This window comes from Macadamia integrifolia, unplaced genomic scaffold (genome assembly GCF_013358625.1).
Source record: "Macadamia integrifolia cultivar HAES 741 unplaced genomic scaffold, SCU_Mint_v3 scaffold2175, whole genome shotgun sequence".
Lineage (NCBI taxonomy): Eukaryota > Viridiplantae > Streptophyta > Magnoliopsida > Proteales > Proteaceae > Macadamia > Macadamia integrifolia.
In genome coordinates this window covers 5,817-76,092 of record NW_024868556.1, presented here as the reverse complement: position 1 = coordinate 76,092, position 70,276 = coordinate 5,817, and the positions used below count along the sequence as shown (strand labels likewise).

The 70,276-nt window shown below is 38.4% G+C and overlaps 6 protein-coding genes, 2 long non-coding RNA genes and 1 pseudogene across 12 annotated transcripts; 3 read left to right on the top strand and 6 right to left on the bottom strand.

Annotated features, from left to right (window-relative positions):
• Window positions 1-3,568: 3,568 nt before the first annotated feature.
• On the bottom strand, window positions 3,569-8,632 carry LOC122065990. Its single transcript, XR_006136176.1, has 3 exons — window positions 8,499-8,632; window positions 4,426-4,498; window positions 3,569-3,694 (listed from the first exon to the last, which is right to left on the bottom strand). It is a non-coding gene; the product is annotated as an uncharacterized LOC122065990 (long non-coding RNA).
• A 12,646-nt stretch (window positions 8,633-21,278) lies between these two features.
• Window positions 21,279-26,488, bottom strand: LOC122065983 (pentatricopeptide repeat-containing protein At1g20230-like). The gene is made up of 2 exons (XM_042629814.1): window positions 26,377-26,488; window positions 21,279-24,062 (listed from the first exon to the last, which is right to left on the bottom strand). Exon 2 carries the CDS (start codon window positions 23,723-23,725, stop codon window positions 21,455-21,457), a length of 2,271 nt encoding a protein of 756 aa, XP_042485748.1. The 5' UTR covers window positions 23,726-24,062; window positions 26,377-26,488; the 3' UTR covers window positions 21,279-21,454.
• A 1,921-nt stretch (window positions 26,489-28,409) lies between these two features.
• LOC122065995 (inositol transporter 4-like) lies at window positions 28,410-31,171 on the bottom strand. Its single transcript, XM_042629822.1, has 6 exons — window positions 30,944-31,171; window positions 30,579-30,649; window positions 30,152-30,487; window positions 29,940-30,047; window positions 29,212-29,826; window positions 28,410-29,099 (listed from the first exon to the last, which is right to left on the bottom strand). Exons 1-6 carry the CDS (start codon window positions 31,077-31,079, stop codon window positions 28,608-28,610), a joined length of 1,758 nt encoding a protein of 585 aa, XP_042485756.1. The 5' UTR covers window positions 31,080-31,171; the 3' UTR covers window positions 28,410-28,607.
• Window positions 31,172-31,654: 483 nt separating this feature from the next.
• LOC122065985 lies at window positions 31,655-36,882 on the top strand. Of its 2 annotated transcripts, XR_006136175.1 has the most exons (4): window positions 31,655-32,017; window positions 32,100-32,676; window positions 32,936-33,003; window positions 36,293-36,882. It is a non-coding gene; the product is annotated as an uncharacterized LOC122065985 (long non-coding RNA). The 2 variants fall into 2 exon arrangements; XR_006136174.1 differs by having other exon boundaries at window positions 31,702-32,676.
• LOC122065984 (inositol transporter 4-like) lies at window positions 33,949-36,750 on the bottom strand. Its single transcript, XM_042629815.1, has 6 exons — window positions 36,615-36,750; window positions 36,267-36,337; window positions 35,839-36,174; window positions 35,632-35,739; window positions 34,904-35,518; window positions 33,949-34,791 (listed from the first exon to the last, which is right to left on the bottom strand). The coding sequence occupies exons 1-6, from the start codon at window positions 36,748-36,750 to the stop codon at window positions 34,297-34,299; spliced, it is 1,761 nt and encodes a 586-aa protein (XP_042485749.1). The 3' UTR covers window positions 33,949-34,296.
• An 8,984-nt stretch (window positions 36,883-45,866) lies between the features above and the next one.
• Window positions 45,867-48,066, top strand: LOC122065994. The gene has a single exon (XM_042629821.1). It carries the CDS (start codon window positions 46,481-46,483, stop codon window positions 47,819-47,821), a length of 1,341 nt encoding a protein of 446 aa, XP_042485755.1. The 5' UTR covers window positions 45,867-46,480; the 3' UTR covers window positions 47,822-48,066.
• Window positions 48,067-48,235: 169 nt separating this feature from the next.
• On the bottom strand, window positions 48,236-50,070 carry LOC122065991 (annotated as a pseudogene).
• Window positions 50,071-53,941: 3,871 nt separating this feature from the next.
• LOC122065992 (heterogeneous nuclear ribonucleoprotein 1-like) lies at window positions 53,942-58,718 on the bottom strand. 4 transcript variants are annotated; one of them, XR_006136179.1, is made up of 6 exons: window positions 58,453-58,718; window positions 58,195-58,316; window positions 57,651-57,908; window positions 56,027-57,242; window positions 55,789-55,872; window positions 53,942-54,514 (listed from the first exon to the last, which is right to left on the bottom strand). XR_006136179.1 is itself a non-coding variant. In XM_042629820.1 (5 exons), exons 3-5 carry the CDS (start codon window positions 57,870-57,872, stop codon window positions 54,501-54,503), a joined length of 1,452 nt encoding a protein of 483 aa, XP_042485754.1. In that variant the 5' UTR covers window positions 57,873-57,875; window positions 58,195-58,316; window positions 58,453-58,715; the 3' UTR covers window positions 53,942-54,500. The 4 variants fall into 4 exon arrangements, 1 of the variants encoding a protein (XP_042485754.1); XR_006136178.1 differs by having other exon boundaries at window positions 57,651-57,898; XR_006136177.1 differs by having other exon boundaries at window positions 57,651-57,875; window positions 58,453-58,717.
• Window positions 58,719-67,360: 8,642 nt separating this feature from the next.
• LOC122065986 (pentatricopeptide repeat-containing protein At4g16470) lies at window positions 67,361-69,326 on the top strand. Its single transcript, XM_042629817.1, has one exon. The coding sequence runs from the start codon at window positions 67,625-67,627 to the stop codon at window positions 68,945-68,947; it is 1,323 nt and encodes a 440-aa protein (XP_042485751.1). The 5' UTR covers window positions 67,361-67,624; the 3' UTR covers window positions 68,948-69,326.
• The last annotated feature ends 950 nt before the right edge of the window (window positions 69,327-70,276 follow it).

The window sequence follows — 70,276 nt, the reverse complement described above, 5'->3', positions numbered from 1 at the left end:
ATAGTGTTACGCATGTGCAAAAAGGGCTACAGATAGATGCCATTTAATTTGATCTCATGAGATCTAGATTAAACTAGATCTAAAGATCTTGATCCAACGGCTGTAATCTATTTCAGCCATCATGAGAGATAGCCGACAACCACCGTATTTTGTGCTGACGTACCCAATGGCGCGTCGACAACGTATCTGACGATGTCAGCGCTTGCATCACGCTGACATCATCAGTTGACTTGGTTATTCTAATCTTACGGTCAAGATTTATTAGCCAATAATTTAATGGATGAGATTAAAAGTGGATTTGGATTAATCCAATGGCCCAGATTTCGCCCCTGTTGCGTGCGCCGCTGGCGTAGCCTACGCCAACCTCCGAAGATTCTATTTTGATTGTTCTGGTTGGTCCAACTTGAAAGGGCTATATCTCCCTCATCTTAACTCCGATTTGAGTGATTCAAGTTGGAGATTCTTCATCTCTCCGAGCTCTACACATCATAGGGAAGAAATCAGGCAGAGGGGTTGCTGAGGTGGTCAAAAAAATGAGTTGAAGCTCATGAAAGGCTAAGGGTTTGAATGAAAGACTTTCATCCTCTTGCACTTCATCCATAGCCCCCATTAGAGGCTTAGGAAGCTGCTGGAAACCAATGTAGCAAGTTCTATTGGTTGTTGCCAAGAGAAAAGAAAAGAAAATAGAAGAGAAGAGAAGAGAAGAGAAGAAGAGGGAAATAGAGAAGAAGTTTTTTCCTCTCTTTGTGTGTGTGTGAATGTGAATGTGAATGCCATTGTTACTCCATGAAAGTAAAGACAAGGAGAAAAGAAAGAAAGAAGAAGAAGAAGAAGAAGAACCTAGAATTTGGTTCTTGTGAGTTGCTTCAAGAAACCCAAGTGCCAATCGGGGTTGAAGCATTGGCGGCACCGAGACAACGTGGTTGTGGTCCGCATCAAGTGGAGATCGACATTATTGCATCTCCGACGGTTATTCCTTGCCAAGGTAACATCACTTTTGCCAAATTTCCATTATTAAAAATCATTGTAGGCTAGATGTTTGATAAAATGCCTAAGTGATTGTTGTAGTCTATTTGGGAGAAATTTGCATGTATGAGTGCTTCACTATAGGGCATTGTTATAAGCCCAACTTTATTTTATTGGTGTTTAGTGGGTGCTGGACATTGGGACTATGTGTTCCTTGGTAGGTACAACTACCTAAACCTATTTACCGTGGGTGCGGCCTCTCAGATCATTCTGAGAAAACTAGGGTGAAGACCTAGCCATTGTATGTCATTGGTGGAAATTGAGAATGTGTTCCCTTGGCTGTGGGTGCAGTCATAATTAGTATTGAGTAAATGCTGAGCCCGACAGTGGGCATTACTCTGTGCATTTAGGCAACTGGCCGAAGCACGTATTTCTTGTGTTGTGGATGTATATGCTCGTATTTGTATTGTGGATTGGAGTGCTTAGCTGCAGAATGGGTGTGTACATCTGGTAGACCTGACCACTTGGTGGTGCAGTGTGGATGTGCATACGACTGTATATGTAGGTGACAGTGATTACCGTTTGAGGTTTATGAGACAGCTTTGGGCAGCAATACAGGTTATGTGAGTAAGTTTCATGCAACGGTAAGAATGGTCAGTAGTATACATAGCAGCTCTAGGCAGTATCAATAGACTGTGCTATTGAAGTGCAAATAGTGATTGCCACATCAGGGGTACAGTTGAAAAATGAAAAAATATTTGGCACACTGATTCACCCCCCTCTCAGTGTCAATCGGGACCCAATAGTGGTGTCAAAGTGGTCGGGCTAGGTCAGGCTTGAAGGAGTCGGTCCAAGTCTGGCTTATAAATGTGTCGAGTTGGTCGGGAGCCCATCGGGCTAGGTTGCCGCATTGTGTACTACCTGTTTATAAACGTGTCGGGCTCAGCCGGACCTACCGGTGCTGGCCTAGAATTGACACCTCTAGGTGGGGAAGAATCATCTTTACAAAATCTTCTAAGGATAAGAGGATCCGCACAATCTCTTTACAGGATGGGAGGGTCCTTTAAAATCTCTTTTAAGGATGAGAGGGTCCTTGCAATATCTTTCAAGGATGAGAGGGTCCCTGTTATATCTTTACAGGATGAGAGGGTCACATTGAATCTGTTAAGAATGAGAGGATCCTACACAAGCCTTAGTGTTGTCTAGCACTTGTGTGAACAACAAGCCCACTCCTAGAGTTAGACCAACTTTTGAGCAAAATAAACTTTCAATGAATAAAAAGGTTAGATGTTACCTCGTGTGGTTCCTGTATGATATGCAATGAATAGAATGAGTGCACCTTATTATCTTCTCAATGCTCGCAATAGAATACCAGATAATGGAGAAGACTTCTATGGAGAGAATTTAGTTCTTCTTTAAAGATATACTCAAATATCAAGACTAGATCTCAAACATATAACTTTCTTCTCTTCACTCTAACATGCAATTAATGCACTTGAATGAGTAGTATTGAGTTTGTTATGTTGTACATAAGTGTGGGTTATTATAAGTGAGTAGGTTAAGAGAGGAGTCAAAATTTGTGTCTATTAGACACTTTTTGTCTTTAGCAATAACTATTAGTAGTTACTGGATCATATATCCGTTGGAGAAATATAGCCATTGGATTTTAAAAACTAGCCGTTGAGAGAAGTTTATGGACCATGCGATAGGCCTCTGGCTAGCCAAAGACCTTACCAAGAGGCATCTGGTAGGGTCCGATTGTTACGGGTTGCCTTCTGTTAGCTAAAGACTGATAAGTTATACAGAAATTGAACTCTACTGGCAGTTCCGGGTAGGCCTCTAGTTTTTTGCCTGTTCAGATAGACTGTACAAAATAGTCATATATTCCTCATATGAACTCGAATTGAGATTATTCAATTTGAGTTGGATTCAAAACTTGATTCCCTACAAATTTGTAGAAGAAATTATATTCTAATACTATCATTTAAAATGTTCAAAATATCATTGAAAATAAACATTGTTCTTATCTCAGCAAATGTCAAGGCTTGACATAGTTGACATACTTTGGGTCTTAAGGCTTGGTCATTGGGCATCACCTAGGGTCATTGTAAGGTAGTGTATATGCTTTTATGTAAATACATATGTATGATCATATAATGTAGTGCTTGTGTATGGTGTGTGCACTATTACATTGATCTATATTTAAAGTCTTCTATTCTTCTTGCGAATGGTCTCTAAGAACCTTCATGTTGACCTTGCATTGCTTGATGTTTGAAATGACTTGAAGGCTTCAATTCTTAAAGCCTTCATTATTCAAGTCCTGATACCTTGAGGTATTTCTTCAAGCTTTGGTGATTTCATACTCTCGCTCTTTCTCGACCTTTACACTTCATCACTTCTTTATTTCTTAACTTCATTCTTTGTCATTTTATGGCTTCAAACTTCCTTTATTCAGAACATTCATAAAATTTGATCTTTGAAATGAAGTCTCTACAAAACAATACTTGAAGGCAAATTGTGAAGTACTTTCATATGTTTATTATCATCAAAACCAATTATAGGAGTGTGGGCATGTCCCCAACACCAACACCATTGTTCAATATCTCATCATAATATAAATTAATGCTTCTTCTTATAAGTAAAATAAAATAAAACTATCATGTATCATCGTCGGCAGCCTCCTGCTCCTGGCCTTTTGTGCAATCCACCCACTCACATGCTCTATCGTCTGTGTTTGGAGTGATAATAAAAGGGTGAGCTCGACAACTCAAAGAGTTAAATCATAGACCATACATGTATTAATAAGCACATCTTACACATGAAAACATTATATGTAATATGGTTTTAAGTAACTAAAATGATGCAAGTTTCTCTTAATATACTGCATTTGCATGCCTGATAAGAGTGAGGAATATAATCGTTGATATAATGACTGTCATTTCTTGCATTATCTGGCTAAACACCACTGGGATTCATTTCCTTTTAACCTCGACTAACCGGATTGGGTCTGAGATGGAATAAGCTCCCCTTGTAGGAGTTCTTTTATTTGGTTTTGGAAGAATAAAGGAATTCCCATTCTTATTGTAAAAGAGTGTGCTCCTCTTGTAGGAGGTCTTCTCCTCAATTCTATTATAGTGTCTTGATCCAGCACCTAACCCCCTGCTGGAAAAGGGTGCAATCTAAGAGTCTGAGTATGAGAACATATGCCCAATTCTTTTCTTTATGTCCCTAATGAGATTCTATTTACATATTGATATAGCACAACATCATATTTGTATAAATTTGGACATATGATTCATATATGGAATTTCAACCATAGTAAAACATGTAACAATATATAATAATCTTCAAGACATCATAACAGTCACATATCATGTTAGCATGAGAGAATTTATAATCACTTCACAAAACACAGTATAAGAGGCATATCAACTATGGAAAGCCCATGAATTAACTCACCTTGGTTTCTTGTATAGAATTACCAAATCTTTAGTCCCTCTTCGTAGAGTGTACAATCCCTAAGTATGCTCACCTAACACATCACATTCACATTTTTCAGATTATGTCTAACATAGACCTTTGATATAAAATAAACTTACATATCTTTAAAATAGACTTAAAATCTCATAAATTATCAGTACTTATTCCTAGATTAGGTTTTTAAGGCCTTTCAAAATAAGTCTCAACATAAGGTACTGCATAGTGATCAATCTGTTAAATCGAAATGACTATAGTGCACTAATTGTACCAAATATCCATCAAACAAAAATCAAATAATTCTCTTTAATTGGGTGAAACTAGACTCATCAACCAAAATAACATCAAAAGGAATCAACCTATTTTGGGTCTCTAAGTCCTTTCTAAAACAAACCTAAATTCGGGTTTAGAATATCAATAACCTTGTATACAGAATGCACCATAGCCCAGTAAAACTACCTTTTCACCCTCTTCTAGAAACCACATGGTTGAGCATATTTATGGGTAATACTAGACTCAGAGGGCTACAAATCATTATAAGAGGTTAGACTCTAAATCAGTCTTTAGGTCACTTGAAATACAGACATAAAGATAGGTACATGCACTAGACAGGTATATGCACTCGACAGAATTGACCACAATCCAGTAAAAATACCTTTTCTCCCTCTTCCAAAAACAAAATGGATCTGATATTTTTATGGGTAAAACTAGACTTACAATGCTACAAATCATTAGAAGAAGTCATCTTCTACATCCGTTTTAAGGCACTTGAAATAAAGATACTAGGACAAGTATATGCACTAAATGGTAAGATAATTGTACAAAGTATCATAAAGAAGGGATCATACTAAATCAAAAGACAACATCCTACTAAGCATAAAGAAGACATTTTAAATTTTAAGAGAAACATACCCTACACTAAGCATTCAATCAAGTTCTAAATTAAGCACCAAGCCCTAGTTCTAAAGAAATGGATGTACCAACCTTAAGAAGTCAACAACTCCATCTAGTAGATTGATTGCGCCACACTTCAAGGACCTCTCCAGAACTGATCCAATTCATTTCTTCCTTGGACGCAGGCCTGCCGCCTTGATCTAAGATCTCCTCTTCCTCTCTTTCCTCTCTTTCTTTCTTTCGCACTTTCTCCTTGCTCCTTCTTACTTCCACGATTTTGGGGGTTGGGGAGTCATAATTCTACACTTCATGTCCGAGAATTTGAGTTTTTGAAAATTGGTTTCTTACATCGGCATTCTTCTTCTTCCTTCCAAGCTAATTAGGAAGCACAAACTTGATCCAATAAAAAAATGAAAAAGGAAGTAGAATAATAATGTGAAGGATTGATAGAAGCTGAAAAATCAAGACCTCTTAAATCTCTAAAGCATCGTCTTCTTCTTCATTGCCATTGATCAGGGTCTTCAGACATGTCGATGAGTATAGGAATCTGAAATTTTGTATGATAAAATGGAAGCTCTGTGCCTTAAATTAGATCTCAGTTTCCCTCTTATCTCCTCCACTCCTTGCAAATGTACAACGACTAAGCTTGAATTTCTTGTTTAATCTTCAAGAGTCGGAGGAGATGAGTTGTTCCCAATCCGGTGTGAATCGCTATTATTGAACTCAATTTTGTCTTTCGTAGCTAATTTAGAGAGAAGAGAGGAGGATAGAAAGAAAGAGAGGTGGGAGAGTCGAGGTACTTGAGTTGCAGATGTGAAGTATTGAAGAGATGATGATGTGAACATTCGCCTCAGGAAGCATGTTGTTCTGAGTTCGACTCATCTTATCTCCTTTGGGTCACTCACACGGGGTGTTTAGTGCTCTTCATTGCTTTCAGCAAAAGTTAAATGGTTCTCATTTAACCTTGGTATGAACCAGTCCATACGGTTGTGAGTCAGTATGGGCCCGCGAGACTAGTCAGGCCAAAGGCTTGGATACCCGTCGTTTGCCCAAAAAAGAAAAGAAAAGAAAAGAAAATGATGCAAGGTCTTCTGTCTCTCTTTCTCACCCATCACTCTCCTCCACCTCTCATTTTCCTCTTTAAAACTAAGTCAACTAAACGGTATTGGGTAGGAAGTTTTAAATTTCCTTCATTTCTACTTCTCTTGTCCTTCACCCCCACCAACACATATAGGGGTGTCAATTTTGAGCCCGCACCGGTAGGCCCAACCTAGCCCGACATGTTTACAGCTCGACCTAGACCGGCTTGATTAATAAATGTGTCGGGCTGGTGTTCACGGTGCAAGTAACTAGCCCATCGGGCACCCGACCAAACTGACATGTTTATATTACTGTCTTGAACTGACTCGTTATAGCCTGACCCAACCCAATCCCCTTTAATCCTACAAAAAATTCCTATTTTGCCACTATTAGTAAGAAACAAATTAAGCTTTCTAACCCTTTGCTTTGTAATAGGATTTGATTTAATTAAGCTTTATTTTGTAAGTTGTAAATGTCATAATTTCTTCTTTTGATTTGTAAGAACAACCATAATCTCATATCATTTCTCTTTTTTATTTAAGATTTGCCTCAACTAGGCATTCAACCAACTTAATAAAAGAATTTTAGGGTAGACACGTTTAAAGCCCATTAGAGCCCGTTTAGTCTTAAATATGTCCGTAGCCCGGTTAAGGCCCGATTAAGACTCGTTCAACGAAGCCCTATTAAAGCCCGACATCGACCGGCCCGATTATAAACCGTACCATACCCCTCAAAGTTATGCCTGTTTACTTAAACGGACATTCACGGTGCAAGGCTTCTAAATGGTCAAGCTCGATTAAGCCCGATCGAGACTGGCCCGGCCCGACCAGTTGACACCCCTAGACACATAGGTCCCAATTGACAATTTTCCCACCCCATACTTCCCTCTTAGGCTACGTTTGGTAACGTTTTATTGGAACGTTTCTGGAGTTTTTTCTTTCTATAAGAACGAAAAAACGGAATAAAGTGTTTGGTGCATCATAGACGAGTTTCCGTTTTTTTGGAATAAAAAGTGAAAAAAGAATAGTAGAAACTGGAATTGACGGAACGACAAATAGATGTTCTGTCTTCCCATTTTCGTTAAAAAAAAAAAAAAAAAAGGAACTATTTTGGGGATTTTAGGAAAATCATTCCTGATAAACTTATCTTCCACCCTGACTCTTCATTTTTCACAATTTTGCTCACAGAGAATAGAGAAGAACTGCGTTTTGAAACCATTCCAGAAACAGATTCACCAAACACCCTTTTTTCATTTAAAAACGGCGTTTTGACACAGAAATTGAAATTTTCGTTTTTGACACGAAACATCGTTTCTGGAACAGAAACGTTACCAAACGCTGCCTTAGCAAATGGGCCCTTAGTTAGCTAAGATATAATTTAAGTCATCTAATTAAAATAGTAATAAGTAACTTTCCTTAGCTTAATAGGGTACTTACTTTTACTTTCTTAATAGGATCAAAATACCATTAGACATTAAAGCACCTTACAAACTTGCACCACCATAGAATCCGGTGAGGAGGAGGAAGAAGATGATGGGGCAAGGTGGAACAACTACCACAAGAGGTGGCCATCGACCACCACCAAGCCACCCCACATAGTGCTACATTTCTAATTTCTATGCAACCCCTTGAAGCTCTCAGTTACCCTTGGCAGCATGGTTACTGCCCGAATTCCCCCCAAACCCCCTTTTTTTCCTACACGGTACAAAGGGGACTCGTAGCCCCTTGGCCACCGGTCCCCTATCCCACTTCTCCTTTTATAAAACCGCAGCCAATATTGTGACTTCCCTTGCATCTTCCAAAAACCACAACCCCCATGATGAGCTGCTCTCTTATGCTCAGTAGAAAATTTAAGAAAAAAAAGAAGAAAGCATGGAGATCAAATCTCTCACCCCAAAATCAGAATTTTATGAAAAACAAGTAAACAAAACAATGTATTCATCGAAGAACCCTGCACTAATACCACTTGAAGGTGGCGGAGGAAATGATTCAATACAATAGACATCACCCAAAAAAGAAAAAATCTAGCAAAGGATCTTGATGAACACATTAAATTAAATTCAACGAAGGATTCGTGGTTACCTAGAACACACTAATGAAGTGTTCCTCCAAAGGAATGCAACACTCGAAGTTGATCTTCGCTGGTTGAACCCTACAATGGTTGAATCCGTAGCTTAAATAAGAGGAAGGCTCTTTTTCTCTCTTCAACCTTGTGACAATAAGAGTGTAGTGCAATTAAGGTTTCAGCCCTAGCTTCTCTTATGTAATAAAGCTAGCCATGGAGATTACAATCTAACAGACACGATCTCAAGTGATGTGATTCTAAAGGGTGGCCTTTAAGCTATCCTTAACCGCACTAAAGGGTGACATTACAAAAGATGTAACTTGAAACCCCCAGTGGTTACACCTTAAAAACCCCAGTGGTAAAAACTTTCGTTATACTTTCTCCCCCACACTACTAATTGTTGAGCACAAGTTACATTGTATTGTGGTTGTCATTATTATTGTGTTGTGGTTGTCATTATTGTCAACACATACAATCAGGCAATTAGTGAGCACTAAACTTGTGTTAGGATCTTGTTGGACAACACACTCACTCAAATGGGCTCAGATGCAGGCATATGTGTGGTCAGCTGAAGGCAAGAGTAACTATGGAGATGCTATAGTCATCATGGGCATTATGATCACTGACAATGTTGGTGATATGGTTGAGATGGCATAGCTTGAGGATGGTTAGCCGTTAGATTGGTACAACTGGCATCATGATGTGCTGGCAGTAGAAAGATATTTTTTTCATCATGATGTTGCAGTGCATGTCCTTGTGTGCATGAGCGGTTTCTTGTTAGATCTGAAAAGGTGGAAGCCTTGGATGAAATGAGAAATATGCAGATTTCAGGATTCCTGTGTATTCATGGCACTTTAAAGAAGTAAGAAGATGAACTTGTTACTGTTGAATCTGTGGTTTTGACAAGTCTCTATTCTAATGGAATTATAATAAGTGGAGTAAGAAGCAAGCAAGAAAAAGAAGAGCAGAGAATAGTTGGTTGCTGATCACTACTTAAGTTTCTTCCTTTGTGCTTTAATGGTGATGTGAAAAGGGAAGGAGAGTATGCTAATTAGCTAGCTACAATTGTACTTGTGATCATAGAGTTTGCTTTTGAATGAAGTGAAGAAAGTTGAATTAAATGGGAGCTTCGAGGGTTGTCTTAACAAGGTTGAAAATTCAATTTGAGATTAAGTTTATCACTCTCTGCAAATTCGATTTCAACGAAACAGATTTCTGAAAACTGGGTTAGCTATTTGTTTAATGGTTGTTAGATGATGAAGTAGTAACATAAAGGGAAGTCTGAAGTATTGTATTGAACACAGTCCACATGAAGGGGAGTACAAAAAATTTGGATTGTAATGTGTTGCCTTAATTTTTATCAAGTCATGCAACTCGGCAACAGCTTGGTTGATTAGTTGCATATATGGGGACTGATATCAGTGGCTAAAACTGACAAAAAGGGTGTTGTGTTGAGAAGAAGAAGATGAAGAACATGAGAGAGACTCTTTGGGTGTGCTTACTCCAATCGACCCCATATCTGGAAGTTACCTACTTAAGTAGGTAAATCTTTTGAAAAATCCTATTACATTGCACTCACCTTAGGCCAAGTGTTTGATTAAAAGCCTAATTGAATTATGGTTTGCTCTAGGGTGAGATTTGAATTTTTACTTGTAACTGGGGTAATATATATTTTTTTCTTTGCAATGATTATGCTACGTGCCTAACTTCCCAATTATTATTATTATTATTATTATTATTATTATTATTATTATTATTATTATTATTATAGGTGGAGTTGTTAGTTATTACAGTAAGTAGTGGGTTAAGGGAGAAACTGTAAGAGGAGTTATAGAGTGGAGTAGTGGAGAGAGGTTATAAGGAAAACGTGGAGAGGATGGATTATAAGTTGTAACTATTATCCTATCTCATATAATAGGAGTTGGTATGTAATAGAAAGTAGACAAGTAAATTAAATTTCATATTTTCTCTCTAGATGAATATTTTCTGTCTTAAGGACGAGGTTAGGCGACCTCCTAATACACCTAGCTCTCAAAATGCGATTGCCAATGTCAAAATGCAATGATATTAAGAGATGAACTTGGAAAGAAATAAAAGAATATGTAATGAGGAAGTGTATGGGTGTGAGAACCTACTTAAGGCCAAATGTAGTTGAATGGGATACAATAAGCAAAATCATAGCTAGAGGTCAAAACAAATTGGAAAATGGGGATGGAAACCCCAATACAGTAACTTGAAGAAAATGGAAGTTATACATTGGGCAGATATGAGCCAATCATAGCGGAAAATGAGTATATGCCTACAAGAGAATTCATCAAATTATTTTACAGGTAATTGATAGAGGATGGACATAGTGGCATTGTCATTCATAAGAAAAAAAATGAAGAAATGAAGAAAAACCCCCCAAAATTTCCAAAGATTTGGCTATAAAGAGGTATTTACATCAAAAGGAAGAAAAAAAAAAAACCTAAGCACACAGGAATGGAAATGACTTCTCTACTAATGTGTGTGTGCATTGAGAGTGAAAAATAGAGTGTGAACCATCAATTTGCAATAAAGAAAAAAAATGAGGAAAAAACCATAAGACAGAGAAATTAGGGCAAAGAATTTGAGATTTCTATCTATAAATGGTCAATCAAGGCCAACAAACCATGGGAAGCATAAATGAGTCATCACATTGTCAAGAAAACTAATATTTCCATAGAGGAATGAAGTATATAAAGAGATTATAAGATTTCTATAATGAAAGAATATCGAAAAAAAATTCATTCTCAAAGAGAAAATGGAGAAAAGAGAACTTACTTGTGGATTTGCAAGGATGAAGAAGGGTTGGAACACCAAAGGGTTGAGTGGGATCGTAAATCGAAGCATTGGAACGGACCCTCAAATCGCCCTAGCTTGGAGTTTGGAAGAAAAAAAGAAGAAAGTGGGAAAAAGGGTTTTAAAAACCCCTTTTTAAGTCTCGGACGCAATCAGTAGGCCATCGATTGGCGAGCCCCAACCCGACCTTACCCACCGGTTTTGCCCGCCGATTTGGGTATCATGGCCCAAAAAGGCCTAAGTCTGAAATTTTTCCTATTCTGTGCCTAGTGGGCTCCAATTAGACACTAATGAGGGTGCTTTGCCGTGTAGTTAAGCATCGTTGTGAGACCAAACTATATATTGGTAATTAAGTGTGGGTGTGTTGGTCATGTAGTGTGGTGTATCAATGTAACCTATGATATAAAATGCAATTGATTGTGAATGTATATATAAATGTTGTGGCACTCTATCAATGCTTACATTTTGGAATAATCTAGGTACAGAACACTATGGTAAGCACTAGATCCGGTAGTCGTGTCCGTGGTACCTCTCATGGTCGACCACCCATTTCTCATAGACCTCGACCCGTGGGGCAATCCTCACATCCGCCACCACAAGTGGATCATGATCTAAAGGAAGTTCAGGATAACCCACCCATGAACGAAATCTCGAGTCCCCCACATGTCATCACTTCTGGTGATGTGGCGACCTTTATACAATAGATGCAAGGGGATTTTCAGCAGTAGTTGCTTCAGTAGCAAGAAAATTTCATGATTGCTATACAACAATACTTGAACCCTACTCTACAGGGTCAGCCTCCTAGAGGGGTTATTCCACAAGACCCTCCCATAGGGTCAGGTGTTAGAATGCAATCAAGAGGAACACCGCCTGGGGTTGTACCTCAAGATCAATTGGGAGGTACCCCTCCGGTTCCACCATATGGTACTCCACAATTTATGATGCCTCCACCCTATTCGTATTATCCACCTTATCATCCACCATCTACCACTAAGGCAAAGGTGAGGGAATATTTTAAGAAGTACATGCCTCCCATCTTCACTAAGGTGGGTAATGACCCATTGGAACCGGATCGATGGTTCCAAAAGTTGGAGAAAGTATTTGATATTGCAGAGTGTACAGAGGCACGAAAGCTTATATATGCAGGGTTGCAACTTAGAAATGAAGCTAATTCTTGGTGGAAAGCTTCCAAACCTATACTGATGGCAACTCACCCGGAGCCTACTTGGGAACAATTCAAGGAATTGTTCCTATCAAATTACTGTCCAAAGAGCTTTAGAGACTGCAAGGAAGTGGAGTTTATATTACTAACTCAAGGAAGCAAACTGTTCTAGATTATCAGCAACAGTTTAAGAGCTTATTTTATTTTTCTCCTTGCCATATGAAGTCGACTGAGGAAAAAGCCCATAAATTTTTAAAGGGACTAAAGACATCCATTGGTACAGTGCTGGAAGTGTTGGACTTAACTGAATATACACAGATAATGCAAAAAACCAAGACAATGGAAGAGAAGCAGAAGGGAGAGCTACCCCTTACACTGAGACTGTGGAAGAGGGAAAATCCATATGCTGATCTGGGTGGCCCGAGCAAGAGCTTTCTTGGGTCATACTCTTATGGTCCCTTCTATCAGTAGCCTTATAAGCCATCGGTTATCCTTCCCAACCAACTAGTGGACCGGGTGCTACATCTTTTCACCCCAACATTAGTGTGGTGCCTACGGCCTTGAGACCCCCTCACCCCCAGTTGTAGTAGGATCTGTACAGAGAGCTCCCACTCCAGTTCAGGCACCACTGAACCGATGCTATAATTGTCATTCGTACGAGCACTTCACCAAGGATTGCTGATACCCAGCAACGGCACCACCCAATCGGCCCCCTGTCCATAGACCTGCATTGACTCAGAGAAACTAGCCTCAGGAAAAGATGTATGCCTTAATAGCTGAGGAGGCTGAAGGCAGTACTGAAGTAGTAGCAGGTACACTTTAATTAAAAGACTTTGTGATTAAAATTTGAGTAACCTGTTATACTTATGTGCAATGCAATGCTAGGTGTCTTATTTGTAGCAGGTATACCTGCATATGTCTTATTCGGTTCCAGGGCTTCACATTCATTTTTGTCTAAGAGATTTGCTAGGAAGCTTGATGTGCCATCTAAGATCTTAGAATGCAAGTTAGTGGTTAGCACTCCTATAGGCATGGTTGAAGTTAGTAGTTAGCACACCTTAGTGTGAGAGTTATGTTCAATTGAAATTAGTGGAAAGAAGCTAGATGCCCAACTTATCAAATTAAATATGCAGAATTTTGACTTCATTCTGGGCATGGATTGGTTGTCGGCTCATCGAGAAAATGTGATTTGTGCCAAGAAACAAGTTAAAGTGTTGGATGATAAAGGAGAAGAGCTTGTATATCAAGCTAAAAGGTCAAAGCGACCTAGAAAGACTATCATCTCTGCATTGCAAGCAGTAAAACTACTGGAGAGTGGGTGTCAGGGTTAACTAGCATCAGTACTAGATGTTGATGCGAAGGTTATGCCATTAGAGGAATTGGAGGCAGTCAAGGAATTCCCCGATGTCTTTCCAGATGATCTAACCCAACTATCGCCTGATAGAGAGCTGGAGTTTGCCATTGATTTGATTCCTAGAGCTACCCCAGTGTCTAAGGCTCCATATAAAATGGCACTAGCCAAGTTAAAGGAACGACAAACACAATTTTTAAGATTTTTTGAAAAAGGGGTTTATACACCCAAGTGTCTCAACTTGGGGTACACCAGTCTTATTTGTTAAGAAAAAAGATGGTAATTTGCGTATGTGCATCGATTTTCAGGAATTAAACAAGTTAACCATTAAGAACCGGTATCTACTATTGCCAATTGTCGATCTATTTGATCAACTGTAAGGTGCTAAGGTGTTTTCAAAGATTAATCTCAGATCGGGTTACTACTAGCTCAAGATAAAAAGCAGTGATATACCAAAGATAGCTTTTAGAACCTGATATGGTCATTATGATTCTTTGTTCTGTCTTTTGAGCTAACCAATGCATCGACAACTTTTATGGATTTAATGAATCAGGTATTTTATGATGTCCTCGATAAATAGTTCATCGTTTTCATTGATGACATCTTGATTTACTTGAAGTCGGAAGAAGAATATACAATACACCCGAGAATGGTACTACAAAGACTAAGAGAGCAGCAGTTATATGCCAAATTCAGCAAATGTGAATTTTAGCTCAAGCAAGTAGGATTCCTAGGACATGTCGTGTTTGAGAATGGGATCGAAGTGGACCCAGACAAAGTGAAATTTGTAGTAGAGTGGGATGCACCCAAGAATGTAACAGAGATTAAAAGCTTCTTGGGCTTAGCAAGCTACTACCGGCGCTTTATTGAAAAATTTTCCCTAATTTTGGCTCCAATGACTAAGTTGACCAAGAAGGATGTGAAGTTTGAGTGGTCAGAAGAGTGTGAGAACAGCTTATAAGAATTGAAAAAGTGGTTAGTGTCAGCTCCTGTATTGACCATTCCAAATGGTACAGGTGGGATGGCAGTCTATACTGATGCATCCAAGATAGGGTTGGGTTGTGTCCTCATGCAACATAGCAGGGTAGTAGCATATGCATCCAGACAACTCAAAGAGTATGAGAAGAACTATGCCACTCATAATTTAGAATTGGCAACAATAATATTTGCTTTGAAGATCTGATACCATTATCTGTATGGGGAGAAGTGTGAAATATACAATGACCACAAAAGTCTTAAATACTTCTTCACCCAACGAGATTTAAACATGAGGTAGAGAAGATGGCTTGAGCTTATGAAGGACTATGATTGTGACATTCAGTATCACCTAGGCAAAGCTAATGTGGTGGCTGATGCTCTAAGTTGGAAGGCTCAAATAGTTTCACTTTCGTACTCAGCTGTCAGTCCATAGTTGATACAAGAGGCAGTGTTAATGGATGAAATTCTTCTATATGAGGAGCAACATTGAAGCTTGAACATTAGTCAAATGATGTTAAGTAGTTGACTATATCCTTGTCAGCCTTACAGATACATCTATCCATCAGACGAGGTGATAGCAAAACAATCTTTGGATCCTAAGCTACAAAGGATCAGGCTGAAAATCCAAGAGCAGACAATGAATGACCCTGACTTCACAGTAGACAATGATAGGGCATTGCTATTTCGGGACCGGTTATATGTGCTTGATGACATGGAGATACAGGATAAGATTGTGAAGGAAGCACACAGTTCTGAATACTCACTTTATCTTGGAAGTACAAAGATGTATAAAGATCTTAAACAAAACTATTGGTGGCCAACAATGAAGACCACTATTGCCTTGTATGTAGCACAATGTCTGGTGTGTTAGAAGGTCAAGGCAGAAAGGCATCGACCGTATGACACTCTTCAGCCACTCCCCGTACCGGAGTGGAAATGGGACAGGATCACCATGGACTTTATCACAGGGCTACCCTGTACACCCAAGGGAATGGATGCAATTTGGGTGGTAGTTGATAGGCTTGCCAAGACTTTTCATTTTATCTTGATCAGAACCAATTAATCTATGGAAAAATTAACCCAACTTTATATGGATAACATAGTCTATTTACATGTAGTACCGGTACACATTGTGTCAGATAGAGACCTGAGATTCACATCAAGATTCTAGAAGAGTCTCCAACAAGCCTTAGAGACATAAGTGAATCTGAGTACTGCTTTCCATCCACAGACTGATGAGCAATTAGAACAAACCATACAAATATTGGAAGACATGCTCAGGGCCTGTGCTATGGAAATGAGTGGCAATTGGGCAGAATACATACCTCTCATGGAGTTTGCCTATAATAATAGCTATCAAACCACAATTGGGATGGCTTATGAGGCATTGTATGGCAGAAAATGCAGGACACCCCTATATTGGGATGAAGTAGGCGAACAATGAATGCTTGGACCAAAAATGATACAGATGATGTGTGACAAGGTCGACATCATTCGGGAAAGGATTAAGGCAGCACAATCACACCAAAAGAGCTATGCAGATAACCGTAGGAAAGACATTGAATTCCAAGAGGGGGAGAAGGTATTCCTCAAAATCTCTCCTACCAAAGGGTTACACAGATTCCACAGGAAGGGCAAGCAAAGTCCGAGATATATTGACCCATTTGAAATCTTGGCTCAAGTCAGCTATGTGGCGTATATGTTGGCTCTTCCATCTTCCCTCAGTAATGTTTATAATGTGTTCCACGTGTTTATGTTGAAGCGGTACATCTATGATCCATCACATGTGCTGCCCGTGGAACCTGAATATTTAGAAGCTGATATGACCTACGAGGAACAGCCTAATGAAATCCTAGACCGAAAAATAAAGACTCTTCGCAATCGCTCCATTGGTTTTGTGAAGATTCGATGGGCCAATCATTCACTTGAAGAAGTGTTTTGGGAAAAAGAAGATGATATCCAAGCCAAATATCCTCATCTTTTCAGACAACAAGGTACTACAATTTTGAGGATGAAATTTTAAAAAGGGGGGGGGTAAATGTGATACCCTACCTTCTAAACCCTGTTTAATTTTTCAGTTGGTTCAATTTGGTCTTACAGGAATTGAACCCGAGGGAGCCGAGGCAAGTACCTTATGGAACATGATAGCAAATGTGACTCTAAACTCAGGTTGGCCAGATGAGTTGGAGTCGATGCCCAGTGAAGTCCGTGTGACTAAGCCGTGCACTTGCACATATCATCGGGCCATATACACACAATAAAGGTATGTAGCAGTATTCTATGTTAAGTATGCAGTTAAATAATTACCGAGAGCGAAACACATGTTAGGGCCGAGCCCCATCGAAATCCCAATGATTTGACTAAGTTTTGGCCGATTGGTGGGTGATCATGGGTGGGTCGAACCCACTAGTGTGACCTCCCACTCTGGTCATTAGATATTTTCACCCAAGTATAGATAGCATTAATTACCTTTCCTTCCCTCATTTATTGTTTTACATGGTGGGTGAGAAAAGTAAAGAAGAGAGAGAAAAAGAAAAAAGAGAAGGGAAGAAGAAGGAAGAAAAAGGGGAAGAAGATGCTCATTACGCGACACTGGGGTTGAATCTTTCAATTTCGATGCCAGATTAGTGATCCTCATCTCGAGATCTACGATTTGAGGCTAGTAAAGTCTATATTTCTTAAACCCCCAAGAAACCCTAAGTGAAACCCTTCGATTTGGGTAAAAATCCTTTGGATCTTGTTAATATCTCTTGAGAATATGAGTCTAAGGTTTAATAAAGGACCTACATGTTTTATATGAAGGATCTAGGGGAAGAAATTGTAAGATTTGAAAATCATTTGTTGATCTCTTGAGCTAAAGAGAAGATTTGAGGTTTTTGAAGTGTTATCGACCAAAGAAGTAAAACCCAAGCTTAGAACTTTAAATCGATCATAGTTCTATGTTGGAATCATGATATGCGATCTTAGATTGGTGAAAATTGCAGTCAAATCGACCCGTGATAGTTTTCCCAAGGTGAGATGAAGAATGGGAGTGAACAGTAAAGTCTCGGTTTTGAGTGGTGGGTGCCTAAAAATGCTTGGACCCACCAATTCGGAGCCAGCTAGTCCTAGATGGGCTGCTGGCCTGGTGAGCAATACCGATGGGCACCTAGCTCCCCAGTCCTAGCCCGCCAGTCCTTACAGGGCCCCTGTGTCAAGCAATGGGCAAGGATCGACTGGTACCTCACCCGCCGATTGACCTACCACTCCAACTCATCGGGTTTTGATTGGGCCCAAATTTATCAAGTAACCTTCTCTAATGATTTTAAACATGTTAAAATCATTATACCTCATTGGTTATGAGCCTAAAGTGGAGATGAACTAAGCTTGACCTCTTTTACAATAGGTTTCATTAAAACTCACGTCATCTCACGTTGGATCTTCCTTGTACCAAGGGTGATCATTAAACATAATTAAATAAGTGGGAAGAGTATAGTGACTTTATTTTTGGAGTGTTTTTACATCATTCCATTGTTATGGTAGACTAGCCATGACATCATTTCACTATTGTGTGTAACCTCGTCATCCTCGAATGCCATTTGTATATATTGATGTGTGCTTTATGAAATTCATTTATGACTCGATATGCTGATATTTTTAATTGTTAAATTCTTATTCCTTCTTTGAGATATGAGATGGATGATTTTAAATTATTGAATATGATGTATTGCTAGACTAGATGCCTTAGTAGGCTTGGACACAAATGCATTGGTGGCCTGTGGAATGGGACGCGATGGCACTATACAGTCGTACTATCTCATATAGGAGCATGTGGTTAGGAATGACATATCTCTGTGCTACGACCCTTCCCAGCAGAGGTTTAGGTGTTGGGTCTATCACTAGGGGGAAGCTCGAGGTTGTGTACCAACGGTGGCGGTTAGAAGTACACCCGACCGATCACTAGGAAGGTCGACAACTTTGGTGATATAACAAGAGGGCCAATCATACTGATTTTAAATCAATGCAAGGCAAGGCCCATTTACTTTTTCGGTACCCACGGTTGGCCTTCTTTGGCAACCCTATAGGAGTCTCACGGGATGGGGTTCGCGGCTCATACCCAGGACATACGCGCATTGTGATTGCGAGTAGCACATGACCTATGACTTAGATGTGATGTTTAGGTGGTTTAAGTTAAGAAAATGGATTTGCATACATATAGGTGCATTTGTATTGTGAATGATTGCATGGTCTTTGTTTTCACTTACTAGGCTAGTGAGCTCATCCCACGTGTACACCACTTTTTAGAATATCTTGTAGGTTACCCGGCTAAGGAGCTAGAGCCAAGGCCCACTGTGGGGTTTTCAATCGAAGATTGGTGGGTCCCAGAAGATCTTGAGTATGGGGCTGAGTGCCTGTATGATAGTTGTGTTGCAGGACAGCAACACTGATACCAACCTAGGTTTCTTTTTTATTATTTTATGATGTTACCCCTTTTGTGCTCTGGATGTTTAAATTGTAATTCTTGTGTATATATCACGTCTACGGGCCCACATGTATATGTGCTATATAATACAATTTGGGTATCAAGAGTATGGGGTTATTTACAAATATATACATGTAAGACTTCCGCTAAAATGCAAAATTTTTTTCTTTAGTTGTGAATATGTTGTGTAGTGGTTACTATATTAGATGATCCTAGTAGGTTTTAGGTTAGCAGGTGTTAGTTTGGTCGCTGGTCCGGTTATGTGTGAACAGGGTGTGACATTCCGCTAGGGATAGGCTATGGGAGGGTTAGGCTGAGGTGGCACTCCAGTAGAGCTTCCACTGAGGATGGGCTAACTCTAAGGATTGAGGAGCTTTGAAGGCCCGAAGAACACTTCTGATCTTATGAATATCTCTCCAAAGACTTGAAGAACCTCAAAAAGGGTGGGAGAATAAGGAGAAACTTTTCCTCCACAAAATCTCACTAAAAAAAGGCAGATGATTGAAGAACTTCGAAGGCCCGAATAACACTTCGGATCTTATGAAGATCTCTTCGAAGACTTGAAGATCCTCAAGGGGGGAAGGGGAGGAAAGAGGGTAGAGCTTCTCTACAAAGGATGCTCTTAGGAGGCTTGAGTGTGTAAAACCAAAAGGAGGGTGGGTATTTATAGGTTTTCTGAACCAGTAGGGAGGAAAGAGGAATTTCCTTGGCCAGTGGGGTTCAAAAGTGATTTTTCTAAACCAATGGGGTGATAACATAATTTTTTTGACCATGGGGGAAGGGTAAATTTCTTTGGCCAATGGGTGAAAAGTAATTTTTTTTGGGCCAATGGGGTAAAGATGCCCTTTTGGGCCAATGGGAGGTTTTGGTGTAGGGTACACTAGTGGGGCAGTGTAGAGTGCAAAAGTGGGTGAAGAGAAAATTTCTTCACCAATCCGATCATTAGAAAGAATATTCCAACCATTGACGACGGCACACGAGACTGGACAGGGGGTGCACGAGGAAGGCATGGGCACACGAGACAGGCAGGGGCGCATGCGAGGCAGGCGAGGGCACGCAAGGCAGGCGGGGGTGCGCGAAGCAAGCAAGGAACATGGACTGGCAGGGGTGCGCAGGGCAGGCAGGGGTGCATGGGGTAGGCAAGGGTGCGGGGGCACGCGGGGCCACATGGGGTAGGTGGGGGACCGTTGGGCAGGCAGGGCACATGGGGAAGGCAGGGTGCGTGCAAGGTAGGCCAAGGGCAAGGGGCTAGGTCTTTCAATATGTAATTTTCTAAGAGTGATTACGAGAGATCCGACGGTCCAATTTTGACATAACATATATCATTGGAATCATGATTCTGAGTACTATGCATCCGCATGGTCACCTAGGACCGAATTCCTTCGTATATGAAACATCATAATTGGACCCTTCTGTTCTCTCACATGAGGTTTTCGGGATTTTGAGTGAGTATAGAATGTTTCTTGGTTGGATTACCTCAGTCAATGGTATCTACACTCTCATGTGTAGGATTTTCACATGATTATTTAAATTGCATAAATGATGATGATGTTCTATAACATTTTATATTTTGATGGAAATGATATGAAATGTATGTTGTGAGACGGTATCCGATGTGGCCGAGGTGGTTCTGGTACCGTGATTTCCGTATGTTTATTGCATTCATGCATTGATTATGTGCATTAGGTTAGATGTAGTCGCGAAATGCACTTTGTGGCCGATGGGTTCTCGATATCATATACTCCGGGACTGCATTTGTAGGTTTATGGTCTGAACGATAAACTTGTCTGGAAATGTCAAGAGATACCAGTCCAATGCTCCCAGGATAAAATACCAAAATCTGTGCTGGTAGATGGTCAGAGTCTAGCCATCCGATTTTCATAACCATTCTTATGGTCCCTTAATGTTCACCCTATGTTTAATTTGTTCGACCTAGTTCAGCCCAACATTCTGCACAGCAGATCTCCATGATATTAGGTGCTTGACGTGGCCACCAACCACTGCCTGATCCTGACATTATGGCATTAAATTCCAAATGTAACGACTTTCTGTTCAGGTTTTGTAATTCCACTAAGAAATTTGCTACACCATCATGGAGTTATGGATCTGTGGCAGTAATCGCTTTCCATGTCGATCTCCTCAACAATAACAGCTAATTTTTCATGAAGATATGGTCAACCTGATAATATATTAAGACTCTCTACCAGTAGTCCCCACAAGAACACACACCATCTTTGAAATGATGAAAACGGTTGGTGTCCCGAACAAAAATTTCTCTTCCCTCGAAGCTGGATATAAATTTTATCACCACATGGCAATCACCACAAATTCGAAGGTTCTTGATTACTCGAAGTGGGGAGCCTGGATGAGTGTTCAGAAGCCCTACCACTACAGCCAACTTTTCGCTGTGCCCACACAATATTTGCTCCTTGTCTTGTTCCTCCACATCTTGAAGCACGAATTCAGTATTCGGAAGATAACCTAATTTTTTCATCTCCGTGCTCACTCTTCCCAGTCTCTCAATAATATGATTCATTTGGGGATGAGATGTGTCCCCTGCCAGAAGTGTGTGCACCTTGTTCTTGACCTCAATCCAACTGCAACCAGGGTTCTTCCTCAAACCCATCCTTTTCATCATCTCTCTCACTCTATCTACCTCTCTCCACATGCCATTGGCAGCATAAATATTAGAGAGAAGAACATAGTTCCCAGGATTGCTTGGCTCCAACTTGAAGAGATTGTCAGCTGCAGCTTCCCCTAAGCTGACATTTCCATATACTCTGCAAGAACTAAGCAATGCTCCCCAAACACAAGCATCTGGCTCAGAAGGCATCTCTTTAATCATGACATAAGCCTCTTCAAGCCTTCCAACACGGCTAAGTAGATTAATCATGCAAGCATAGTGCTCCATTCTAGCTTCAATTCCATGCTCTCTAGTCATGCTATTGAATAAGTACCACCCTTCTTCTATAAGGCCATTCTGGCTGCAAGCAGATAGGACACAAGTAAAGCTGATAAAATCAGGCTTCTGCCCACTCCTCCGCATCAAATCGAATAAATTGATAGCTTCTTTAGCCTTTCCATGCATAGAATATCCACCCACAATTGCATTCCAACAGACCAAATTTGTAGTGGGCATCATATCGAAAAAATGTCGAGCATCTCCAATTTTCCCACACTTTGCATACATATCAATCAATGCGCTGCCCACATACACATCATCAGAAATTCCCCACCTGAGGGAGAAGCAGTGTGCTGCCTTCCCATGCATTAAGGCTGCAATATTCGCACAGGCTGGAAGCAAGCATGGGATTGTGACAGAATTGGGCTCCACTCCTGCAACCTGCATCTCTCTGAAGAGCTTCAACGCTTCGATATCCTTCCCATTTTGTGTGCAACATGAAATTACTGATGTCCAAGATACAACATTCAGTTCTATCCTTTGGTCCTTGAATTGCCTAAACACACTCAATGCATCTTCAACAAGACCATTCCGAGCGAGCCCAGCAACCAGAGCATTGCATGAACCCAAGTTCATTTGAGCCACCTCGTTGAATGCCAGCATCATCTCTAAGGTGCACCCACACTTGCCGTACATATCAAGAAGTGCACTAACCACACACTTGTCCGACCCAAGACCCTGCTTGATCACGTAGCCATGGATTTGAACCCCAATATCCTGTATTTTCAAGTCCCCCACTGCAGAAAGAACACTAGAAATGCTAGTCCCATCAGGCTTAAACCCTTGCAAATGCATCTCCTGCAGAACCACAACCGATTCAGAAGATAAACCACTGTGGTGAAGACCCGCTATCAAACCATTCCATGATACAGGATTGGGTTCTATACCTGAACACCTCATCGCATTGAATAGTTCCTTTGCCTCGTTAATGTATCCTAGTCGAGCATAACCAGCAATGATAGCACTCCAACTAACCACATTTCTATGTGTCATTCTATCGAACACTTTATGAGCATCTTTCACCTTGCCACATTTTACATACATGTGAACTAAGGAAGATTGTACAAAGTTGTCCGAAGCAAACCCAGTAACAGATGCAAGGCTGTGAAGCTGCTGCCCTATCCGAAGAGCTAATAGGACGGCGCAGGCCTTTAGCATACTGGGGAGGACGAAATTATCGGGCAGAAGGCCATGGGAAAGCATTTGGCGAAGGAGACGAAAGGCGTAATTGAAACGATCAAATTTGAAACAAGCAGATATGAGAGTGGAGAAGGAAAATACATCAGGTTCAGGGATTGAATCGAGGACGAGAATTGCGTCGGAAAAGCAGAGGTGATCGGCGTAGATAGAGAGAAGCTTAGTGTTGAGACACGTATTGTTGGAATGCCCAGTTTTGAGGATGTGGGCATGAGCTTTTTGGACTTGTGATAGAGTAGCTGTGTTTGTATTGAGTTGGTTCAGAATATTGTGGTAGAAATTATCGATCATAAGGAGGCTTTGCCTTGCCATGGCTGCTCTCCCTCCACCTCATGACAGGAAAATGACTCTCTCTGATACGATTCAAAGTGATAAAGATGCGTATGACACCTCATCAGATGACATGGCTCTTGGGACCCATCCAATCGCATCAGCACAATGTTTCCAAAGGCAAAGAAACGCTCATCAATTTGGCATGATCTTGTGTACGGGACCAGACCATGTGAAGTCTGTGAATTCTATTAGGGGAATTATCTCTTCTTGTTAATTGATTACTTAGTGGCTATATAAGGTGGGGAAGAAGGGTGTATGAGATATGAAATGAATATAATCTTCTCTGTTCTCATCTCTTCTCTAGGAGGAAAGCTACCTCGAAGCTAGCTAACGTTCTGTTCTTATTTGGTTCATAACATTGGTGCTTTCATTGAGAGATATACGATGGACGACAGAACTCGCCTCCATCAACTAGATGAATCTGTTAAGCTTTTGACTCAGGCGATGGCAGCGCGTGGCAAACGTCTGGATTCCCTTGAAGCAACCATGTCCAATTAGCAGCGGTCCCTTTCAGAGCTTATTCGTCGCCTCATGGCCGTGGATGGCCGGTTGGAGCAAGCCCTGGGGTTAACGGTACCTCAACCTGATCAGCGCCCAAGCAACCTCAATACATCGTCACCGCCTCTACCCATTCCCGCCAACCCCATCTAGCTCCACACCATTCCTCTTGATTTTCCCAGTTTTGACGGTACAGATCCGATCGGATGGATTTTCCAGGCAAAGAACTTCTTTGATTACCATGGAACCACTGACGAGCGATGCTTATTGATCTCCTCATTTCACATGAATGGCCCAGCATTGCAGTGGTACCAATGGAAATGTCATTCAAAAGAGGTTTAGCAATTGGATGGATTTCACCGGAGCTTTGGAGCTCCGTTTTGGCTTTTCAAAATCTGTGGATCCACAAGGAACTTTGGCGAAAATTATAGAGATCTCCTTTGTCTCTGCCTCTTCCCTTGCTAGCTGCTTCATCGCCGATCTCTGTTTTGATGTTCCAAGTGAAGTGCGAGTAGACCAACCCAGCTCCATGCCACAAGCCACCAGACTTGCGCAAACCCAAGAAGCTAAGCATAATGAAGTTCAATGCCTTTTACCGCATCTACTGAGTCTTCGACCATCACTACTACTTTCTCCGCTGACTCCTTCAAGCTATGTAACTCCACCAATGGCCTTACACATTCCGAGCAAGCAGCTCACCCCTACAGAGACGCCGCTCCATAGCAAGAAAGAGCTCAATTGCAACAAGGATACGAAATTCGAACTGGGTCATCACTGCAAGATTAGACAACTCTTCCTGCTCGTGTATGATAATACAACAGACGATGGAGAACCGTCCGACCATAGCAAACAACTTGACGATGGTGTTCGAGTGACAGTCAACTCCGAGGTGCCTACCGAGATTTCTTATAACACTCTAGCGGAATGGATTTTCCCTCCCACTCTAAGATTTTAAGATACCATGGTGGGCTTACCAATACAGATCTGGGTTGATGTTAGCAATGCCCAAAATTCCATCCAAAGTGGAATAGCTCAACACTTACAAGCTATGGAGGCTAAGCCCAACCTCAATGTCTTAAACGGAAATGACAACCTCATCATGGGTAAAGGTTTACAAGGAAAGGAGAGAGAGACAGAGAAAGAATTTTATATTGAATTGGTTATTTCAATTTTGTCTCTAGTAATGAGGGGCTTGCCAAGGCATGTGCGACCATGGAATTCAGATACGATCACCACCGGAAAAGGATACAACAGTGAATCGCCATTGCCTGCGGGGGTATACGCTGAAGTGACTCCTGATTTCAAGGATGATGAAATCCTCCTCCTCCGCAGCGTTGAACTTGCCTACACCATTGAAATTGAGTCTGACCCAAGAAGTGCGTACCACGCATCGATGTCGTGGTCATGGATGTTGGGACGAAGTGCTCATATCATTCCGTTCTCTCTCGAGTTGAAAACTGAGGCGATCACAAAGGCAAGGCAATTCACGCATAAGCTCTCATGGGGCCATGCTCAATTTCCCAAGGGTGGTGCCGAGACCTCAAAGTTGAACATGCCCATCATTCAAAGGAGCTTGAGCACTAGGCTGGTTTACGTCCGCCAAGCCCACATATAATCAATTCAGTTCTCTAAAGGGTTTTTTGGGCCTTACGCATTGCTTGGTTTACTGTTATGCTCACATTGTTGTGCCGTTAACTGATTTCTTAAAGGAGGGCACCTTCTCATGGTCGACTCCTCCATAAAATGCATCTGAAGAACTACAAAAGGCGCCTATTCTTTGTCAATTAATTCCCCACTTGAACCTTGAGGACAAGGTTCTTCAAGAAGCGGTGGGTAATGATACGATTCAAAGTGATAAAGATGCGTATGACACCTCATCAGATGACATGGCTCTTGGGACCCATCCAATCGCATCAGCACAATGTTTCCAAAGGAAAAGAAATGCTCATCAATTTGGCATGATCTTGTGTAGGAGACCAGACCACGTGAAGTCTGTGAATTCTGTTAGGGGAATTATCTCTTTTTGTTAATTGATTAGTTAGTGGCTATATAAGGTGGGGAAGAAGGGTGTATGAGATATGAAATGAATATAATCTTCTCTGTTCTCATCTCTTCTCTAGGAGGAAAGCTACTCTCGAAGCTAGCTAACGTTCTGTTCTTATTTGGTTCATAACATTTCCCGTGATCGTCTTCTTCCTCCATGCCCAGAGATGAATTGGTTCTAACTGAAGTTTGGCTGTGTCACTTGTAGGCTGAAACATTACTTGGGGATCTGAGAGAATTAAGGCAAGAGGCACCCTCTTCTAGCCCTTTGGAGAGGCAATCAGCGCTGGATTCATGTCTTCTTGAATTAGTACATAGCTGAGTGTTCTTATCGTTTGTACACCATGTAAATTGACCCAGAGATTATATCTAAACTAGATTTTGATTGTGCGATTTCATGGGAAGCTATGGGGATTTGGGTTGTGACCCTGGGTTTTGTTTGGGAAACCCAAATTTCTGCTAAAACAGAGTAAGAGTTTTGATTGAGGACTTGTGGGAGGGTATGTTGTAATGATCAATCTTACAGATGGTGTTCTAGTGTTGTACTGTATTAGTGATTTCTCAGTGATTGCAACTGCATGACATAGCTTGCCTGTATGATGTGTTTGGGCTGTGATGAAATCATGTAAAGAATTAGTAACCGAGCAATGAAACTTCTTGTGTCATTTTTGTATATTTTCGTCGATCTCATTTCCCTTTTGACTGAACTCCAAAGAATTGCATCATGTGGTTGCAGTAAGACAAAATGATAAGCCATGGTGTCATACCAACAACGACAACGACTACAACCATGACCTTATCCCAACTTGGTGGGTAGGCTATATGGATCTGATATGGTTTAAGATAATAGTAAGCATAAGAATAGAAGTACTAAAAAAAGAAGTAAAAGGAGGTAAAAGAAGAAGTCAAAGCAGTAGTCAAAGCAGCGTCCTTGGAACATCCCGGGGTCGGCTACACGGGTCCTTGTCCTCCACTTACCTCTATTCGCGATCATACTAGAATCAAGCCCTACCATCTGTATATCATTTCTTACCACTTCGTCGATAGTCATTTTAGGTCTGTCTCTCCTTCTAGCTCCATGTAATAGAAACTGGTCACTCTTCCTTACTAGGGCATCCATGGGTCTTCGTTGAATATGGCCATACCACCTCAATCGGCTCTCGCGGAACTTGTCCTGGATTGGTGCAACCCCTAACTCGTTTCTAATACGATCATTCCTTACTCTGTCTCTCCTGGTCTTGCCACACATCTCTCTCAACATCCTCATCTCAGCTACACCTAATTTATTCAAATTACTCTTCTGGACTACTCAACATTCCACCCCATATGTCATAGCTGGTCGTATTACTGTCCTGTAGAATTTTCTCTTGAGTTTAACAGGCATGCGTTTGTCACATAGCACTCTCGATGCACTTCTCCACTTCATCAATCCCACTTTAATTCTGTGAGAGACATCATTCTTTCTATCAACATCTTTGTTAATGATTAATCTCAGATATTTAAAACAATTACTTTGTAGTAGTTCTCGCTCCTCAAGTTTTTCCCCTTCATCACCTCTCATAGTCTAACTAAATGGGCACATCATATTTTTTGTCTTTATTCTGCTTATCCTAAAACCTCTTGATTCTAAGCTTGATCTCCATAGTTCCAGTTTAGTATTAATCCCTTCCATTGTCTCATCTATCAAAACAATATCATCAGCGAGCAACATACACGTCACCACTCTCTCATACACGTCCTTAATTACATCCACATAATTTAATGAACCCCTTATCTTCCCTAAGACATGTCAAATAAGATCTCTAAGTACTCTATCATACACTTTCTCTAGGTCAATAAAGATCATATGGAGGTCTTTTTTATGAGCTCTAAATACTTCCATAAGTTTTCTTAAAAGGTAAATCGCTTCTGTCATGGATCTCCCTGGCATAAAACCAAATTGGTCCTCCATTACTGCAGTTTTTTCTCTGAGGTGGACTTCATACCCTTTTTCCATAGTTTCATGGTGTGATTCATTAGTTTTACGCTTCTATAGTTATTGCAATTCTGGATATCACCTTAAAAAGGAGAGGAAAAAAAAAGGATAAAACAGCCATGTCCAAAAAAGATGTTCTCTAATTTATTGATAGAAGAAACAATTTCAGTATTCCCCAATTTAAACGTAGACGAACAACGACAGTTCTCTCAAGTTTATAGATAGAACTGTCATAGTTGACCTAGTTATTGTGCTGAAATTTGCAGAGCATAACTAAGAGGAAGAGGTACAATCAACGGCATAATAAGGCCCTTACAAGTGACGAGATAAAATAAATGAAAAGTACTAGTCGACCACTTTGACTGGTTGCATCTCAAGTGAGTTTCTCTCTCCTTTGTTGAAAGGCCAAGGCTTGAAACCTCTCTCTAGCAATTTCTCAACCTCCTCAAATTGCAGACCTTTGGTTTCCGGTACCCTGAAGTAGACGAACACTAGACTCAAGAAAGAAAAACCAGCAAACAGGAGAAATGTGTAGGCTGAGCCTAGAGCTTGAGTTAATGACAAGAATGTTAGACTAACAAAAAGGTTTGCCACCCAGTTAGCAACAGCAGCAAGGCCTCCGCAAAATCCTCTATATCTCAATGGGTAAATCTCTGAGTTGATAAGCCAAGGGCAACTTCCCATCCCAGGTGAATAACAGATAATGTAGAGCCCCAAGCCCGCTAATGCCAAGAATCCAAAACTGCTTGGACATCCTCTAGTGAACCATTCACCATGTTGGCCTTCGCATGAACTCTTCATTCCCGGGTTTGAAGCCAAACACGCACCAGGATGAAGCTGAATTACAAGTGAAATCAAGAATATAAGGTTTCAACTATAGTGATATATCTCTTACTTAGAGAATTTAGATAATCAAATCAAATAACTGAAATGGATGAAGAGTACTTACACGATTGCCTCCATTAGCGCAGAATCCACAATCTAAAGATCCTTTCAAGCATGTCATACAACTCCATTTTGATGCATCTGGGGCTGTAAGGTAATGCGGACATGTACCATTTGCCCCAAATTTGGCAGAATCTAACTTACTAACTGCTGGAGAATGGATAGCAGCTAAGTTAAACACAATAAATAGCACGATGAGCCAAAATATGATTCCAAACAAACTGAGAATCAGCAGCCTCCTCCTCCCAGCTCTATCAACAAAGAATATACTAACAATGGAACCCACAGCATTGAGACCAGAAGTAATAAGAGAGAGAGCCAGAGCTGTCTTGTTAGAAGCAAATCCAGCCAATTGAACTATGGTGGGACTATAATACATGACAGAGTTTATTCCAACAAACTGTTGAGCCACTTGCAACCCAACACCAGCAATAAGCCCTCTGCGGACAACCACATTACCCCATGCTTTCCCAAGCGTAGTGAACAAATTACCATTACCAATGCTACCCTCCTCTGCTATTTCATTTTCAACAGATTCTCGTAAGGCCTCCACTTCTCTTTCAACTTGGTCTTCAGGATATAGTTTCCTTAAAATTTCGATGGCTTCATTTGTTTTGTCCTATTATTTATGGGGATGAAAACAAATTGAGAAATTTTGTTGGTGAGAGCATCAAGCCAGGGTTTTCTATTAGCAAGTAGAAAATAAATAATGAAAGAGATTCGCGACATTACCTTTCTGTAGAGCCACCTTGGGGACTCTGGAAGGGACAACATCAATATAAATTGAATCAGAGCTGGAAGTCCTGCCACTCCAAGCATCCAACGCCAAGTTCCATTGACCTGAGATTGAAAAAAAAAATGTTAAAGCAAGTATGAACTTGATCATCTTCTTTTAAGTCGAGTAAATCAGTTTATTATAGTATTAATTACTACAGATATTGTACCTTTGTGAAGGCAAGATTTATAAGGTATGACAAAAATTGTCCTCCCGTAATCAACAAAGCATTCATGCTAACTAAAGCCCCTCTAATTCTAGCAGGGGAAGCTTCTGAAATGTAGAGAGGTGCAGTCATGGAAGCCATTCCAACTCCCAAACCAATAAAAATTCTTCCCACAATTATAACTTCAGGATTAGGGGCAAAAGCCATGATCACTGCTCCAGCAAAGAACAAAAAATCTGCTCCCAAAATTGACATTTTTCTTCCAAATCTATCATTTATCCATCCACCAACTGCAGCACCAAATATGGCTCCTGCTACTGCCATGCTCACAATGACTTCCTATTGATGAATGTATATGTAAGGATTAGATTTTAAACAACCATTACATTTTGTTCAATAGATGTGCTATGAAAAGGAATAGAAACTTTACCTGTAAAATTGTTTTCTTGTCAACAGATGGAAAGTCGTCTCGAATATAAAGAAGGGCACCAGAGATAACTCCTATACACCAATGAGGGGAAAAAAATGTAAGAGAGTTGGTTGGAAACTTGATCAATTCATGGAGGATTTAGTTCACAGCATCAACCGCCGATATTGACACATGTCGGCCATATCAGGCTGTATTCATTATCTTTCCTCCCAGACCATTGTGGGTCCCTACTGATGACACCATCCGGTGCACTACCATTGGTGTGGCATGGCCACATGGGAGCTTCCCAACCCTCATATATTTTCCTCATGACTCCCTTCTTCTATGATTGTTTTTAGTTCAAATCAAGTTTGATACATTCTTACCTGTGTCATAGCCAAAGAGAAGACCTCCAATGCCAGCAGACAAGGCAAGGCGCATGATATAAGGATGCTTCCATGTTGTTTTGAAGCACTCTGCAAACTCTGCTGCGTCTGCTTTGTGTACCCCTCCCTCCACCATGCTTGACACTTATGAGGACTGAAAGCCTTTTAAGTTCACTAATATTGTTATAAGAGATTAGAGATTTTGTTCAAACCTGCATGAATGAAACAACAATAAAAACTTGGGAATACTACTACTCATGGAAGGTTTGGAAGTGAAAGCACTTTAACCCTCCCTAGGCCCATCCCCTTCCAAAATCTAAGGTTAGGGCACACTTCATCCAATTCTGGCTGAGTCATATCGGAATTAGCAGGACCTTATCCAGCCACCGATTCCGAGTTGAATAACCCTGCTTTAACCTGATTGAAACTTGTTTCATTTTGGAAGAAAGCTGGAGAATTTTGGATTTCATCCAAGAAACCAAATTTGAACACTGTCAGCATGAAGGGTGTGCTCCACAATATTTCTTTTTGCTTCCAAAAATGCCAATCTGTGCAGTCTAATAAGGCTGCGTTTGTTATGCATTCTCGGAGTACAGATTGGGTCTAGAAGAACCTATTCTGAAGCGAGAAAGTAGAATAGAACCGGGTTTTCAGTCTGCACACAAAATCTATTCCAAGAATACATATCAAACAAAAACTAAATGGCGGGGGTTATGAATGGAGAGCAGTATATGCAGCAGAGCCGAGCTCCAAAACTAGTAATATACTCTCCAACTCCCTCCCAATCTCTCACATGCACACAGCCCAATGCCTGGGTGCATGACTGATCCTCTGCAGCATGCCAACCCCCCCACCCCAATGAGCATCCACTGACTGGGAGCGACTGGAATGGTGTCTGACCGGTTTTACCGATTTGAATAGCAATTGACCCTGAATTATTCGGATGCCGATTCCAAGGTTTGAAACCCTGATGCAAACTCGTTGAAGGAAGACTACCCAAAAAAAACTATTGAAGGAAATTAAGAAGAACCTGCAGTGTATACCAGTATATGTATTTGCACTTACAAAAGCTCTGTATGTATTTTCTCTATCAGGATTTGCTTCTGAAGGTTTTTGCTTTGTGTTTTTAATAAATAAGATACTGCTGCTGCTGTAGATGATCTGAAGACTTTGGAGTTTGGAGAGGCTCTCACCCCTTTTTATACATTTGTGTCCGAAAAAATTGCTTACCCAAAAAGAAAAGAAAAAATGTGTCCGAGAAGATTGGTTTGCCATGAATTGTATTTTAATCTGTTAACCCACCATTTTTAAGACTTCATTTCCGCCATTTGAGATAGATTAGACCAGGCAAGATCATATCTACCACCACTTTACCACTTTGGGAACCTTCGACCATGAAAGATTCTGATCTCGTGATCTTAATCAATACTTCACCATTAACCATCATTCTTCTATTTCCAATCTCATCCAAGTAAGTAACTCTGAACTCTCTCTCTTGCAATTACCACCATTCGTTATTCTTCTCATCTGGAGTCAGAAGTGGGCGAAAAAATAGTTCTTTAATTTTTGAGTAGCTTGGCCTGGATCGACGAAGGGGAAGGAGTTCTCCGTTTTAACGCTTCTGCAACTGTGTGTGGATAGTGAATGAAATAAAGGGTTGCTGGTGAAAGAAGGTGAAATCCCCTCCTTTGGTCGCTCTCTCTCAGTCGGGAACCGCTCGGGCTAAGCTCTAGGTACGAATTATATAGAGTTGCTAGAAACCAAGAACATGGTTCAACCCATCTCTACAAGTAATCAGTGCAAACTGCACAATGATGAACTCATGTGGCAGGGATGACATGAATCATTGATGGGTTGTTCTGTTGGAGCATAAAAAATTTCTATTTTGTGTACTTGTAAATGCAAACTACTGGTGCTTTCCCTTATTCGTCTTCTTCCTCCATGTCCAAAGATGAACTGATTCTAACTTGAGTTTGGTTGTGTCACATGTAGGCTGAAACATTACTTGGGTATCTGAGAGAATTAAGGCAAGAGGCATCCTCTTCTAGCCCTATGGAGAGGTAATTAAATTCACAATCAGTACTGGGTTCTTGTCTTCTTGAATTAGTACATAGCTGAGTGTTCTTATCGTTTGTACACCGTGTAAACTGATTCGTAGATTATATCTAAACTAGATTTTGAATGTGTGTGATTTCATGGGAAGCTATGGGGATTTGGGTTGTGATCCTGGGTTTTGTTTGGGAAATCCAAATTTCTGCTAAAACAGAGTAAGAGTTTTGATTTGAGGACTTATGGGAGGGTATGTTGAAATGATCAATCTTACAGATGGTGTTCTAGTGTTGTACTGTATTAGGGAAGTACTGAGTGAGAAACAGAAGGGATTGAGTTATATTTTTTAGTGATTGCAATTGCATCACATAGCTTGCCTGTACATAGCTGAGTGTACATCAGTACTGGGTTCCTGTCTTCTTGAATTAGTACATTGCTGAGTGTTCTCATCGTTTACACTGATCCATAGATTATATCTAAACTAGATTTTGATTGTGTGTGATTTACTGGAGGCTATGGGGATTTGGGTTGTGATCCTTGGTTTTGTTTGGCAATCCACATTTCTGCTATTGCTGCTATAGTCGATCTTATGGTGTTCTAGTGGTACTATATTAGGGAAGTTGTGAGTGAGAAACAGAAGGGCTTTGAATTTTATATGTCATAGCAACATCTTTATGGTGTATTTGGGCTATGATGAAATCATCTAAAGAATTAGAAACTGAGCAATTAAACCTTCTTTGTGTGATTAGTATCTTTTCATTGATCCCTCTTTCTCTGTTGACCGGAGGATAACCTTCAATTGCATCATGTGGTTGCAATAAGATAAACTGATTAGCCATACCATACATAGATACCCTTGCAAGAAGAAGGGGAAAAAGAGAGGATAAAACAGCCCATTTCCAACAAAAGTATTCCCCAATTTATAGATAGAAGAAACAATTTCAGTATCCTCAATTTATACATAGAAGAAACAACTACAGTATTCTCCAATCTATACATTGAAGAAACAATTTCAGTATTCCCCAATTTATGCATAGAAGAAACAACTACAGTATTCTCCAATCTAAAAATTGAAGAAACAATTTCTGTACTCCCCAATTTATACATAGAAGAAACAACTACAGTATTCCCCAATTTATACAGTATTCCCCAATTTATAGATAGAAGAACTGCTATAGTTGACCTAGACATTGACATTGTAATGGCATTTGCAGGAACATAACTAAACGGATGAGGTACAATCAATGGCATAATAAGGTCCTTATAATTAACAAGATAAAGCATATGAGTGAAGAGCTATTCAATCACTTGACTGGTTTCATCTCAAGTGAGTTTCTTTCTCCTTCGTCTGATCCTTTGTTGAAAGGCCAAGGCTTGAAACCTCTTTCAAGCAATTTCTCGACCTCCTCAAATTGCAGACCTTTGGTCTCTGGTACATTGAAGTAGACGAACACCAGACTCAAGAAAGAAAAACCAGCAAACAGGAGAAATGTGTAGGCTGAGCCTAGAGCTTGAGTTAAAGACAAGAATGTTAGACTAACAAAAAGGTTTGCTACCCAGTTAGCAACAGCAGCAATGCCTCCACAAAATCCTCTGTATCTCAATGGGTAAATCTCTGAGTTGATAAGCCAAGGGCAACTTCCCATCCCAGGTGAGTAACAGATAATGTAGAGCCCCAAGCTCACTAATGCCAAGAATCCAAAACTGCTTGGACATCCTCTAGTGAACCATTCACCATGTTCGCCTTGGCATGAACTTCTCATTCCCTCGTTTGAAGCAAAACATGCACCAGGTTTAAGCTGAATTCCAAATTAAACCATGAAAATAAGGTTTCAAGTATAATGCAATATCTCTTACATAGAGAATTTAGATAATCAAATCAAATAACTGAAATAAATGAAGAGTACTTACACGATTGCCTCCATTAGCGCAGAACCCACAATCTGTAGATCCTTTTAAACATTTCATGCAATTCCATGATGATGCATCTGGGGCATTAAGGTAATGCGGGCATGTACCATTTGCCCCAAATTTGGCAGAATCTAACTTAGCAACTGCCGGAGAATGGATAGCTGCTAGGTTAAACACACCAAATAGCACGATGAGCCAAAATATGATTCCAAGCAAACTGAGAATCAGCAGCCTTCTCCTCCCAGATCTATCAACAAAGAATATACTAACAATGGAACCCACAGCATTGAGACCAGAAGTAATAAGAGAGAGAGCCAGAGCTGTCTTGTTAGAAGCAAATCCAGCCAATTGAACTATGGTGGGACTATAATACATGACAGAGTTGATTCCAACAAACTGTTGAGCCACTTGCAGCCCAACACCAGCAATAAGCCCTCTGCGGACAACCACATTACCCCATGCTTTCCCAAGCGTAGTGAACACATTACCATTACCAATGCTACCCTCCTCTGCTATTTCATTTTCAACAGATTCTCGTAAGGCCTCCACTTCTCTTTCAACTTGGTCTTCAGGATATAGTTTCCTCAAAATTTCGATGGCTTCATTTTTTTTGTTCTTTTTTTTATGGGAATATAAACAAATTGAGAAATTTTGTTAGTGAGAGCATCAAGCCAGGGTTTTCTATTAGCAAGTAGAAAATAAATCATGAAAGAGATTCGCGACATTACCTTTCTGTAGAGCCACCTAGGGGACTCTGGAAGGGACAACATCAATATAAATTGAATCAGAGCTGGAAGTCCTGCCACTCCAAGCATCCAACGCCAAGTTCCATTGACCTGAGATTGAAACAAAAAATGTTAAACCAAGTTTGAGACATGATCATCTTCTTTTAACTTCAGTAAATCAGTTTGTTAGTATTACTAAACCAAATGTACCCTTGTGAAGGCAAGATTTATAAGGTATGACAAAAATTGTCCTCCTGTAATCAACAGAGCATTCATGCTAACAAGAGCCCCTCTAATTCTAGCAGGGGATGCTTCCGAAATGTAAAGAGGTGCAGTCATGGAAGCCATTCCAACTCCCAAACCAACAAAAACTCTTCCCACGATTATAACTTCAGGATTAGGGGCAAAAGCCATGATCACTGCACCAGCAAAGAACAAAATATCTGCTCCCAAGATTGACATTTTTCTTCCAAACCTGTCATTTATCCATCCGCCAACTGCAGCACCAAATATGGCTCCTGCTACTGCCATGCTCACGATGACTTCCTATTGATGAATGTATATGTAAGGATTAGATTTTAAACAACCATTACATTTTGTTCAATAGATGTGCTATGAAGAAGGAATAGAAACTTTACCTGTAAAATTGTTTTCTTGTCAACAGATGGAAAGTCATCTCGAATATAGAGAAGGGCGCCAGAGATAACTCCTATACACCAACAAGGAAAAGAAGCAAATAGAAATGTAAGGGAGTTGGTAGGAAATTCTGATCAATTCATGGAGGATTTAGTTCACGGTATCAGCTGCGGATACCATATTGGGCTGTATTCATTATCTTTCCCAGACCATTGTGGGTTCCTACTGATGACACTGTCTCATGCACTACCATTGGTGTGGCGTGGAAGATTCCCAACCCTCATGTTTTCCTTATGATTCCCTTGCTCTGTGATTGCTTTTAGATCAATGCAAGTTTGATACATTCTTACCTGTGTCATATCCGAAGAGAAGACCTCCAATGCCAGCAGACAAGGCTAGGCGCATGATATAAGGATGCTTCCATGTTGTTTTGAAGCACTCTGCGAACTCTTCCGCATCCAGTTTCTGAACTCCTCCCTCCACCATGTTTGAGGGAAAACTACGATTGAAGATTTAGTTAAAACCTGCATGAAATGAAACAATAATGGAAACTTGAGAATACTATTACTAAATAAGTACTTCAGTTATATCAAATGGTTCCTAGCAGTTCTGGATCAACTCAGTTCCTTATTGGGTTTTCGGTTTTAGCAGGACATCACTGTGATCATCATCACCTTGAAGGTTCTCTTTGTTCTGTGATGATAAGAAAAATGGTTTATGTGGGGGGATTGTAGGGCTGCACCCAGACACGGGGAATGACTGCCCCACCCCAATGAAAATGCCATAATGACCCTTGTTTGATACTTCTGCACACTCTCCCATTGACTCCCCTACACACGCAAGGGCCACACTTCCCTTGATAATATTAGTAACTGGAGAAGGTATCTTAGCTCCTTCATCACTACCCATTTAGACACACAATCTAACAAACAAATCATCATAACAAGCTCTTGATAACAGGTTTCAAAATTCAGAATTGGAAATCAAATCAGCCATTGCGGACTCCGATTCTAATCGAGGAATCAAAGTGAATTGGCCTAATACAAATTCGATCAATTGATCTGATTCTGAATTTTGAAACCATGCTTACTAATATGAAGAACCTGCAATGTATATGTATTTGCACTTACAAATGCTCTATTAGTATCTTCACTAACAGGATTTGCTTCTGTAGAGATGACCGGTGGGAACTTAGATAAGCTGCAAAGTGCAATACCCACCCGATGATCTGAAAACTTTGGAGAGGCTCTCACCCTTTTATTCATTTTGTGTCCGAGAAGATTGGCTTTGCCAGGGTTTTAGTTTATTCTGTTTTTAGTGTTAACCCTCCATTTTAAGACCTCATCCGCCATTTTTAGACCTTACAACCTTTAAAGATTTTGATTATTTGAATCACACTGGAACAATGGCAACTGTGATTCCAATAGTTGTAGTTATCTGTGGAAACCAAATTAAGACTATTTATTTTCATTTCCAACCATTCATTTTTTTCTTCAATTGGAATCAGTAATGGGCAAAAAATTAGTTGTTTACTTCAGTTTTATGGTTTTTCTGTTTCAGGCTTTTTAGGTTTCGTTTGTTTATGACCGTTTCCAAAAAAAATTTAATTCTGTTTTACCTCTTCATTTAGGGTAAGACCCATCAAAATCTAGTTGGATTTGGAAAAGTTATGAAAGCTTTAGATCATTTTTTGAAAATTTCTGTGCTTGAAGGGTTGGAAATGGGCTCTCTATTATATTTGGGACAACCCTAGGAGTAGGGTTCCCCTCTTGGATGGATACAAGATCATTCCATAACATATCATATTTCCTGGGTGGATTTGCTCTGAGATCTTAAAAGTAAGGTTAAAAAATAAATCCCTTCCTGGTAGCAGTGAAATTTTCTCCAAGATATTCCCTATTAATGTCTCGTGAGATTGCTCGCTCGTTTAGTAGTTTTGAGCAACTTTTCTTCTTTATTTTGAACTAAAATTCGGCCGTTAAGATGTATGTGGGATCCTCTGTCATATGACCTAACCTAATACATATACTGTCAAGTGAAACAACTAAGCTTACACTTCGCTAGGCATAGTGTCGGCTAGAAGGATTATTGGATTTTTTCACATCATATTTTCTCTTAGAAACAAATATTGAATTTTTTTTGAACATATAAATTTTGCACCGAAACAGGCATAGCCTTTTGTAAAACTAACAGTAAAAAAAAACCACTCATTTTAGGTCCCATTTCACATTAGGGAATCACACCAATGAGATGCAACAAATTGGCATCATATATAGGAGGAAAATGAAGTTAAATCATATGGAAAGGAGAGAGATAGACAAAATAGATGCTAGTGTATCCTATTCCGGTGGCTCAAATAACTTTTTCTCATTTTTCTCTAGTGAATGGGTAGCTAAACGTCCATTGAGTTGTGGTCAACAACATGATGGATTATAACTTGCCATGTGATAACATATTTGGTGCTCAAATTTTAGCCTCGAATAGAAGACTGCCTAATCTATTTGTAAAATTGCCGTCTAAAAGGATTTACATGTGCCAAAAATTATGGTCATAATTTGGTTAAATTGTTAAAATAAGAATGCAATTAAGCATGATAAATATCCATGTTTTGTAAAGCTTAACTACAATCTAGTTAGCGCACTCAAGACTATACCCTATAAATCTATGGATAAGAAAGTAGCGATCAGGGAACCCCGAGCTCTGTTGCAAACTCTCTCTTTTAAATTAATTTATTTTTTTTTTCCTTTCTAAATAATTAAAAAAAGGTGGACCATATGGTTAAAAAATCATATATAATGAGCAGGCTAGGGGACCTCTCTATAATTATTCTACAGATTGAAAGACTTATATGTTTCTTAACACTACCTTGTATAAGAAACTTCTTTTTTTCTTGTTAAAACCTGGTATAAGACTTGGAAATTATTTGGAGGACTATATGTAAGAATAATAAAAATCATAAAATCCATATATGATTGTATATAAATTTTGGGCAAGAGAATCCTGTCTATTTGGGTGGTCACTATGTCAATACACAAACCAATGGGAGGCCGCGTAGAGGGATTTGGACGCGGGGCAACATTATTTTTTTGCGCCCACTTGTGCGTAGGTGTAGAAACACACAAGCGAGTAGTATTGATCAGATAATGAAGCATGTCAACATAAAATTCTTCATGGACCATATATTTCTTGAGTTTAATATTCCTTTAGTTGTTAGGTCTCTCTCTCTCTCTCTCATACAAAAGAAAAAGGCAGAATTAGACTTCACACAGCACAAACAAACAAAAAGTAGAATGAGACTTCTAAGTGTTAGAAAAGAAAGAAATAATGGTGGGTTGTTGGAGAGTCCAACCCCAGATCTTACGGCATTTAGGTGTGAGACTTTAGTATAGATAAGCCATGAAACAAATCGTTACAAGGTTGTAGCTCTCTAATTCTTAACATCTCAATACTCTCATTGACATATAATTTTAACAAATTTGACTTTATGAGTAAATAGATTTTATGTATTTATTTATTAGAATAAATAGATAACTTAGGAAAAACAACAAAGGGACTTGAGCTAGGTGAAATTCAACCCAAAATCTTAAAGTATTAACTGTAGATAGTTATTCAGCATATGAAAGCATCAAGAACCCGAACAAATCACTGTAAGACAATAACTCTATTAGTCCTAACGTCTAAACATGGGTTGGAGTCAATGGTGCAAACTATATACACTAAATCTTAATAGTGAAAGTTGCATGCTCAGTCCATTTAAATAGTCATCTTCAATTGATCTTTCACTCAAAAAAAAAAAAAAAAAGATCATTAGCTTTAGTTAAGACAAGTCAAGCTTTTGATGACTATGCTTTGGAGCGTAATTAGTTTTCGTTCACTAATGAAGAGGAAGAAGAATCCTCTCACCATTAGTGAGGTAACCATTTGAGTTCCGTCGTAAAATCTCATCCCCTATTGTTTAGGGCCAAAATTATCCCTCCACTTAGGCATTTAATGATTCTACGCTCATGACCAAAGACTTCTTTTACCATGGTTGAAGGGAAATTCAGACCATTCTTTCAAAACACATTGGAAAATAGAATTTTCCTTTTTGTCAACAAGGGAGGCAGGGAGTTGATGAAATCATATGATGTTTTACTGGTATGAATTCTAAAAGAGAGCATGAACATAGACCAGGCTATGTGAGTGGGGACATTATGCTCTAAAAAAAATTGAAAAAATCTCTTATGGTCCTATATCATTATCTTCAGCTTTATTCTTGTCTTCTTCAGATCTTTAGCTTTATAATTAAAAAATTACTAGAAAGCTCACTACTGGTTATAATGGAATTGCTTAAATAGTTCATACAAGCTTTTCTTTTTTATTTTAAATAAATTTTTATTAGGAATAAATCCACAAGACGATCGTGTGATGAATTTTTTTTTTTCATATTCTTTCACATCCTGATCGTGTGGGATTCACATTGATACTTTCTCTTCTTTCTCACCATATGGTCATGCTTTTGAGTGCCCATTTTTTTATCATACACACACACACACTCTCTCTCTCTCTCTCTCTATCCTTTGGAAATAACCCCATGCCTCTTAGCATCTCAATCTCCCTATTGGTTGAGCCACTAGCTTCTTAGTTTGCCCAGCCCTTGTCCTAGGGGTGTCAACGGGTCGGTTTGGCTTAGTTTTGATCCAAGTTGAATTGGTTTAAGTGTGGGAATGGTAAAACCGAAATCAAACCAATAAAAAAATTTCAGTTTTAGTGCAATTTGGCTTCCATTTCTTGTATTGATTTATAATTGGGTTGGTTTTAGTTTTTTGTCTTGTTTGGGTTTAATTTTACGTACAAACTTATATAATACTATGCAAAACCTCTTTTTTTTTAATGAATTTTGAACTGTCTTCAGTGTCATACTGGTTTGCTTCCGATTTCGATCAGGTTTTGAGTTGATTCCGGTTTGATTTTGGATCCATTTGATTTTTGGTGTGATTCGATTTATCCCAAATCAAAACCGATCCAATAAGGCTTTGATTCAGTGTGACCCAGGCTATTTTCGATTTGATCTGGCCAGTCTTACAGGTCAGTTTAGGTCTTGAGACCCTACCTTGTCCTATTCTATTTCAGTAAGAAACATCTCAATCAAACAGGGTCCTTTTCTAAATTAGGTGCTCTCTCTCTCTCTCTCTCTCTAGCCTTTTCTGGGTTATAGTCTATCATACAAAGGATGGGCCGGTGGGGTCTCCGTATTGAGGACCTAGAAAAGGGGCCTGGGCCCGATTCCCGCTTGTCAAGTCTTTAAGAACTTTCCTGTAGGTCCAGGGCGGCATAAGGAATGGGCCTCGCATCGGTTGTTGTCGATACTGATACGAAATCAATATGGATCGTATCGGGTCTGAATCTGCCAACAACTAAAAAAACACGTCATTTTGATCAATACCACCGATACATATCGATTAGGTATGGGTGAGATGATAATGATATGGCTGATACTAATACCTAGAAACTGTGTGCCCACGGGCTCTGTTCTCCATAGCTTTCAAGGTGGTTATGGTTGAATAATATCTTGCTCGGATTTGACAAAGAACATCCCCATCTTCCACCCAACCCCTCTCTCTCTCTCTCTCTCTCTCTCTCTCTCTCTCTCTCTCAAATGTCCTCACTGCCCTGTAATGTACGAAAATAATCCTTCGCACTTTATTGGTTTGCTCCATGTCACTTGCTTAGAGATCTCTCTTCCTCTTTATTTTTAAGAAATAGTGTCAAGGAGAATGTCCTACTCCACATCGATCATAACGTGGAAAATGGTTTCATCCAATAGAGAGTCCATCAATCAAGAAGAAGAATTATATCAGCGCAAGTCCATATGGCCTACATGTGAGAGGGATTTCTCTGGCTCCTTTCTCTTGATCTTTACTGTTCACTAACACCCATCCACGGCTCCACGCACAATGATGGTCATCGAAGGAGGGAGCGATAGAGAGAAAGAGAGTTTTTTATTTTTTGCTATCGACGGGTATCTAGGCGGGTTCAACTGACCCTATAACCGCATGGATCGGGTTATACCGGGGTTGAATGAGAACCATTCAATTTTCACCGAAAGCAATGAAGAACACTAAACACCCCCGTGTGAATGGCCCAAGGTGTGCCTAGTGGGAGTCAAACTTATGACGTCCGAGTTTACGGCTTGTACTAAGTTTGTTGTTCACCAACTGAGCTATCCCCTTGGGTTACGTAAGGAAATATTTTGTTTAAAGAATTTGGACCTATCGGAGTTTCAACATATAGGGAAAAATAGTGATGACTTTAGATTTCTAGATGAATCCTTCACCATGGGTTAAAAAAAAAAAAAAAAAAAGCAAGCAAGCTGGAGAAGCGTTCCCCAAAATATCAATAGGGAGAAGAATATGCATATCATACCAATGGTTGTCCTAAACAAACGTATTATTCTTATAAGGCCTACATATTTAGAGCATTAGTGAATAAAGTAGGATTAGGATTTTTTTTTTTTTTTTTTTTTTTGGAGGGGGGTGGTTAAGGAGTAGGTTTAGGTTCAGCTTCAAGGTCAATATATTGTTAAGTTTGACTTATTATAGACCAATGGTGGTAGAATGACTAGAGGTAATGCTCTTATCTTTTCAACTAAGTGGGGGGTTTGCTATTAAAGTAGCATCCTCCCAAGTTTCTACAAGGATTCTTTTTAGGGGGAAAGAATTTTGTGCACACTGTTGTCCATTTTTTCAATGCTACAGTACATGGGAAACATATCCACATAAGTCAAGCTTAGCTAGATGAACCATCAATCAAGTAAGTAGACAAAGTTCTATTATCCTTGTTGAACTTTCTTGGAGGTAAACTTGATTTTTATGAAATGATTTATCCAACTTGCAAACCAATTTAACTAATTTATCCAATCCAACAACAATAGGAAAAGTTATTGAAGCAAGTGCAAAGAAATGGATGGAAGGTGGTGGAAGTGTAAAGTAATTCTGATGAACTAGAAAAGCTACTTTTGGATAAAAGTACCATATCGTGGTCTTGGAGTGCAGTTTCTTTTTTTTTTCTTTTATAATGTCTATGAGTCTATGACCCCATTCCCCTAACACAAATTTGGCTCCGGCCTACTAATGAAATAGCCTTTCTCCTAAAACATTTTACTTTTGTGACCATGAAAGTGTCTCTATCTCTGGTACTGACTTAGATGTATATTTTCTTTTGTAATAATATTTATTTTTTTTCCCAAAAAAAATAATAATAATAAATAAATAATGTTCTTCATTTAAGAATATCAAGATTTAGTTCTTAATGGGTTTTGGGTAATGTTTCCTCATCGCTAGTGAAGCTATGCTTGCATCTGTGGCCTAAATATCAACCACGTGGCAACTTTTTAATTTTCATACTTTGTAGATATGTTGTACATATTAAAATTTACTCATTAATTGGTAATAATAAATAAAAATTTAAAATAACTAGTTGAAAAGAATCAACTTTGGATTTGTTTTGTTGATATAAAAAATGTTTTGGACTATTTAACTTTACATTTTGAAATATATCGAAGAATTTAGATTGAGTTTTTCTTCATCCACAACGAAGAGAGAATTTGTTCACTCACAGGTTCTAGCACTTGGATGAATCGAAAGGCAATGTTAATGGTACTTTTGACATACATCCCATAAAAGTATAATTATGAGATTGCAACAGTAGGTTTCTCGTTACCTATAATGAAAGAAAAACTTTTCCAAAAAATTTTACATAGTGGATTATGTGATTGATTTTGAAATCTTAACTTGATTCAATGATTCAAACAGAGAGATTAATCTTCCATGTAACCTACAATTAAAAAAAAATTGATATATCCCCATGGGCCTTATGATAGGCAATTTATTCATTCTGTGTATTTCAAGGAAACCCAACTCCCTAACCCAAGTAGTAGAAGGCTTTCATGAGGTTAAGAGATTGATTCTGTTGCCTTCATTTTGCATTATAAAAAAAGTGTCTTCTCTCTTGTAATGCAGCCTTACTATTTTGTAAAGTAGTGTGGAACTTGTAACATAGAACAAAAAATATAAATAATGTGAAATGGGAGATAATAAGATATTTTACCACAACAGAGGATGATACTTCTTTGAATGACAACAGGATAGCATATCTTTCAATGACATCTCTTAGTTATTAATATATGGGATTAGGTTTCGATTCAAATATTTGAATTAAAATTTTAAGAACATATCTAGATTCATTAACATGTTGTCCACATCACCTATAAAAATAAGAATAAAAATCCTTTTTCCCTATTGGGTTATCATCCCATCTCTTCTCACATCATCCATAAGGTGTGGTCCTCACACAAGACCACACACTAAAGGTAGTCCCCACACCCTATGAAGATGTGATGGGATGATGGATTTTGGACTCTTAAAATTATAAATAAACAACTTTGTGTTTAGAGTATGGGCCACATAATATTGACACTTCTAATGGACGCCACCAAATATGATAGGTAGTTTATCCATTTAGATCTCCATCTATCCAACAACCTAAATAAAAATAATAATCATATAACTCCAGCTTTGTCATATTTGATCACATTTCCTTAAAATATGTTGAAAATGCATCACTAAAACATAAATATATCATTGAAAGATTCTTTTGGTATTTACTGGTAGTCACTATTCGCCATGTCTCAAATATTTAATATTTCACAACAAAATCTCATTTAAGTCCATCAACATGTATAAACATCTCATATAGGTCTTATATGAGAACGTTTATTTCGTAAAATTTTGTGAAATTTTCTCTTCAAATGATAGTTTACATGAAGAGTTTTCTTCGTGGTATTACTCCCCAACCTACAACCCCACAAACACCCCCCCCCCAAAAAAAAAAAAAAGTTAGTTCATTGAATTTTTTTTCCTCTCATCTTTTAATGTTGTTTGTTTGTTTGACATCAAAACAAACAATTCAAAATCCTATTTTTCAAGGAAAAAATAAAAATTGGATTTTTTTTGTTTTTCTTTCTTGGTAGTAAGGAAATTTACTGCTGATAATAACCATGTATAACACTTCACTATTTGCCATGGGCTAGTCCATATGATAGAGGACTGCTCATGTATCTCAATGGCCAAATTTTAGTCAAAAGTAAGCAAGGAAAACTGCTAAAACTCATAGTTTAGTTAAATTATCAAAATGCCATTAAACAACGAAGAATATATGATACAAAATGATATCTTTTTATGATTTTAGCTACTTTCTCTATTCATTTTAAGTTTAAATTGCACCAGTGAGATGCTTCTCTGATCCTCTATCACATGGAAATCTATGTACAATCATATAATTAACAGTAAAATGTTATACTTTACTAGATATAATGATGAAAAAAAAAATCCTTAAATAAAAGAACAATAAAATAACTCTATCCGGGAGTATAATGAACGCTGGCATTTGCCTGAGTTTATCTTTCTCCTCCTCTAATGAAATACATATATATGTCGCTCTATTGTAAGGAGGAGAGAGATACATTCAGGGAACCCTAGCGTATGCTACACTGCCGGGCAGCAAACTACTCACCAATAAAAGAAGGGATTGTGTGGGGAATTAATATTCCATTCCATTTAAAGTTGGGAACAGAGAGTCAGAGTTTTGGGTTTCAGAGCTTCTGGTTTCAGACAAACTTAAAAAATATCCTCATGTCCTTTAATGGTTTGCAGCAGACTAAGGTAACAAAAAGACTGGAATTACTGTTATAAGTCACCCCACTTGGGGACATAGCATAGCTTCTCGATAAGAATCCAAATACTATTGGATTTGATTTGACTCTTGTCTAAAGAAAAGCTGATCGAATAGAAAAAATTAATATAAAATAAATCTCTATCTCAAATCTCAAATCTCAAGTAGACTTTTTTTCTCTTCTTTTTCTCAATGATTTAACAGCTAACTTAATTCATCGGTTGTTGGTTTTAATAGATTTTGCTTGAGCCCTTGAGCACCTGTGTTTTCAATTTCCCGTGTTTTACTCCCTTTTTAAGCTCTTTTTTAGGGTTATTTGCTTCTTGGTCTTGAATCTTGATCACCAGTGTTTATTTTCATCAATAACTGTAGTTTTGGCTTTAGGGTTTTTCAGTTTTTAGTTTGAAGTAGGTTGTTGTGGGAGATTTTGGGATTTCTAAGTTGGGTGTTTATTTTCTCCTTTCCTTCTCATCTGTGTGTGTGTGTTAATTTCTTGGTTGTGATCATGGCTACTCCGATGTCGGCCATGTCTCTGTTCAATGACTCCCCTGTCGTCAGAGAGCCCTTTAGCAAGAAACAGGGTTTCTGCGCTCAGAATCCCAGCAGCTTATCAGGGGTGATTGGCGTCCATGGAAAGGATGCCGCAGTAGCAGATTCTGAAGGCTTCATCGGTGTTCTTGAGGTGTTCATACATCAAGCGAGGGATATCCAGAACATCTGCATATACCAAAAGCAGGATGTTTACGCCAAGCTGTGCCTGACTAGTAACCCTGAAATTACTGTGTCCACCAAGATCATCAATGGTGGAGGGAGGAATCCGGTCTTTAATGAGAGTCTTGATCTCAAAGTTCGGAATCTAGAGTCATCCCTCAAATGTGAGATCTGGATGCTGAGCAGGGTCAAGAATTATCTTGATGATCAGTTGCTGGGCTTCGCATTGGTCCCTCTTTCTGATGTTCTTGTGGGGAATGGCAAGTTGGATCAAGAGTTGTCCCTCTCTTCCACTGATCTGTTCCATTCTCCAGCTGGGTTTGTCCAATTGTCGCTCTCCTACTGTGGAGCATCACCAGAAGTCTTGGAGATCCCCGCTCCGGCGGCCTCTGTGAATGCAAAAGCCGCTGCGTCACCGGATTCTGGAATAACCGATTCACTCCCCTGTGATTTCGATAAGATCGAGTTCCCAGATCCTAAGATCATTAATGAAAACCAGCTGATGGTTTCTGAGTATTTTGGGAATCCATGTAGCCCCTTGGACTCCCAGAGCTCTGCCTCTGAGAGCTTGGTCACTTCAGACACCGATAATCACTTTAGTTCCAACGTTGGTGGTGGTGATCATGTTGTGGAAAGCTTCTCATCGGGAGCTTCTCAAGGGAGTCTGGATTCCCTTGAAGTTCACAAGAGTGATACTCCTCCGAGCAGTATTTCAACTAATTGGTCTCCCTCTGCTTCAATCACTAGGAGTTCTCAATCCTCCCTCGATACTCCAGGAGAAAGAAGATCTTCAGATGAGGAGCAACAATCGTCTGTGAAAGAGAAAGGAACCGACGAGGGTGAGGCTGATAGTGAAGCCTCTGGTGGAGAGCCTCGCAGCTCATTTCCTAAACCTTTTGTAAGCATAAACATGGAACCAGAGCCAATGATGGTGCAGCAGGATATTGTGGACATGTACATGAAAAGCATGCAGCAATTTACAGAGTCTTTGGCGAAGATGAAGCTCCCATTAGACATTGAAAATGAGGCTACCGACTTGGGGTCTGCAACATCCAAGTCTAGCTCTGATCAGAAATCACCAGCTCCGAAGGGCACTGGCTCCAGAGTGTTTTATGGGAGTAGGGCATTCTTCTGATCTTTAAGTTGGGTTAGTTTGATGGATACACAAGGTGCCTTTATGATTTTAGAATCAAACACTAATAGTAGTACTGAGCTTTGTTCTTCAGTATGTAGTGGAGCCTTACCTTTTGTATGCTGGAATAGTTTCAGGTGATGGGGAGACATGACTTGTATGTGTTGTTACCAACTTTGTTGTATCACAGTTGCTGTCACCATGTATTTGATTAGTCTAAATAATCTTTTCTGCCCTTTGCTGCTGAATTGATTACTTTTGCATTATCTGGCTTCTGTATTAAGCAATAGTTTAATTTTTGTTTAATCCATTTCATGAGCCTGAGATGTGAGGAGGCAGAACAAGGATTTATAGGACATAGGGGACACACTCTCCCACCATCCTCATCCTGCCCTTTGTCTCAGGTGCATCCCAATTTCAAATTGGCATTTCAATTACGTCATTCTCTTTGCATATTCATCCTACAAATCAATGCAATTTGCCCATCATCTAGATATCTCACTGTCCAGAGTCCGGAACTTCTCAGGTATATTTATTCTTGTTGTGCATCTTTGATCATTGAAGAAATCCACAAGCCAAGGATCTGTTGCTACCTATGTCTTGTTCCCTGTAGTCATCCAATAATATCTGCAGCCCCCATTGCACCAGCTGCCATTGCCCCAGCTGCACCATAGATGAGTGAAAATATTCAACAAGGTGAGAGAATTCCTTGCTCAAATCTGGTATCATCTCTCCCAACCCTGCTGCTAAATGGGCTCCTATCTTGAGGGGTTCATGAATTTCTTCATATATGGAAACAAGATTTTCAAGGCTCTGTTATCAACTCGCATTAGATTGCACCCTATCTGATCTTCAACCACATGTGTTTCTTTCCTGTATTTGTATAAACTGTGTAGTGTAGCCATGGTGCAATATACCAGTAACAAGTCTCTTGGAATAGTACTCTGTTTTGACAAAGTAGAAAATGTGCGTGGGGTAATTTTCTTCTTCAAGTTGAGCACTGTAATTTACTGGGTAATTCACTTTGGCACGAAGCTCAGTCAACAGTCTGTTCATTATATCTCAGTCCTTGGATCTCCTGTTTTAAGTCTCTGATTTCCTAATTATCTTCAGTATCTGAAGAACAGCTTCAACCCCCTTAGCAATTTCAGCACATGTCGGTTCCACTGTGCCATCTGATTCATCAGAAGCTACTGAACTAGCATTTGGGTCATCTGGGTTGCTCTCTGGAGTGACTGCCAAATTGAATGCAAGATGATACAGATCAATATTGTCGATGCAGTGCTTCACAGAAGTCATCATCTGATAGGTGGTCTCTGGCATGTTTGAACCCAGCTGGTAAAATGGGTTTTCCTCCATCTGATACTGGAACCCAAGTATGCCGATAATTGTACATGCTATCTGCAGGAACTGAGCCCCATGCCTGTTTTAATTGTTGGAGAGGCATGAACTGTGTTCTTTTTTTCTGTATTGGAGAGTTGTCAAATTTTTTACACATTCTACAGACTTTGGATTGTTGGGATTATGATTTCCCTGAATAGTTTAGAGATTATGGTATATTCTTTGTGGATTATGCAATGTAGTACCCTACCCCAATTGATATCTGAGCTCCACTGTAACTTGTGTACAATTGATGGTTATTGAGATGAGGTATTTCTTGAGACTGTAAGTTGCTCCATACTGGTTCATTGAGCCAACCTTATGGTTGTGGAGATGCACCTTTGCAAATAAATGAGATCTGGGTAAAAGCAAGAGTGAATTGGTTTATCTGGCTAGCATATGAGACCAGCTTTTAGTGGTACCACCTTCTGCTAATGTCGATATGACTTTCTAAAACTGCTTTAAGAATCTTCTCCATTTCTCTTCTGCTTGCAAACCCTGTTCTTCTCTGTTGAGTCTTGCTTTCTAACATCTAATTCTATCCGTTGGCGTGCCTACTTGTCTCCAACTTCTTCATATTTTCATGCGTTGATCGTATTCTCAATGCTGATGCCCTTAACCTGACAAAGATCACAAAATTCTTTCCACTTCAATGCTGGCCTGTTGGTATTCTCTGACCTCACATCTAACAGAAGTTGCATCAGATCATTGCAGAGCTCAAAGACCTGTGGAAGTCTTTGGAGTATTCTTGGTGGTTATTCAAAGGTGATTAGCAAGTTTATTTGCTATAAACAGTTGGATAGAACTCAACAAATCCTTGAAATTTCTTTCTCAATCTCGACTGAGCGTACAGGAACCTTCTTAGGTGCCATCCTTGATTAAACCAAAATCTTGTTCCAACAAATTACCATCAAGGTATAAGTTTTCCAAGCTTTGGTTCTTGAAAAAACCTAGCCCATCGACATTACACTTTCTCAGAATCAGATCCCATATCGGTATCGCTCCCACTTTGGTTACCAGAAGTAGACATGTTTGAATTACACAAATGTTGCTTAATTCATCAGTTTTTATATTAACCTCTCAAATCCCAAAAAGGATCTAGTTTCTCTTCACCCATGGTGAAAAAAAAAGAATCTCTTCAATCATGGGATCTAACAATAAAGATAGAAGTTAATGATGAACCTAGAGTCCAATCATAGCGACACATCACCTAGTGAAAAAAAAAAATTATCTAAAAAAAATGAATTAAGTTGGATTTCATTTCGAGTTGACTATTTGGCCGATCATGAAAATTTTGACTTCAAACCTAGGGTTGTCTTTCTTCTTATCAGGAAAAAATATAAATACATCAAACATCACACCAAGTTGGGTTTCAAGTTAGACTATTGTCTAATCACTACCACTTATTACTAGGGTTGCCTTTTTTTTTTAAATTTCCTACAGTTGAGACTTGAGAGTAGAGACCAGCCAACACACTAAGGCGCTTGGTGTTTTGTAATGTGTAAAGGTAGAATGTCTTGTCTTGCAACATAATTAATGGTTCATGCACCATCCATCTACATTATGATTGCTCACATGGTTGTAAGTATTGGAATTGGATCGGGTGATCCGGATTGGCTTGGTAAGTGTTTGATCTACCTGATGAATATTATATCGATTGAATGGTACGGATTAGGAGTAAAAAAGTCAAAAGAAAAATAATTAATTAAAGCAAAGGTATTTTTGTCCAATATTGGTGATCCGATACCATAATGGTTTTGGGGATGATCGATAATCGTTCCAATACCATGCTCTAAAATCATGATTGCTCATGTTCACCTCACCCAGCCTAACAAGCATGTCGGGGATGAACTTTAAGTTTAGTGACAGGTAGTTAGGTAGTTGGGCTTTAGCGTAAGTCGATTGGTTCGACCCTCTTACCTCCAATCTTCTTTAAAAAAAATAGTAATAAAAATTATAGTATTGCAATATTTGTGACCCAATGAACGTCCCATGTGTGGCTCCTCATGGATCTCTTGTCTAGCCCTTTATGCGATCGTTTAATAGGCCAAGCCCCTAGTTATCAATTCAGCCGAATAATTCGTAAATTATTCGACCGAACCGAATTTTTTCAAATTTAATCAAAAATTCTGACCAAATCTGAATTAAAAATAAAATTCGTTAAAATTCGTGATTTTTTCAAAAGTGAATATAAAACGCGAATAATTCGGACCGAACTGGATTAAACCGAATTATTCGGTCCACTTAAATAGTATTTAAAAAAAAAAAAAAAAAAAAACAAAAAACAAAAACAAAAAAAACAAAAAAACAAAACCCAATAAGCTTTTTTGACCGAATCCTTAAATTAATCAATCGAATTATTCCGAATAATTCTCCACCCGAATAATTTCTGAATCCGAATTTTCTAACTATGGTCAAGCCTGGCCTAGGCCCTTGAACTAACCCCTATAGCACGCGAAACACACACGCACGAAAAAAAAAACCCCTAACCAGCATGTCTTTTCAAGTCGGCCACAACCTCATTTGGGCTAGTCATGGGCCTAATTGGCCCAAGGAGTCAAAGCTTGTTGCAGTAAAGTAACCGCAGCCTTTTTCTCCTACCTAAGATTGCCACGTAAGCTTTGTCTAAGTGTACAGTACTGCTACATATATCGGTCACCAACAATACCGATACATATCGGGCTGAATCAAACCATTTCCCTCCCCTATTCCAGTAACACCGAGACAGTAACAATCTGGTACCGGTCATGGCCAATCCAACCCTGATACCTAAAACCATCCACATTGGGGAGGTCTGAGATTTTTTCCCCCCCTCAGTAGAGTTCCATCAATATCACACCCGACCTTAAAATTTTGCAAGGGAAGGGGATCTCTGAGCTGCCAGGAGAGGGTATGCTAACACCCTCTCTCTCTCTCTCATATGAAATGGTCTCAATCCCCTTCTATGTATGAAACTATTCTGTTGCACTTCATTGATGTTCTTCTATGTCGCTTCAACAGGCCCCACTGGCTTGATACACCATGACCATCCTTGCCCAATAAAAATCATACCATACACCGTTTAGGAGCAAAGCAGCAGGGTTGCCCGTTTTAAATGGCCCCACTGGCATCCCTAAGGACCCTAACACAGCTGGAGACCCAACAAATAAAGGGCAGGGGTGGATTCAAAAGTTAAAAGTCAGTTTTACCTCCCCTTCTTTCACCCCGAAAGACCTTGGACACACCTTCTTAGGTCACCCTAGGTAAGATGACTCTTTAAACTCTTCGCTCCTAGTAGAGGATCCAGACCCATAAAATAAAGGTTAAAAACTCTCGACAAGTGAAAATCACACCAATAAGAGAGCAGGAGACAGATTTGTTCGAGGGACCCAAAAAGTGTCAATGTCAATCCGAGGACTCATTATGTGAGAGCTCATGATAAAGAATTCCACTCTAGCCTCGTGGGGATTTTTTTTCATAAAATAAATTTTAAAAGTTAGGGGTCAACCACAAGTCAAAAGTAAGAAAACATTCTCCACCAATTCAGGGCTTGGGTCTGGGCTATTCCCGGACCATGTTGGGCCTAAGAACTATAAAGCAATCAACAACACTGGGTGAAAAGTGGAGGAGTTGGGTCCCATATCAAAAAGCAAAGATTTAATAGTGCTAATAATGTCACCATTGGATGAACCAAAGAGGATTGCCACCATCTATAATACCATTCCTTCATAATGCTTTGATAAGAAAACCCAAATGGATGAGATTTGAAAGCCCTTTTGTTATGGAAGGATCAAAATCTAGGTAAAGCACAAATAACTGTTTTGAGACTACAACTGGGGAAGACACAGAAAAGAATTTCAGATGAACTTGTAACTATGAATGATTTAACCTAGGAGAAGCAATTTCATCATTAATATTAATCTGTTATCACTCTCTTTCTCTCTCTCTCTTTTTGGGGGGTGGATGGTGGGGTGAGAGTGAGGGCCCACTATTCAAATTTTTTCACCAATGAGGATATCCAAAAAATCCAATTAGTATAGATGGTTTTGGACCAGCTGTACAGTGAAGAAATTGACAGAACCATAGGCTCTGTTTGGTTGCAAGGGAAGTGAAGAGAAATATTTCATCTCACTGTAAAACATATCTCACTTGCCAAGGAAATATTTGCATTTCCCTTTAAGCCAAACACCAAAAATAACTTTTTCTGCACACTATATTTCATTTTCCAAAGAAATATTTACATTTTTCTTGCAAGCAAACAGATAGGGAAAATGACCATGGATCAGATATATTTACAAACCCATCTCCAAAGTTATATTCAATGAATGGAGGACACTCACCAGCATGTGCTCCACCACCTCTGATGAAATTTTAAAATCAGTGAGCCTTAAAAGTAGGTCTGTCCTCTCATCAGATTAAGGTTTAGAATATCAACCAAGTCAGCCTAGCATATTAGAGGTCAGGATCTAAATCTGCAACTCGATCCATTTAATCCTTTTACTAATGGCAAAAATAAGTGTTTCAAATGCTATACTAAAAGAGACCATTTCATTAAAAGAAAAAAAAAAAGGGGGGGGGGGGGGGGGAGCCCTAAACCTATCTCTGAATTTTAAAGCCAAATTGAGCTACAAAACTCACATCTCCAAACCTATCATCAAAACAGGGTCCTCAAAGCAAAAGAGAAAATATAGAGGTGAGAGTTACTAACAATCTGATACATAATAAAGTTTAGTCTTGCTGAAATGGAAGATCTTTCAATAGAAATTGAATCAGAATATTTGGTAACTTATTATTGGGGCCCCAGACAGGTATCCCTCAAAAGTTTCACACTAGTAATAAGATCCTCGGGAACAATCTGAAGAAAAAGGAAAACAAAACCCAGAAAAGGAAACATACCTGACAAGAACCAAGAACTTTGCCAGAGACGTTACAGCAGGGAAAAATTAAAAGAAAAAAAAAAAAGTCTATTGTGTATGTATCGCTGCGCCACCAGAGATGCACGATACATTAATCGGAACAACTCTTTCTGAATATATCCCGCAATCTGATTTTACATCTCAATCAAACCCCAATAAGGAAAACCTAAATTTAAAACTCAAATTCCTCAAACCTTACACAAAATCCCTTGTAACTGCTTTTTCTTTTTTTTTTCTTTTTTTTCTGAATCTGACTTCTTCAAAACAGCAATCCAGTTAGCTCTAGATAATCAATTTCCTTTAAACTGAAATGTATTAATGAGGAGATGTACGAAATGCACAGTCATTCACCTGCTTCACTGCAGCTTCTTCACCTACAACTTCCTGACATCCAAATGACAATACTCCTAAGCAGCGATTCCTGAAGAAAGCAATGAACAAGAGTGTAAGTAATAAAAGGTAGCAGTAACACCACCACTAATCAGAATAATGAACCAACTTCAAAAATTAGACGAAGTGATCATTCACAAAGTGCCCATGAAAAGGGAATCATTTTGTGTTTAATCCATTTTACACCCAAATCCCAACACCTCCAGCCATCACAAAACACCCCTGCCTCTGGTGGAACTCTTTGTTTCCAATCTTATTTCCGGATCAATAACCTATTATTAAACATGTGGCAGAATACCACAATGGCTGGGGTTCAGGACAAGTACAATGTCACCCAAAGAACCAAAATTTTGCTTGGGTGACAAAGTCTTTATACCACTACCGAACAAGGTGATCGATTCTTCAGTGAAAGATCAAGAGCCTACCATGTTAAAAACCACTTGAACAACTCTAACATGGTAAGCATTCACACCAGAAGCAGAACTCCACACCAAGCATCCTTATCAAATGCACATGGAGTCATGGAGTCATGGAGTAGTCCTGGTAGAAAAAGTACCTTTTAGTGACCCGACCAACTGTACACCGTTTGGACAACAGACAAGTTTCATCTGTGCATTTGAATTTCAAAAGCAACTGAGCTTATTTTTGGTGCAAAAGAGCACCTACCTGGACTCCTGAGGTTGTCAACTGACAAATGAATGAGCATTTTAACATGGATTTATTACCGATGAATTATTGCCATATGTATGGCGGTAAACTGTCTATATAATGTCTATCTTATATACATATGCTAAAACAGTCACTAGATAGATGATGAGATAGGTCAGACATCAATGTGGGTGTGGTCATGTGGTAATCCAGACTCCAGATCTGAGTGTGGTTCCTGAGCATTGCTCTTCCGAAATGTCTGTTGTGCTGATGAACTTGAAACCAGACTGTAGAGGGTGGTGGTCAAAATGCATGAACTTAGTCAGTTCCAATTAAAATCTGAATTGAAATTTTAATGTCCCTAAACAACTCCAATTCAAATTCATAACCATTTAATCCACTAGCCTGGCTTTGGCTCGCCAACAAACAAGGCCTTAAATAGAGTTGCATGGCAAAACAGGATCCATGTACCCATTCCCATTTAGTTGGGAAAAAGGCCAAGTAATGTAGCATGGCTACAGTTCTGAATGCCAACTTCAATTGCCTACTACTGAACAGTCAATGAATCAATGTTGACAAGAAATGGTCAAAAACGAATCTTTCAGATGGTTGGGATTTTACAATTGTCACATGAATTACAAGATATGGCCCACCTACCCGATGGTCCAGGTTGAGAAAATCATGTAAGGCATGTCAAGCAAGGGGACCTAGAACCCGCAAGTCATTTTATATAACATAAGTCTGCAGACATAAAAATATGTTCTTTATTTAGATTGGCCTTCTTAACATAAATAAGTCAAAAAAAAATTTCTTGGAGGGGGGTGTTAAAAGATGGTTTGCAAGTAAACTTCCGTGAACTTTAAACAAGAAGAAAAATAAGATGACAACCCCTTACCTCTATTTGATTGTCTATTAGTAACACTGTAACCACCAACAAAGCCTGCAGAATTTTTAGCAGAAACATCCGATGCTGCGTTGCCAAGCCCATAAGCAAATGAACTCGACCCATCCAGCTCTGAAGATGCAGACCGCCAAGTAGGGTCCCCATAAATTGAACCACCACCATAAAAGTCCCCATATGCCCCATCATAACCACCGTTTGATGCAGCATATGATGATGTTGGGGCCACACCAGTTCCACTGTTTCTTCCATATCCTCCCCCTCCCAAACCATAACTGCTATCCACACTTCCATAACCAAGATTCCCACTAGAATAGCCAGAACCAGTCCCTCCACCTTGAGCCGAAATAGAAGAAGATGAACCCCAATTTGCTCCACTATTGCTGAACGAACCTCCTCCAATGGTACCACTTCCAGAACCCATGTAAGAACTAGAGCTTGTGGAGCTTGTGGAGTTTGTGGCGTAATTAAGTCCTCCATTACCCCACACATTTCTACTTGTCGGGCTTAAAACAGAACCACTTCCTCCATTACCCCCACTGTATCCAATAGGACTGCCAAATCTATTTGAGTTCCCACTGTAATATGGATTCAATCCCCGTCCATAGCCAAGACTAGTAGCAAAATTTGTGCTGCCTCCATAGCTGGGGCTCAACCCTGTCTCAAAATTCACACCCATTCCATAACCAGGAGGACCAAATGAGGGAAAGGCACTCCGACTACCAGCAACTGGTCCAAATCTACTATCCATCCTGACTCCATAGCCACCAACTGCGCTTGGATTATACCCCTGAGTATAGCCATTACGGAAGCTATTCACCCTACTCATGCCATAGTTATAGCCTCCAATTGGACTGCGACTAGGCCCTGGGGACAGCTCTTTGGGAACAGCCCTCTTGACCTCAACCATTTTTCCATTTAGTTCATGAAAAGTTTTCAGCAACACCTTCTCCACGGCTTCCTCGGAATCATAAGTGATGAATCCAAAGCCTCTTGGCCTCTGGGTGTTGTGATCATACATCACGACAACATCAGTGATCATCCCAAACTGATCAAAGTACTTTTTAAAGTCACTCTCTGTGACTGTGGATGCTAAACCTCCTACAAATATCTTTTTAGTACGGGCAGGACCTGGTGACCCATGAATGCTACTGTTGCTTCTATTCAGAATGTGTTGATCGTCCCTAGGAACAGCCTTCTTTGCCTCAACCTGAGAGTTACAGAACCCATAAATGTAATGTGTGCATTTCTATTCTAGGTCCTTGTAAAAAAAAAAAAAAAGAAGGTCTTCACTGACATTTCTAGTTCCTTAAAATATTCCTTAAAAAAAAAATCTGTCTCTGCGAAATCCAGGACAGCATATAAAGTTGCAACAGAGAGAGAGAGAGTTTTGTCTCACTTGTGAATTGTTTAAAATCAGAACCAGGTTGAGAACTGAAAATTCTGTGATAAGAATTTTGACTAATAGTGCAGGGAAAGGGACTAACTTTTCGGAACTTGTCAAGGTAGTATGGATAAATAGCATGACTATTAAAAATCGACATAAGTTTCATTTTGTGTTTTCCTTTTCATATTCATAATATTAATTGGGTAAGTGACAAGGAATCTAGTTACTTACTGTTCTACCATCTATCGTGTGTTTTTCCATTACTACTCTTTCTGCAACGCCAGGGTCGGCAAAGACAACAAAACCAAACCCACGAGCACGACCTGTGGTCCGATCCTTCATGATTACAGCCTCCACCACTTCCCCATAAGCTCTGAAATAATCCTTCAGACGATCTTCATTTGTGTCCCAAGAAATTCCACCGATAAAGAGTTTCCCAAGATCCGATTCCATTTTCTGCAAATCCCAAACGCAAAATTCTGCAATCAGCTAAAATTTACAATCTCAGAAACGGAATTGCACAAGTCCTTGACACCCCATTCAAATTTAAAGAAAGTGAAAGCGAAATACAGTTTTTTTTTTTTTTTTTCCTACAATCACAAAGCCAATTTAACACAAAAATGAAACATCATCCATCAGATCCAATCCTTAACATATAATCCAACAGAAAATAAATAACTAAACATAGAATTCAATTAATAATTAACCAGAAATACTTAAGCCACTAAATTGAAATGCATGATTAAAAAAACTAATGAAGATAGAAGTAATATACCTTATCTAAGAAATCACCCAGCACAGGGTCAGATAGTATATCAGATATGAAATGGCTATTCTCGAATTCAATCCAGGAACATCGGATCCTTCATGGATCAATGAAACCGTAATCCAGGATTCCTGAAAAAATTAAAAAATAAAAACACCCACGAAATGAAATTGAAAGTTAAATCCAAAAAGATCCATTCGTAATAGATCGAGATGCAGAGCTAAAACACAACTTAAGCAAACAAGGTAAAAAAGAAAAAGAACTCACCGATTGGAAGAGACCCAGCTGCGAAATCCCGGCAATCTAAGATCTGAGAGGAGGCATAAGAAGAACAGAGGGCGTGTTCATCCTCCCCGAAAAGGCCCCCTTTTTTCTCTTACTTTGTTCTTCCAATTCGATTGATTCAATTAAAAAAATTGAAATTTTTATACAAAGAGAGAAAAGGTGAAGCTGTAGAGACGGGTTTCGAATCTGAGAGAGGGTGGAAAGAATATAAAGAGAGAGAGAGAGAGAGAGAGAGAGAGAGAGAGGTCGCTAATCCTTCTCTGGTGTAAGAAAATTAAGAGGTGGACATAGGTGAATTTTTTTTTTCTTTTTTCTTTTTCAGTTAGATTTGAAAAATAAAATATTTTATTTTCTATTTTAATTTGTTGGATGATGATGTGAGATGGACGGAAGGGATTGCCCACCCTACTGATCTGCTCTCACTTTTTCTTCCTTTTCTGTTCTTGATTCAGTGATTTCTCTAACATTTTCAGCCATTAATGTTGATTAGAAATTTCTTGGTTCAAATCCAATGGAGGATATCTTCTCAAAGTCTAACTCTCCATGTAGGATAGCAACAGGGAAACAATGTTTTGGGCCCACAAAGACCCATAAAATTCAAATCTCCAGGGGAATTAGAGGGAAGAAAATAAAAGAAGCCAAAATTACTGTATACTAAAACAAAATAATTGAACACATGAATATGTTGATTTCCTTCATAGAATAAGATGTGCCCATATGATTGGATTCTTAGATCATCGTTAAATTTTCATCATCTATTGACAAAATTGAAATGTTAATCTGATAGCACCGATGACCATAACACTATAGATGAATAGAAAAACAAATTCTTATAAAAAAAAAAATTTTGAAGACAAAATGGTGGTTTCATGCCGGAGTTGTCAATGACTCAGATCTTGTCCTTGTCCATGCATGCAAAATGAGTTGTTAGCTTAGTCTTTTCGACTCAGTGAATCATGGATCGCCCTTGTGACTATTGTGTTCTAATGCTGATGTTGCTTGGTTTTGATTAATGGAAAATTTTTCCTCCATTGTTCAAGAAGGTTTACCACATCATCTTAAGGTTTATAAACCCTATAGAATTCTAGTATGTTTTCTAGAATACTTTTATGCGCACATCTGAATTTGTAGTCAGAGTTGGCAGCGCACATCTGACGGCTTGGAGCACCCAAGCATGGACCCCCAACACACAAGCACGTGCCTCAAGGTGCTCCAAGCCGTCGGATGTGTGTTGCCACCTCAATCGCGCCATAGATGAGCCTCATTTGGTAAAAATATGACCCAAAAAAACAATCGAAGAAGAGTCATCTGTAAGTTGTTTGGATCTGCATGACTGATCAAACAAAATTGGACCAAACCAAAGTGAAGCCTCATTGGATTGAGCTATTGAGACCAGTAAGATCCGAACCCATAGGATCGACCAAAACACTGAACCAAACCTATAGAAAACCAGTTAGAAATCGGGGGAAACCATTTTTTTTTTTTCTAGCAACTCTGAAACTGGTATTGGACCAATAAAAACATGGGTCAAATCGAAACGAATCCAGACTTCAATTTAATGGGTTAATTTTGGTTTAGCCCAATAATAGACCAAAATGGTTCAATCAGATAGAACCGATTGATGGACTCTCTTTTCTTCTTCTTCTTCATCTTTTTTTTTTTTATTAAATGAAATATTTTTGAATTGATGAATTGACACCCTTAGCAAAATAGTACATTTAATGAGACGGGAGAAAAGAGAGTTATATTGTATTTTACGAGAGATTCTACCAACGGCCTAGTGGTGAAAATGCCCTCAATCTATCACCGCTCGAGTCGACTAGTTGTGGATTCGAGTCTTGGCATGCTCCACTATCATCCATTTCCACTATTTTGTGATTGGGTTGGGATGCCGAGTTCCAAAATGGGTTGAATGACTGAGTCACTTGTTTAACGATTCAACCAAAAACCAAAGAAGAACTGGCCCACCTATCTAAAAACCCATGTGTTCAAAAAGTGGGGGAAAGATAGAAAAAGGTTCAGCTGGATGGGCCTAACTGTGTTGCGGCCTACGGGAGACCAGAAGAAATGAAGAAGACAATACAAAATGAACCAAACTGGAACCATACAGCAAAATAGTTGTTTGACTTTGACATGAGATGACTGAGTTGGCAGTTTAGTCCATTTGTATATGTTTGATGTTGACACGTGGAAACTGAGTTGGCAGTTTGGTAGTTATGTGTAAACTTTAATTCATTTGGTTGTGGCATGTGGACCTTGTGGCGTGTTTCAGCCATTTGACATCACAATAACAATAAAAAGAAAAAAAAATTATTTATTTGAGAAGATCAAGAATATTATATGATTACTCACAAGGAAGTTGTTTTATGTCCGGGAGTGTGTTTTACGTCAGTATTTCATGTGTTTACCTCTCTTCTCTCCAAAATAAGGGGAGGAGATGTCTTTTCACGAGGGAAGAAGAAAAATAAACTCATGCGAGTACTAGCATTGGTCATGTTCCAAAACAATCTTTTTTCCTATTTACTGATTCAGCGTGTGTTTGGTATGTATTTTTTAAATGCATTCTAATTTGCTAATACATTTAAAAATAATAAAAACAATTAGAATACATCCAAAATATGATTGAAAGTTTTTTTTTATATTAAAAATAATCTCTTTTTTTTTTAATGAAAAATAATCAATATAATATTCTTAGTTATTAATTCCTCATCATAAATGGTCAAGGGCTTTTCTTTTTAACATAGGAACAAAAAAATAAATAAGTAAATAAATAAAATAATCAATTACCTTCCAGAATTGATTGATTGGCACTTATTTATGACTTGTGATTTTTTTAAGATGATTTAGGTTGCCAGTTGTTTAGCCTTAAGAATACCCTCTAAGGATATCTCTATCAAAATATTTTCTTGAGACCATCTTTAGTCAACTTTCTCTTTCAACAAATTCGTTTTCCAGTTTTATTTATGTATTCACTATTTCCTATTACTTTCCTGGATGAGTTGCAACTTATGTGTTATACAAGGGAAAAACCATATACTTTCCCAGATCTTGACTACAATTAATAAGTGGATTCAGATAGTCTTTTTACTAGTTTGCTTCCCTTAATTATGATTTTGTAAGGAATGCATGAGAGTGGGATGTTTGAAGAATTCTCGAAAGAGTGTTGCAGGCACAACGATTAGGTTGCAACACAACGATTAGGAGTTCACAGTTTTAAATGACTCGAAGAGGTTATCGATCTTTTTTGGGCAAAACATAGTGATTGGCCATTGAATATGTTTACCTTCTTTCTTTTAATGCAAGTTTATTTCCAATAAAAAAAAAATCTTCTTATTTATTTATTTGTTTAATATTATGGGAGACATTTCTATGATCAAGCGTCATAGAAAAAATTCACCAATGAGGTGCAACGAAACGATTTTATACATAGGAAGATAGCAAGATCACTTTATGTGGAGTGTGGAGAGAGAGATACTCCCTTGGCAGCTCAAATAATTTTTTATTTTATTTTATCATATTTCAGATTACATGAAAATTTAATTTGTAAATTATCCATATAACAACGAAAAATGATATTTTCAAAATTCACAAAACAAATATGAGCCATTCATTTAATATATATATATATATATATATTATCATGATTAATCCAAACCATATATCTAAATTTTTAATGAGAGTTTAATTACAACTATAAGAGAAAGAGGCAAGGTTGCATTATGGCACAAGCCACAAGGTGAAAAGATTATAATCAAACTATTGACCTCTTGGGAGTTTGCACTCTCTCGCAAGGCTCTCTGAGCCTTAAGCATACATTATCCCTCCTCACATGGAGTATTATATTGTTTTTCTCAAGAGAAATAATGATTAAAAAAATTAATGTGAGAGGGTCTAGAGTACTTGCTTGCTCAAGAACCCTCCCCCTTAATATATCTCCAATTATTTGGGAAACATTTTTCATTTTTAGATGTTTTCTTTTTTAAGCCAAATTTTTAAAACAAGTTCAAAATATCTATCACATGGATAATTAGATTGGTCCAAATTAGTTCCCTTACAAGTAAAGTTACAGTGCAATAGAGTATACCAAATGAAAAAATAGAACTTCAAATTTTCAAGATTTTGGGAGCATGCACAATGGTGGTGGAGTACCGGAGCCATATTTTAACATATTAGGAAAGCATACTAATACACATAAACCTATGATTAAAGGGAGACAGTTCTCCGAGTAATTGGCATAGAGAAACTCACCAATAAGGTATGATAAAATATATTTTATTTATTTATTTATTTGTGATGGAACAGTATCATTTGCTGGAGGGTAATGATGCTATTTCATGTGAAAAGGAGAAGAGTGTGTGTGTGTGTTAACATACCCTCCCTTGTCGGCTCAAAGAATATTTTCTCCTTGATTAAATTAACTTATAAAATTGTCGCCTATACAAGATCCTGATTCTTTCCCCAGCTAGATGAGATACCTAATCACTCATAAATAATTAACCAATTTTTTTTTTCTTTCTCACATAAATAAATAATAATAATAATAATTATTATTATTATTATTATTTTAATTACCTGTGAGTTGACTCTACTCTTCCTTTGATGCCCGGAATTTCATCTGATTTTTCTATTTTATTTTTAATTGATACAAAAAAAAAAAAAAAAAAAAAACCACCGTCCATTAACTGTTCTCTAAGGGGGGGCGTCCATCTAGTTTACTGGTAATATATTCTTGGATTATGGGTAGCAATATATCACAAATGTTCGATCTCATAAAAAAGATCTAACCGTTAGATCCAAGGTTAGAAAAAAGGTAGATATTGATGGACCTTTTGGTCATTGTAGATATTGATACTAATACTTATATAACATGGATCAAGCCGTATTGATCTTTATCATACACAAATTGTTCATTAAAAATAAAAAAATATTATTTTTTAGTCAATACTCTTGATTTTTATCAGTATTTAATACTAGTCATATTGATTTATGGATACAATACCAATACCTTGATCATGTTTAGATATATTATTATTATTTTTTTTTCCCTGAAATGATCCAACGGACTGGCACTGCGTGATGTGTCCAAAGTCTATTCACCCATGAGACATGGGCATGAGTGAGTCAACTTTTTTTCGTTGACTTTTTTTTTTTTTTTTTTATTAGGATTTACTCTTGAAATTTGAAACTGCACGTAGGCATTCCTTTTAAGACTCACAATATTGTGACATATTTTTGTAAAATGCCTTATATATCCGTCATATTTCAATATTTCTTCATAATATCGTTTTCAATAATTTTTTTTAGGTCTTTAAGATACCAATAGTTGATCCTTGGTAGATTTTGACCATTGAAGCAGTCAAAGGCATTGGTCCTTTCAACAATTAAAATTGCGAAGGAACCTTCCCAACCTTTTTTTATTTTTATTTTAATCTATGGTGAAAAACAATGGAGGGTAAAAATCCTTATTATTGGATGTAACAATCCAATAAATTAGGAGAATCTCAGCTAAAATAGGGTTAACTACGTGGATCCTAACTTCCAATAGACTCTATCCAAAGTCATATTGTGACAAGATCGAAATAGAGAATTCTCTTCAGCTCAAGATTTTAAAGAGCAGAATTCAGTTCTAGATCAGTCTTAAGTGAACTCTTTTTCAATTTTGATCGATATTAACCATGTGTCAAGAATTAACCGATATCAATAAAATTCTACCCTAATCTAGAAATGTAGGATGATCAATCAAAATCGGAATCAGCCTCATCAATTTCAATCCAAATCGGCCAGTTCAACCAATCGAATCGAATTATTAAAATCATGTAACACTGGGTTCTCTTTTTCTGGATATGGTATACGATGGGGTCCACACTATAAACATATCTGATTTAAAAAAAAAAAAAAAAAAGAGTTAGTTTTCAGATAATTGAAAATGTTAGTTAACTTTTTTGTTTTTTTGGGTAAAGAAAAAATTAGTTAACTTACAACGATAACAGGTGGGAAGCGGGGAATTGGGTATGGACATTTTCGTCAAATTCTAAAATAAGGAAATAGGGTAATAGTGAAACGTGCATCGTCATTTGCCACCCTGGTGGAGTACCTCATATGAATGGCTCCAATAAGATAAAAGAGCCAAATTCAGAATCATACGTTTTCTGAGATGAAAGTCCTTTGCCAACTCAACTATCCCTTGAGGTTTCATACTTCAAGATTCATCTTTTCTAATTCTTATAAAAATTATTGAAAAAAGAGAAATATTTTTTGACAGGAGTGGGATCAACACTAGCATTTTTTGTGTTCATTTTTTTTATTCTCAAAACAAGGATTAAAGATGCAAAAGGACAAATAGAATTGCTGGCATAAGCCATGCTCATGGGATAGAATTCTTTTTCATGTACAACAAATTGTTTTGTTACTCCTTATTGCCGTGTTTATATATCTATGTTGTTTGTTTAAGAAATTTCATTTTAAAAATATATTCATGCACCATGGTTCTAAATATTAGTATTGTATCAATACACAATTAATACGTATCACTGTATCGTTAAAGACTCAATGTTAATACAGATGAATCAATTTTGAATTTGTGCCCAATATCACCATGGTTCTTTTTTTTTTTTCTTTTTTTCTTTTTTTCTTTTTTGAAAATTAGATCATGATGGTTATTAGGCTGGCATGGCGAATATCAATTATCATATTAATCACTTATCACATGAAAATCAAAAAAAAAAAAAAACTGATTCGAGCCTTATTTGGTAGCCAAGAAAAGAAAAGAAAAGAAATTGTGAGAAAATAAAAAAGAATATGTATGTTTGGTTACCAAGAGAAGAAAAGAAAAAAAATAAAAAAATAAAAAAAAAATTTGAATTTCAAGAGAGAGATAGACATATGGGAAATCATTGTGTAATCATTCATTTTTTGTCTTATTATCTTTTCATATTTTCTCATGTGTTTCTTATGTTTTTTTGGAAGAAAATTTCACAATTCCTAAAAAGAATTTTGAATTTGAAAAAAATAATTTTCTCTTGGGTGAAAATACCAAGTGCAAAGAAAAATTCTTAACTCAAGAAAAAAAAAGTACAAAAAGTGTACTTTTTTCTTTTCTTCTATTGGTAACCAAACATATATATTCTTTTTTTTTTCTCACCATTGTTTCTCTTTTCTTTTCTTTTCTTTTATTTTCTTCTCTTGGCTACCAAACATATCCTTAGAGATGGACCACGTGTTGGATCATGCATGCACTCGCTTGGGCTATTGTTATGCTTTTCAACTTTTCTCTACTATGCTCCAAAGCCAAGAAAAAACAGGAGGTTGAACATTTAGGCGGTGTTTGGTAGCCAAGAGAAGAAAATAAAAGAAAAGAAAAAAGTATATTTTTTTGTATTTTTTTCTAGGGCTAACAATTTCTCTTTGCACTTGGTATGTTTTCACCTAAGAGAAGATTCAGCTTTTGAAATTCAAAATTACTTTTGAGAATTGTGAAGTTTTATTTTGCTCAAAAAAATAAATCTTACAGAAAACACAAGAAAACATGAGAAAATATGAAAACATAATAAGACAAAAAATGAATGATTATACAATGATTTCCTATGTGCCTATCTCTCTTCTAAAATTCAAAATTTTTTGAATTTTTTCTTTTCTTTTATTTTCTTCTCTTGATTACCAAATATGCATTCTCTTTTTATTTTCTCACAATTTCATTTCTTTTTTTTTTTTTTTTTTTTTTTTTCCTTTTCTAGATTCTTTTTTCTTTTATTTTCTTCTCTTGGCTACCAAATATAGCCTTAAATCTCAATCCGGTCTGACCATCCGGTCCAAGTACTCTCCTAAAAATTCCCTACAACTAGAAGCAGTGGAAGTGGGTTGAAATGGCATTCCCAATGGGCCAGTTTGGCTTCAAGGCCATAACTAAAGGACACGAATCAAATAATATGAGAAATCAATACTAAACAAATATTTTATTTATTTTTTATTTTCTTATCCCTTTTTAATTACAATTGTTAAACCCTATCTTCCAAGATGAGTTGTACATGGGTGTGAATGTGAATGCACTGGAGCCAAAAATAAAATAAAAAAATGACAAAGGCATGATAGAGGTGGAGGTATATTATAGGCATGATTTGTGCTATTATCTACACCAAAATATGCTATTTTTATATTACTGTCTACAGATCTTAATCTCTAGCAAAGATAGTTATTATTATTATTATTATTATTATTATTATTATTATTATTATTATTAGTAGTAGTAGTAGTAGTAGTAGTAGTAGTCGTAATAATAATAATCACTAATAATTGTAGAAAATCACACCAATGAGAATGCTGGAGACGGTCATTCAATAGGAGATTTACATTTTATTTGATGAGAGAATGTCAATGTGGACTCAACAACTCATTAATGTGAGAGTGTGGGAAGGACTCCCATTTTTAGCATTAAGAATATATTTTTTGTATTATTATTGTTGTTATCATTAGTGAAATGGTTTTTTGAGCCACCTCAATCTCGTTTCTCCTCACATGAAATTATCTCGTTGTACACCTATGTACAAAACAATTTCGTCACACCTCAATCTATATGTTCTTCTATGACATTTGCTCAGAGAATCCTCTATTTCTCTCATTTTTATTAGATGAAATATCATCCTTTGAACTATGACGAAATATCAACTACCTCTATAGTTTTTCAAAAATATCACTCACCTTCCTAAATAGAAAGATTCTATCAACGTGCCCAACTCTTTGAAATGGCCATTAAGTCAGCCTCATTATACTTATGTAAATACATAGATATAATAAGTAAAATATTTCTCAGCCATCCGATGCTCATCACACCTCACAACCACCTGTTGAGGATGTGGAATCAAATATAAATTGGTTTCCTTGCCAGAAAACAAAGAATATATAAACTGGTTCGTTTATCCTCCTCATCTTCCATCAGTTCACAAACTTATCTCTCTCTCTCTTAAAAAAAAATGGTTCACTACATTTTCTTCTCTGTCAGATCCCAACTCATAAGGGTCGTCACTCCCTTGAAAGACACCCTTTTCTTTCTCAAAGAGTACTAGTTGAGTTTGCTTCCCTCTCGGATGGTTTCTTCCTTCTAATTAAGGGTAAGTGTTTTCTGTAGTACCAATTCATCCAATCACCTCATTCATGTGAAATGCGATTACCATTGCTGAGATGTTTTCATGTCTCCTCTTGGACCCGTGAGAGCTTCACCGAATTAGATGCAAGATTGAAGGGTCTGTGTTATTCAGGAAGATTGACAGAAGCAGTTGGCATCCTGTGTCATACTGGATCATCACTGGATCCTCAAACTTACACTCTTCTATTGCAAGATTGCATTTTTAGAAAACAATTCAATAAAGGGAAATGTATCCATGCTCAAATGTTCAAAGTTGGATTTACCCCTGATCAGTTTCTGCAGATCAAATTATTGATTTTATATGCCAAAAATGGAGATATGGAAACTGCCCATATACTGTTTGGTAGAATTCCTGACCCAAGTTTAGTTTCGTGGAATGCCATGATCTCAGGGTATGTGCAAAAGGGTCTTGAAGAGATAGGATTGGATCTTTATTACAGGTTGAGACAGTGTGGTTTGAAGCCAGACCAATTCACATTTGCGTCAGTATTTAGAGCCTGTGCCACACTAGCTACTCTGGAGCAGGGGAAGCGGGCTCATGGTGTCATGATCAAGACGCAGACTAGAGAAAACATTGTGGTTAACAGCTCTCTCATGGATATGTACTTCAAATGCAGTAGTCCCCAGGATGGTCATCGGGTCTTTAACAAGTCCTCCGAGAGGAATGTTATTACATGGACTGCTCTCATCTCCGGGTATGGTCTTCATGGAGGAGTACAAGAGGTTTTGGAGCTCTTCCACAGAATGTTAAATGAAGGGTATAAACCAAACTATATTACTTTTCTTGCTGTTCTTTCTGCTTGTAGTCATGGAGGCCTTGTAACTGAGGGTTGGAGGTACTTCTCATCAATGACAAGAGACTATGGTATTAAGCCGAAGGGGAAACACTACGCAGTCATGGTGGATCTCTTGGGGCGTGCAGGGAGGTTAAGGGAGGCTTTTACATTTGTTCATAACTCACCTTGCCAGGAAAATTCAGTCATTTGGGGAGCTTTGCTGGGCGCGTGTCGGATTCATGGAGACATAGAATTGGTGAATCTTGCAGCAAAGAAGTTTTTTGAGCTCGAAACAGAAAATGCTGGAAAGTATGTAGTGTTGTCCAATACCTATGCTTCTCTTGGGTTGTGGAAGAATGTTGCAGAGGTTAGGGAGCTGATGAGGGCAGCCAGGGTGAAAAAGGAACCTGGATATAGTTGGATAGAGGTCAAAGGTAAATCTCATACATTTCTTGTTGGAGATAAATCTCACCAACAAACAGAACAACTATATGAGACCATGAAAAAACTCACTAGCAATTTGAAGGATGCAGGTTATGTTCCTGAATTATGCGGTTCATGACAGGGAGTTCACCCATAAAGAGGGTCAAGGATTATTTTTAAGAGAAGAGTTCATACATGAAAATTCAGGAGTTGTAAAGTGCAAGCCTGAAAGAGTGACCCAAATCCTGTATGGAATTAGATAAATACAAGTGAGCCAGCATAATATACTTGATATTCCTATGCAGGCAGGGTGGAGGGGGACTTAGAAATTCAAGTATTGTTCACCAACTGATGATTCACATCCTAATCATCCTATTTGTCATGCTCTTTTGGATGATTAGAGAAATTAATATCATTCTTTTGGTGGTAGAACAGTGATACACATGAGTCATTGAAAGCAGATGGGTACTTATTGCTGAACAGATAAGAACATAATCATTCTGATTCAAAAGGAAAAAGAAGAGTGCCAACAAGATATCCAATATAAATTCTTCAAACATTGTTTGAAGCAAACAAAAATTTGTCCTAACATCTATTCTATGGTTTGGGCAAAGTCTTAGCTGAATTGATTTTCTCTGAGAAGAGGTTCCTCACGACCAGTGTGGGGAGGAATCTGCACGTCACACTATGCTATCATCCACATGAGGCTCACATGGGTCAGAATAGAAGAGAGTGTATTAATGTAGACCTCACATCTCATTATTTTAGACCACGCACACTGCAATCTACACTCTGATGCCGTGAGCTTCTTTCTCTTATTTCTATTATAATTAGTGGGAGATTGTCAAAAACTGTATTTTAATTACACAAGGGAAGGCTAGCTCAACATGCTTGGACAAGGTCATTCATGGCAGGCATCCAAAAGCTAACACGAGTCAATCCGTTTGATGTTCGATTTTAGGTGGAGGATTTTGAAAGTACAATCTACCTAAAAAAGAGGTCGCGGGGGTGTTTTCACCTCGGGAATTGTATCCACTCTCATGTCGCAAGAGGTTGAGTGAATGAGATTAAAACGGGAATGTGATAGGGAATCTCCACCTAGATCAAAGTCATGTTTGGAGAGAAATGACTAATGGATAAGGTAAAAGTTCCCCCAGAACTATGGATAAGTGTCATGTTTGGGGATTAACAACTCTAGAACGCTCGGCCAAAACCAGTCTTCTTAGATCAAATTCTTATTAAATATTTATTGTTTATACATATTTTGTACCTAATTAATCTAATTTTAGAGAGAAAGACTTCATCCTAATTATTAACCCTAGGTTAGGTACTTATTACATTATGAATCCTAATTTTATATATCATCAAGTACCACTGGAGCTTTGTACTCATTTTGTATGTTGGGATTGGATAAAATTTTTAGACACTGACGGCAGAACAAAAGTTTCTCTTTTTTTTTTTTTTTTTT

What these genes read in the sequence shown, in the direction of transcription:
- LOC122065983 (XM_042629814.1), bottom strand. Translation starts at nt 23,725, where the DNA reads ATGGCAAGGCAAAGCCTCCTTATGATCGATAATTTCTACCACAATATT.
- LOC122065995 (XM_042629822.1), bottom strand. Translation starts at nt 31,079, where the DNA reads ATGGTGGAGGGAGGGGTACACAAAGCAGACGCAGCAGAGTTTGCAGAG. An exon ending in ACAAGAAAACAATTTTACAG is followed by an intron (nt 30,488 to 30,578) that starts GTAAAGTTTCTA and finishes ATTCATCAATAG; the next exon opens with GAAGTCATTGTGAGCATGGC. An exon ending in CAAGGTGGCTCTACAGAAAG is followed by an intron (nt 29,827 to 29,939) that starts GTAATGTCGCGA and finishes CATAAATAATAG; the next exon opens with GACAAAACAAATGAAGCCAT.
- LOC122065984 (XM_042629815.1), bottom strand. Translation starts at nt 36,750, where the DNA reads ATGGTGGAGGGAGGAGTTCAGAAACTGGATGCGGAAGAGTTCGCAGAG. An exon ending in ACAAGAAAACAATTTTACAG is followed by an intron (nt 36,175 to 36,266) that starts GTAAAGTTTCTA and finishes ATTCATCAATAG; the next exon opens with GAAGTCATCGTGAGCATGGC. An exon ending in CTAGGTGGCTCTACAGAAAG is followed by an intron (nt 35,519 to 35,631) that starts GTAATGTCGCGA and finishes CATAAAAAAAAG; the next exon opens with AACAAAAAAAATGAAGCCAT.
- LOC122065994 (XM_042629821.1), top strand. Translation starts at nt 46,481, where the DNA reads ATGGCTACTCCGATGTCGGCCATGTCTCTGTTCAATGACTCCCCTGTC.
- LOC122065992 (XM_042629820.1), bottom strand. Translation starts at nt 57,872, where the DNA reads ATGGAATCGGATCTTGGGAAACTCTTTATCGGTGGAATTTCTTGGGAC. An exon ending in ACACGATAGATGGTAGAACA is followed by an intron (nt 57,243 to 57,650) that starts GTAAGTAACTAG and finishes TGTAACTCTCAG; the next exon opens with GTTGAGGCAAAGAAGGCTGT.
- LOC122065986 (XM_042629817.1), top strand. Translation starts at nt 67,625, where the DNA reads ATGCGATTACCATTGCTGAGATGTTTTCATGTCTCCTCTTGGACCCGT.